A 72,089-nucleotide genomic window follows, 5' to 3' on the forward strand; every position below is an offset into this window, starting at 1 on the left:
CACACATATTCAATAAGTCACTATACATATAATCCAGCCTACTTGTTCAACAGACCACATCGGTCTCACAAGTACTTCATTTAGTCTCGGTCTTATGTCAAGGTCTGGAATTCTAAACTGAAGTGAAAGCCACCCTTTTAAGCCTTATAAAAAGATGCCTTTCAACACTTCTTAGAAAGTGATTGATCGTAATTCAACGAGAATCCATACAAACACTTTAAGGTCTCTCTTGACCTTGAAGAAAGTGATTCGTGCCCGGGATCAACTGTTTTGTGTCTATATTGCCATCACAAATTCCCACATATATCTCGCTTTATTTCCTTATCTTTCACACTCTATGCACGAAAATCTTTGATTTTCCAAAAATCTCGTTCGGTTCCAATATAATCTTATGTTTGGATGATAGCTATTAAACAGATAAGATGCTGACTCAGCTGAAAGAGTAACGGCCTCAATAGTGAGGTGACGGGCATGCGTGCAAAACGGCACAGTTCTTCTCTCTCATGTGTAATCATCGGGGGTGCCAACCATCGCGCTTCTGTCAAATCCGAAACCGTTTTGTGTATCAAGAAGATTAGGGAGATGATCTTTCTCTCTCCTCTACCCACAGTATAAAAGGAACACATCTGCTTCATTCCAAAGTTACCACAATAAAAACTCAAACGAGCAAAATCAGGCGATTTCTACTTTAATGTTCATCATCTTCTACATTCAACAATGGCGGATTCTTCATCTGTTCAGGAAACCTCTTCCCGCACCAACATTCTTCCTATCCGCGCTCAACAAATCCTGGTGATCGATTTAAACCCTAAAGCTTACGAGAATTATATGTATCCCATGGTGGAGTGTCTCAAATACTCTCCATTGGTGCTCGCTCTTTCCAAGGTCGAGGTTGTGCCCATGGAATGCCTTTCCCAGGTCTTCTCCACAGTCCATTATGATAGATCAGTAGATCGCATCTACTTTGATCTTCTTTCTCACAAGACCTCCATCTCCAAGCAACGATTTTGTTGGCTCCTAGGTTTTGAAGCCGATGAATCTAGGGTTAATCCCGATTCCATCACCATAGGACAATTATTTTCGATGTTCTACAACATGGGCTACACGGAGATTCTCACAACGGTCACTAAGTTCAAGAAATCGTGTCTCCCTCCTCCATGGAATGGTTTCATCACCATTCTGTTCAAAGGGCTCTCCGAGCGCAGTTCTGGTTCTGATGGGGCTAGCAAGTTGTTCATGACCATTCTCTATGGTCTATATCACGGCCTCAACCTTGACTATGGCTCGGTTCTCTGGCAGCAACTCATTCAGAGCCTAGCCTCCTCCTCTCGGCACACTGAGGTGTCCTACGCCAGATTTTGGACGCTCATCACCAAGTGGGCCATGGATAAACTTCATGTTCCAACTGTTGTTGGCTCCCTTCTCTCCACCATCAGTGTCTTCCACACCACCAAGATCATTGTTACCGATCCGAACAAGTTTTCTTTCGTCGGATCCATTCCGGATTCTATGTCCGGTAGGGTGTCCAAGGAGAGCGTAATAATGAAGGCCTATAAGGACTTTCGTCCTTCGGGTCCAAGGGAACTTTCTGCAGAAATGGTTCAGTCCTTTAATGATGCAGATAAACCTGCTACTAGAGGGAAGAAACCCGAGAAAGGGAAGATCAAGAAAGTAGCAAAGGGGGCAAAGGGTCCTTCTCCTAAGAAGCGAAAACCCTCAAAAACAGATCTTTCCCCACCACCGAAGAAGAAGAAAGTACAGCCGAAGAGGAAACTTATTCTCTCTCCTTCCTCCATTGATTCAGAAGAGAACCAGTCTGTCTCAGATGAGTCGGCTAGAGGCGAAACTCCTCCTCATTCGCCTGCTCATGAGGTACATGTTTCATCAAAACCTCCTTCCCCTTCTCCTATAACCACCTCTTCTATTCCCACCATAACCTTTTCCATTCCCATCATAACCTCCTCCATTTCCATTCCCTCCATATCTAACCCTATTTCTATTCCCCCCATAACTACCTCTACTTCTCTTCCAACCACAACAACTTCCATTCCCCCACCACTTTTCACAGAAGCCACCAAAACTACCACCAGTGAGGTTCCAACCAACGTATCTGATACGGGGGTTCCAACTTCACAACCTGAACCCACTTCCGTTCCCGAACCCACTACCACTACCGAACCACCCACCGCACCCTTATCTCCCACTCCATCTGCTGAAACCGAAACCTTTTTGGGAGGGGAGGATACCGTTTTTGATTCCATCTACTACAACCCCTACCAACTTCAAAGTGATGATGATGATGATGCTCCAGTTACTAAAAAGCACATCAAGGAACTCCACGAGAAGATTGACAATCTTGTAGCTTCTTCCTCTTCCTCAACATCTCACTTTTCGGAGGCTGCTATTCAGGGGATCGTGGAATCTCTCTCCAAAGCACACGAAGCCTCCATCAGCTCTGCTGCTACTGCTATTGATAAATCCATGAAGGCTAGTGCTGTTGCGACCGAAAAAGTCGAAAAACTATTTCAAGACGCCCAGATCCGGCTGGAGTCTTTGCAGGCGGCATCAGAAACAAACACTAAGAAGATCCGCACCGTTGTGGAGAAGCTGGTCCATTCCTTCGAAACTGAAAAAGACCAATTTGCCAACTTCCGCCAGAAACTCAAAGAAGACAATCAATCTTTTCAGTCTTTGGTTGCGGATCGTCTTCTTTCCTTCCAAGCCACTCTTGCCACCGAATCCACTACAAAGGAAGAGCTTGCTCGAAAGTCTTCCGAGCTTACTCTGGCAACTCATCAGCTCTCCCAAGCCGAGAAGGAGATCGATTCTCTTCGGTCTGAGAAAGCTGTGTTCAGGAGTTGTGTGTCAGATGTCCACGGAGCTTTGTCTAATATTATCGAAGCCCATGATCCGATTCTTAACTATTCGGTGAGGCGTTCTCTTGCAGAGAAGCTCGCTTCTGCTCTTTCCCTGCTAAGCCATATTGAAGGCATTCCTGAGCAGGAGGACCATCCGAAACAAGGGGGAGAAAATAAGTCCACAGCTCAACCGAAACCCCCTCCAAGTTCCAAAGCTCAATCACTTCCATTTTCATCACTTTTCCCTCCGAAAGCACCCAAACCAACACCTGTTCCTTCATCAGGTTTGAGTGCTCAAACCAAAGCCAAACAAATTGTTGACGACAGTGATGAAAGTGATGATCAAGAACTGATTGTCAGCTTAGTCAGGAAACATACCAGAGAGAGAGAGCTGGATGAAAACGCTCGCATCGTCAGGGAAGCCGAGGCCAAGGAGAGGAAGATAAAGGAGGCTCATGATCTCCTTGAAAGCAGGAAAACTTTATTTCCTCCTTGGACTCTCGAAGTTCTTATCAAAGAAGCCATTGAGTCCCCTTGCACTCTTTGGTTAGAACCGATCATCTCCTTAGACCGTGTCAATTCGGTCGATTCCCAGTTCGACATGCCCATGACCTGAAAGGCCTTTATCTTCCACACATTCGCTCATATAGCTGAAGTTCCCCATCCTCACCCGAAGGTGGATAGGGAGCTTATAGACTATTATTTGAGGACCGCTCAACCTTAGTACCAGACATGGAGCGCACAGAAGATTACCAACGTTCAGGTTCTCAAACCTGTTCGTGAAGGCAATTTCGTTAATGTTAGATTCAAGGTCTTGAGGGGATCTGACAAATCCGAGCATTCCATCTCTCTGGCTGATCTTCCTAACCTAAACCCTCATCATTGGATTGTCTTGCACAACATTCTTCTTGTCAATGAAGCAGAATATGGTCCGATCATAGACCATTTCAAGAGAATGTTACTTTGCTATATTTTGGAGGTGGCTAAGCTTGATCAAGAGGTTGCTAATGTTCTGAGGAAGAAGCCCATCATCACTCCAGTAGGTTCTGCAAGCGATATAAACCGAATGAAGATGGGAAAGATTGATCCGAAACAGAACTCAGTCATGTTCACCAGGGCAGAAGGTCAGAAATGCCTATTTGCATTGGCTGACAAACATCTTTACACCACTACCTGTCTGGAGCATGTTCTGGGAATCATCAATCGATGCAAGCAGAACTCGGATAGTGATAAAAAGTACTTCAATGATATGATAAATTGGTACATTCACTTCCGACAAACACTTCTTGCCATCATCCCCTGCCTGTTCAAGACCGTAAAGAAAGCCAGTGTCGCGGGGGTAAGCAAGCTGGAGTGAGGTCTCGCCCCAATTGACGCAAAGGGGGAGATTATTGGGTACTTGATGTTGCGTCTTGGGCTCGCTTCCTAGCCTATCTTGTATACGGCATGGGCCTGTCCATCCGTATCTTATTTTACTAGGGTTTGTGTATTAATAGATGCTTGCATGCATCTTTTTGATCACTGATAGATCGTTGGTTTTTACGTATAATTAAGAAGATCTCTTTTGTAACCCTAGAATCCTCTACAGCGGAAGTTCTTTATCGAGCTCTGCTGAGGATTGAATGTTCTAATCATTCAACACATTCAAATCCATTTTTGAGTATCGTTTCATTGTTATACTTTAATTATCTGCCTATTGCAAAGATCTAATCGATCAAAGAGTGTTTATATCCCAACAGTTGGGTCTAAGGGCAAAACGGGAATACGAACAGAAAGGTTAACTACTGTCAAGCTTTTAATTTTATGTATTTGGATTCTGTTTTTCTGCATTGTCTCGATGAAATAGCAGTTGGTAGGAGATCTTAATATCAAATCGAGGTGGTAGAGCTCAGATTTGAGGTACTTGGGTGGTATTTTGTGTTTTTCACACAACGTGTTCGTTAAATGTCTTGAGAGAGGTAGATTCTGAAACAAGCGGGTATATAGCATCTACGAGCGGAACGATTAATATTGAGAAGTATGAAGTAGAGAAGTTCAATGGGAAGAATAATTTTTCTTATTAAAGGATACAAATGAAAATTTTATTAACCTCACAGAAGTTACACAAGGCTTTGGCTGGTAAGCCAAAGAAGGACAAAGATATGTCCGATGAGGATTGGGAAGAGTTAGATCTTGAAGCACGAGCATCGATCATTTTATGGCTTGAAAGGGATGCTACTTTCTTGATTGGTAATGAGAAATTGGAAGCTGCAGTGTGCGAAAAGTTAGACGCAAATTTCATGCTGAAAACTCTAACAAACAGGATCTACTTGAAGTCCAAATTGTTTACTTGAAAAATTGATGAAGGTTCTTCAATTTGGGAACACATTAGTAAATTTGTTAGGTGTATATTAGATTTAAAAGAAATTTATGTGAACGTAGAAGAGGAGGATCAAGCGCTTTTACTACTTCTTTCGTTGCTAAAGTCTTATGAGAATCTTGTACAAACATTGATGCTTGTGGGTGACAGTCTTACGATAGATGAGACTAGAACGTCAACCCTAGCGGATGATCTTCGAAAGATTGCAACCGGTGACATGTTTGCTGCTAGTGGTAACAAAGACCAGGAACAAGGATTGTTTGCAAGAGGTAGAAGTAATGAGAAAGGAAAAAGTCAAGGGAGGAAAGTCTAGATCTAAATCTAGACCTCTTGCAGAAATGCGGTGTTTTAAGTGTGGCGAGATTGGACATGTCAAAGAAAAATATCCTAACAAGAGATTAGGATGGAGAAAAGAAAAGAACAACTACAAAGGAAATGTACAAGAGAAGCAAGAAGCTAGTTACACTTCAGGAGAAGAAAGCAATGATGATTGTTACTTTGTCACTTCTTATGAAGAAATCTCTGGTTATTGGATTATTGATTCAGGTTGCTCGTACTATATGTGCCCAAATGGAAAATAGTTTACTAACTATAGGAGCATAGATGGTGGAACCATGGTAATGGGAAATAACCATTCCTGCAAAACGGATGGGCTCAGTTCTGTTAGAATGAAAATGCATGACGGAGTAGTTAGAAGTTTGTTGGATGTGAGACATGTTCCTGAGTTGTGAAAGAATCTCATCTATGAAGGTGTATTAGACTCCGGTGGGTGTAAGATAGTTACATTGGAAGGATTAAAGTAGGTTGTTTGTTGTTCTTTGGTTGTAATGAAAGGTATTCATGAAGGAAACCTTTATATGTTCTTTCAGATACAACTGTGACATATGGTTCAGCAGTTGGAACAAATAGTAGTGGTGGTGAACCATGTGAAAGCACTCGGTTATTTCATAGACGGCTTAGGCATATGTCTGATATGGTTTTTGATATGCTTGGTAAAGAAGTTTTGTTGAAGAACTTGAAGAATCCTTGCATGGAGTTTTGTGAGCATTACGTGTACGGTAAAGCACAACGTGTTCATTTCAAATCAAGCATACAAAAAAGTAGAAGAATGTTAGACTATGTGCATACAGATGTTTAGGGTCCTACTTCAGTCACTTCTAAGGGAGGTTCCAGATATTTTGCCACTTTTGTGGATGATCGTTCTATGTATGTTTGGATTTACTTTCTGAAACACAAGAATGAGGTATTTGACACGTTCACGAAGCGGAAAGCAATGGTTGAGAACAGAACATGCAATAAATTGAAGACACTTTGATCTGATAATGGTACAAAGTATACAGAAGGTTCCTTCAAGAAATTTTGTGATCAAGAAGGAATTGCTAGACACTGGATGGTCAGGAAAACACCATAGCAGAATGGGGTGGCAAAGAGGTTGAATCGTACATTGCAAGAGAGATAAATATGTATGCGATCATATGATGGTTTGGGTAGAGAATGGTGGGCAAATTCGGTTGCTACAACTTGCTACATTAGCAATCGGTCTTCTCATGTGTCTCTAGATGGAAATGTACCCTATAGTGTATGGTCAAGGGAACATGCAGATTATGAGAAACTCAAAATCTTCGTGTTCACAACCTATTATCATGTTAGTGAGGGAAAGCTTGAAGCAAGAGCCAAGAAGGCATTTTTCTTAGGATATGCATCAGGTGTGAAAGGATATCCTCTTTGGTGTTTGGAAGATTCCAAGTTTATAATCAACAGAGATGTTACTTTTGATGAGAACTCCAAACTAGCTTCTTCAAAAGCTACGGTCCCAAATGGTGATGACATTGAGATGGTCAAGTCTCAAGTTGTTGATATCGAACCTAAAAGACAACAAGGTTCTAGTCGTGTTCATGAGAAAGATCATAGTGGTACTCAAGATGATACTAAACATGATACGGTTCAGCAAGAAAATGTACACGAACCAAAAGAACAAGAGCTCAGGGATAGTTCAGTCTCTACTAGGTCGAGGCGAGCATATAAGAAAGTTCAAAATTTGGGGTCTGATCAACCCTTGAAGAACTATGGACATGCAAGTTTGGTTGAGTACACACTCTTGATGGAGGAATATGGGTCGGTCTCCATGAAGGAAGCTATTCAAAATTGCAATAATGAGATTTGGTTGGCTACTATGACATAGGTTGTAGTCCCATTACCCGTAGGAATGAAATAGGTTGTAAGTCGGTGTACAATAAAAAGGAGGATTCTTTCGAACTCGGTGGTACAAGGTACAAGGAAAGATTAGTAGTAAAGGGGGGCACAAAGAAAGGGAGTGAACTACAATGAGATATTTTCTCCGGTAGTGAAACACACTTCCATCCTGGTATAGTTGAGTATTGTTGCTCATGGTGATTTAGAGATGGAACAACTCGATGTAATTCTTGCATGGAGAATTGGATGAGGAAATCTATATGCATCAACATGATGGATTCAAGGTTGTTGATAAGGAATTCGGGTATGTCGCTTTAGGAAATCACTATATGGATTAAAGCAATCTCCTTGACAATGGTACAAGCGATTTGAATCTTTCATGCTGAAGCATGGGTTCTCCAGAAGTCTGATGACTATTATCTTTACATGCGGAAGCTTCATGGAGGTGATTATATTGATCTTCTTTTATATGTAGATGATATGCTTATTGCTTGAGAGAGCAAGGTGGAGATAGATAGGATGAAATCTCAACTTGGGAAAGAGTTTGAGATGAAGGACATGGGAATTTCCAATAAAATATTAGGTATGGAGATTAGAAGAGAGATGATGAAACATCGATTATTCTTGAGCCAAAAAGGCTACATTGATTGGATCATTACGAGGTTCGGGATGCAAAATGCCAAGTAAGTGGTGACTCCATTGGCTCCACATTTTAAGCTCTATAGTACACAATCTCCTTCTACAACAGAACATAAGACGTACATGGAGCTTATGCCTTATGCCAATACAGCCATAAGTCTAATGTATGCCATGGTGTATACACGTCTAGATATTTCACAGGCAGTGAGTGTGGTCAGCAGGTTCATGGCAAACCCAGGGAAGGCACATTAGGAATATATGAAATGGGTCTTGAGATATTTGAAAGAAACCACTGATATTGGTTTATGCTTTCGTGGAAATACATGTTGAATTACTGGATTTGTGGATTCTGATCATGCTGGTGATCTGGATAGATGTCGATCTACTACTGGTCATGTGTTCAAATTACATGGTGCTCCAGTTAGTTGGAAATCGATGCTACAAGCAACAATAGCACTTTCTATTACAGAAGTTAAGTATATGGCTATAACAGGTGTAAATGAAGCACTATGGTTGTGGGGTTTTTTAGATGATTTGGGGTTTGAGTAACATTGTCTAGACTTATAGTGTGATAGTCAAAGTGAAATTCATTTAGCTAAGAATCAGGTTTATCAGGCTAGTACCAAACATATAAATGTTAGATATCATTTTGTGCGGGATGTCACGGCAGATGGTGATATTTCTGTTATGAAGGTACACACTGATTAGAACCCAACAGACATGTTAACGAAGGTGGTACCAGGTGGCAAGTTTAAGCATTGCTTTAACTTTCTTAATATTAATCAGTATTGATTACCCTTGAGGGCAATGACATTACAGGGCAGTGTCAGGGTGAGGTGGAGTTTTCACCCGATGAAGTGAACTACAGTGGATTGATCCCAGATGTGGGTACATAGGCAACCATGGTCAAATGGTGCAGTCGGATTGAGTTTTACATATCAAGGTGTGCAATTTCTTCTTTGGTGTATCATCAAAAAATTTAAGTCTATCAAATGTTCTTCAATGTGAAGAATTGTAAGTGGTCAGCCCAAGAACTCAACTTGAGTTGACTTGGGTCAGCCCAAATGTTTTGGGTTAAATGACCAAGGTAATAGCCAAATATTTTGTAGGCTCGTGTATGTTTGCTTATATGCTAATTTCAGCTGTAAAGAAACTAGCACGTAGGTCTTGTATTAGGGGATAAAAAGTGAGGAAAATTACTTCTGAACCTAATACAAAGTTTTCTCTCTTCTTGTGCATGTAAGTAGGTTTTTGTTGAACCACTTTAAATCTGTTGTTCTTCATTTCTCTATTTACTTTTCTTTACCATGGTTATATTCATTTCTTGTTGTTGGGTCTAATGGCAAAAAGGGAATACAAACAAAAAGGTTAACTGATGTTAAGGTTTTATTTTTCTGCATTTGAATTTTGTTTTTCTGCATTGTCTTGATGAAATAACAAAAAACAACACACAGAGGCGATACCCAAGAAGAGTAACTAGCATGCTATAGAGAAACTGCAGTTTATACACACAGACTTATATGGACCGATCACTCCTACCTCATCCAGTTAAAAGATGTACATACATGTGTTCATCGACAATTACACACGAAATTCTTGGGTTTATTTTCTGTCACAGAAAAATGAAAGTTTGGAGTTGTTTAATTAAGAGATTTAAAAGATCTGTAGAAAAGGAAACGGGCATGAATATCAAGTGTTTGAGAACCGACAGGGGTGAGTTCACTTCAAATGTTTTCAATGAGTTCTGTGAAGCTCAAGGCTTTAAAAGGCAGCTTCGAGCCGCCTAAACGCCACAGGTATTACTTAATAAACATGGTTCACTACTTATTATTAGAAAAAACAATTGTAACACCTGTTCCAGGTATTACTTAATTTAATTTAGATTTAGGGTTTTGGTGTGTGGACTCGACGAGTTGGGAGTCCAACTCGTTGAGTAGAGGGCATTTCAAGGACACAAAATCTACACCCTACTCGACGAGTTGGAAGGCCAAATCGACAAGTAGGCGCTATAATGATAAAACCCTAATTTTAGGGTTTTCACCCTATATAATCTCCTTAACGGCCTTGAGGATGACCTCCCATCAGCCTCCAAACGCTAAGAACATCCGTGCTAACCCTAATCCCCATTCTCTTTCATTCTGTGAGATAGACTGACCTTTGAAGCTTAAGATGAAGGAGATAGTGAGAAGATCCAGCAAACCAAGTACCCACACTTATGCTTAATCATCTTGTGGAGTGGTTTAAGTCTTCAAGACTCGATTTTTATCATAGAATATGGCTAGATCTTGAGTTTACTCCTCATTTCCTACCCTTCTTGTTGAATGCATCCATAGGATTCATAAAGTTTGCTACTTTGTGAATCTTCAGAGAAAAATGGTCACAAGGTGGGATACATCTGGCCTTTGGATGAGAAAGGACAACATGCAAGGGTCTTACGGTATATTTCCCTCTTTTTGGCCATTTTTACATAGGCAAATGTATGTCCATATATCCTCCATCTTTGGAACGTTTTGGGGACTAGAAAACTTTTTGGAAAGGAGGGATTTCAGATCCCTAGAGTTTTAGACCATATGGAAAAGCTTTAGAGCTTTCCAACCTTTGATAAGGGCCTTGGAGCATTTGGAACGATTCTAGAATGTAAAGTTGGAAACATTATCCTTCTAGACACCTTAGGGCTTTAGATATAAGCCCTGGAGTCCCTAGATTTGGTGAATCATCAGAACAAGTAAACAAGAAGGGGGACTCGACGAGTTGCTCTAGGTACTCAACGAGTCGGATCAGGTTTCCCCACCTTCTGAATATCAAGTGAACTCGTTGTTGGATTAGTGTCATCACTCGTCAATTCAATGAAACAACTAGGTGAGTTGGCTAGGGTTTGATCAGTTTATCTAGACTCGGAAGGAACTCGATGAGTCTCTAGCTGCACTCGACGAGCTGAGGTCAACATGGACTGTTGACTTTGAATTTGACCAAGGTTGACTAAGGTTGACCTTTAGTGTAATTTTGAGATTTTGACAAGTCCGAGAGAGGTGAGTCTTCTCACCATACCAATGGATCTAAGGAACCAAGGCTGACCCATTTTGTGTTATGTGGTACACTAGCGTTTGTAGAGATGTGTGATATGGTAGTTAGCTTTATGTTGAGTAGTATGCTAGTGATGTATGTTATTTCATGAAAGACCCTAGGGGAGCCCATCGCAGTTAGATATAAGACCATGTAGGGTAGCCTGTGGCATTCCCAGGTAAAGACCATGTGGGGTAGCCTATGATACGATGGTATAAGACCCTGGGGGAGCCCACGACATCCTTACAGGTTTATGTATGTGTATGTAGTACGTTAGACACTTCTCTAATATGATATGATAGGTTGGTTATGTATGTTATTGCATGAAAGACCCCGGGGGAGCCCATGGCAGTTGGATATATAACCATGTGGGGTAGCCCATGGCATTCCCAGGTAAAAACCATGTGGGGTAGCCCATAGCACAAAGGTGTAAGACTCTGGGGGAGCCCACGCGATCTTTATAGGTTTATATATGCATGGCTTATGTGGTATATGTAGCTTTTATAGCTAATATGATATGTGGTACATGGATTGTGTGTAGGGTGTACTCTAGGGAACTCACTAAGCATTAGCTTACAGGTTGTGGATTTGTTTCAGGTACATCAGATACCAAGGGAAGGGTCAAGGTGTGATGGCGCAGCGTGCACTCTCACTCAGGCATTTTATGGTCGGTCTGTTTTTTAAATAAAAGTTGTAATTGATATGAGCTTTAAAACAATTACAGATGGGATTTTGTAATTTATGGAAACGTGTTTGGATAATCAAAAATGAAAATTTTCCTTTGAAAAATCGGGTTGTTACAAGTTGGTATTAGACTCTTGGTTTGACGGATTTGGGCACACTCTTGGGTGTGTCAGGACTCAAACTAAGGAAAGGGTAAAATTGTTTTCAAAAATAAAATGAAAAGGCTTTAAAGGAAAGGAAAAGATGAGAGTGCAATGCGTGCGATTAGTCGAGCCAAGTAAGTAGTTCCCTAATGTGTTAGCCAAGTTATACTGATGATTGAGCTTTGATAATCATATGGAACATGTTATGTGTATGCTTTTATAATTATGTACGGTTAGGAGCTTATAGCCTCAAAATGATTGATTTACCCTTATTTCCTGTTCCTTGTCTGGTTGTGGTCCTAGGGTAGAATCTTTTATTCGAAAGTCTATTTGATCCTTTTCTGTGTATAATTTGCATGTATATAGGCAACCTGTTATGATTGTTATGGGTAGAGCAAAACTTAGGACAACCTAGGATTTGTCAGGTGTGGTAGTCTATGGAATATGATTCATTTTGAGACTAATTGAAGTTGTTATGTAGAGCATTGGGAAAGGTACAGGTAGGTGTGGAAGGTAGTATTAGGCCCATACTACTGAAAGCACAAGACCTGTACCCAAACCAATATTAGATCTGACAACTCTGAGTGCCACTATGGGAGGATCCCCTTCATGGGTATCCTGATCGTTATGATTTATGACATTTTAGTTCAACATGGTGGTGACACGATTTGGAGCAGGGGATCAAGATCGGGATCTGGATCTGGGGCTGGATCAGGCGACACTACCAATGTCATCGATGAGAGGTTACACGAGCTTATTGCAGCCGACGTTACTAAGGGCATCCTTGACACTACCCCAACCATCTGTGGGGCTGTCAAGGAGGGTATGATGGAGATTATGGAGGAGAGGCTCAGAGCATTCAGAGCTGAGATTGATGCAGGCCAGGTTGGGGCCTGAACTCCCTCATTTCAGGAGTTCATGGTATGTGGGGCGGCAGAGTTTCTTGGGGTTAGGAACTCCATTGTAAGTCGATGCTGGCTGACGGATATCGAGAACGCCCAGCGTACGAATTCTTGCCTGGATGTGGTAAATGTGGGTTATTCTTCTTGCATGCTGAGAGACATGTCCAGAGATTGTTGGGGAGAGGTTACTAGCCAGGTGGGAGCAGTCGGTGTGGCTGAGATGACATGGGCCGAGGCTGTTCGGCGATTTGATTTGGAGTTTGCACCATCCATTGAGGTGCAGAGGATGGTGAGGGAGTTCCAGGAACTTTAGCAGACCACCGAGAATGTGACACAGATCGCCGCTAAGTTTCATGAGCGAGCAATGTTGATTCCACAATATGCTACCGTTAAGGATATATGGAGGACGAGATAACATTCCATTTTGAGGGATGATATCCGGGAGTTGTTGAGCTTTATAGGGTACAAAACCCTGAACGAGATGGTGAAGAAGGCCTAGGAACGGGAGATGGAGTTAGACTTTCGCACCAAGCGGAAGTCAGAGCAGGCACAGGCAGCGGTGGGTCAGGATGAGAAGCCTAAGACCTCAGACACTTCCAGTAGGGGCCAGCAGGGCCGGGGCCAGTGTGCCAGGTGTCCTAAGTCGCACAGTGGGGCTTGTCAGATAGCAGGGATATCGGGATGTTACTCTTGTGGTTAGCATGGCTATTTGAGCAACGATTGCCCCAAGAAGGTCTGGATATGTTTCCACTGCAACTAGACTGGACATGAAAAGGCCGACTGTCTGAGGTTGCAAGGAGGGGGAGGAGTAGTGGCGGTGCCTGCACCCGCCACACTGAGGATCATCAATGGCCGCCGTGCTAAGGCAGATGCCCCGACGGTGAGGAGTCGCACATTCCAGCTGACTACCGAGGAGGCTCGGGAAGTACCAGATGTTGTGGCTAGTACGTGTCTATTATTCTCTGTTCTTAATATTTGTATGACTTATGTGTACTTGATGCTTGTATACGGACCTTTTTGGTTAATGGTATGTCTGCTCATGTCTTGTTTGATTCTGGTGCTACCCGACGCTTAGCAAGAAGTTCCGGGACACACTGGGTACTTTGGATTCCTCACTCGAGGTAGAGATTGGAGATTAATACACTTTGAGTTCTATGAGTGTGTATTAGGATTGCATCATGAATGTATTGGGCGAGAGGTTTCGTGTGGATCTAGTCCTGATACCATTACAAGGGTTGAAGGTGTTTGTCGGGATGGATTAGTTGGGGGCCAATGGGGCCATGATTGATTGCGAGCTCCAGCTGGTTAGTGTTCGAACCCTAAGTGGGGGAGAAATGGTTATGCATGGTGAGAGAACCTCACAGGTGCCAACTCTCTGTTTGACTGCGATAGAAAAGGCACCATACCGGTAGAGACCATGAAGGATGTATGTAGTATGTCGGTTGTTCAGGTATCAGGATGTTTTCCCCGAAGAGTTACCAGGAGTGCCTCCGGACAGGTAGGTGGATTTTCTAATTGATTTGGTGCTGGGTGCTGCTCCGATAGCAAAGGCACAATATCGGTTGGCACTGTCCGAGATGCTGGATTTATCGACACAGCTTCAAGAGCTACTAGACCGAGGGTGTATACGTCTGAGTAGTTCCCCATGGGGAGCACTGATCTTGTTCATGGAAAAGAAGGATGGATCACACAGAATGTGCATTGACTACCGAGATCTGAACAAAATAACTGTGAAGAACCGTTATCCGTTGCCAAGAATCGATGACTTGTTCGATCAGCTACAGGGTGCGTCTTGGTTTTCCAAGATTGATCTTCGGTCGGGGTACCATCAAATGAGGATTCAGGATGAGGATATACCGAAGATAGCTTCCGGGACTCGATATGGGCATTATGAGTTTGTGGTGATGCCGTTTAGGCTTCCCAATACCCCCGCATCGTTCATGGATCTCATGAAGATGGTGTGTAAACTGATGCTGGATCGGCCGGTGATCCTTTTAATTGATGATATCTTGGTCTATTCTAAGACCAATGAGCAACATGAGCAGCATTTGAGGGATGTACTGGAGACCCTAAGGGCGGAGAAGCTTTATGTAAAGTTCTCCAAGTTTGATTTCTGGCCGCGAGAGGCACAATTTTTGGCGCACATCATCAATCAAGAAGGCATTTCTGTTGATCCAGCCAAGGTTAAGGCTATAATGCAGTGGGGTGTACCGAAGAACGCATTAGAGATTCATAGCTTCTTGGGTCTAGCGGGCTATTATCAGAGATTTATTTGGAATTTCTCCAAGGATAATGTGCCATTGGCCCGCTTGACCAAGAAAAATGTGACGTTTCGGTGGTGAACTGATCGGTAGTTGGCTATTGAGACCCTAAGACGGAGGTTATGCAAGGCTCCAATCCTAGTACTACCCAAGGGGTTAAATGGTTTGGTAGTGTACTGTGACGCATCGATTTCAGGGTTAGGCGTGGTACTAATGCAGAGGTGGCACGTGATCTCTTACGCCTCGAGGCAATTGAAGCCTTAAGAGGCAAATTACCCCACTCACGACTTGGAATTAGGGGCAGTGGTGTTCACCCTTAAGGTCTGGAGACACTACTTGTATGGGGTGCGGTGCACCATCTATACTGATCACAATATTTTGAAGTATTTTCTGGATTAGCAGAACCTCAACATGCAATAGAGGAGTTGAATGGATATGTTGAAGGATTATGATTGCAAGATCCTATACCATCCAGGGAAGGCTAATGTGGTGGCTGATGCTTTGAGCCGCAAGACGGCGGGGTCCCCGATTAGGAACATTTGTATGAGGATGAGAGTAATCTCTCCATTGTTAGACATAATCAAGGAGGCCCAGGCTGAGGAAGTACAGAGAGACAAATGGAAATAGAGCGAATTCGGGGACAATATCCTTTGTTTGTTAAGGATAGTCATGGTCTTTTAAGACAAAGTGACCGAGTGTGGGTACCAATGCCTGGAGGGGTGAAAAAGAGGATATTAGAGGAGGCACACAAGTCTATGTTCTCTATACATCTACGGGCTACAAAAATGTATATGTAACGACCCACATTTTTACAAAGAAAATTTTCATTTTAATTAATCAAACACATTTGCATAAATCATGAAATCCCAACAAAAGTGTTTTCAAATCCATATTCAAAAAATCTTATTTTTAAAACATCAGAGTGTTCCCAAACCATATCAGTGAAAGAGAGATAGAGTGCACGTCGTGCGATCACGCCATGCCTTTTCCCTTGGCCTCACATGTACCTAAAACAGATCAACAACTTGTAAGCGAAATGTTTAGTGAGTTTCCCAGAGCATATCCCACACATAACACATACCAATTTAGACATAAGCGACATATATCACATAAGCCATGCATTTAACAAATGAGGAGCCCTAGAAACCCTCCCGGGTCTTACACTGAATGCCACAGGAACCCCCACGTAGTCTTTATCTGCCATAGGAACCCCCACATGGTCTTCCTGCCTTGGTAACCCCCAGAAGGTCTTTCTACCTTTGGAACCCCGACAAGGTCTTCCTATCAAACAAGACATAATGCAAACTATACGAACAAATATATTAGGATGCCATGGAAACCCTCCAAGGTCTTATACCAAATGCCAGGAGAACCCCTACGTGGTCTTCAATATAAATGACATACTATCATATCACATATTCAATCAACAAACTGCATCTCATAAAATGGGTCGGCCTTGGTTCCTAGACCCATTGATATGGTGAGAAGACTCAGCTTTAGAATGATGGACCACTACGCTGAATTCATATATATCTCACGCTACCTCTTCTCAATTACCTATAACCAGCAAGTGATTTACTTAACAACATCCCATAAATTCCCTCAGAGTCAACCCTGGAAAAAGTTAAAGTCAAGGTTAACAGTCAATGTTGACCTCAACTCGTCGAGTGGAACCTGCCGCTCATTGAGTTCTTTGCATCACTCATCAACTCGTCGAGTTCCTTGATGTTCACAGCCGTAAACTTCCAACTGAACACCCTTAACCATCAACCCTTGGCTGTGAACCTTCGATCGTAAACCCTTGGCCGTGAATGAGAAAACCCTCTCAACTCGATGAGTTCTCACGTATTCGGTCCTTTCCAGTGGGATTTAAGGCCTCAAACTTCAGATCCCTAATCTCCTAGTGAACATGTCACGTAGAGTTGAAAACTTTACGTGCATGCAATGCCTCATATGGCCAAAACACCAAAACTAACCTTCAAACAAGGTTTTCATGCATGGAGAGGGGATAAGCTTAATAAAAGGTGCAACTTTATGACATTTGGGACCTAAGGAGGTCCATACCTGGAATCATATCCTTCTGATAGGTCCAGATCTAAGTTTGCTTCCATCTCCTCAAGGTTAACCACAACTTCCAAAAAAGAAATCAAGGCTTAAGGTAGCAGATTAATACCTCAGACAGATGCCTAACATGAAATAGATGCTTGATCTAACACTTCTCCCTTGATACTTCCTCTTCAAACTTGGAATCCTCTCCCAAAATCTCAAATATAAGCTCCAATTGTTCTTACTTCACACACTAGAGGATTTGCGACCGTGAACGTTCTTCTATGGTGTTAAGGGAGGCTACTAGGGCGGATAATGACATTTATATAGGGGGCAAACCTTGAGACTTGGATTTTCTCAAAACAGCTCTGACTCATCGAGTCGGGCCTTTCGACTCACTCAGTCAGTTCTGACTCGCGTCTAAGATGACACGACCCTACTCGATGAGTTGATCTCTTAACTTGCCGAGTCCATGGATAAAACCTTCCCAAATTGGAAACTTTCCAACCAATACCCGAACCAAGTGTTACAAATCGCCCCCACTTGAACTAGACTTCGGCCTCGAAGTATGCTGACCCAAATAAATCGGGGTAATGCTCTCGCATCTCCTCTTCCAGTTCCCAAGTCCATTCAGAACCCTTTTGATGCTACCATTGCACTTTCACTAGACTTACTTTCTTATTCTGAAGAACCTTCATCTTCCTATCTAAAATGGCAAAGAGCTTCTCAATGTAGTTCAAGCTCTCATCGACCTGGATATCACACAACGAGACAACCGCAACCTCATCTGTGACACACCTCCAAAGCTGCGACACATGGAATGTGTTGTGAATCTGGCTAAGCTCCTCTAGCAGATCCAAGCAATATGCCACCTTGCCCACACGGGTTGTGATCCTGAACGAGCCTATATACCGAGGCCCCAACTTTCCCCTCTTCCGAAACCTGATGATCCCTTTCCAGGGTGACACCTTTAGTAACACGAAATCCCCCACCTGAAACTCAAAATCTGATCCCTGTCAGTCAGCATAGCTTTTCTGATGGCTATGCACGATCCGCAACTGGTCGCGCGCCTACTGAAGCAGCCCAGTAATCTTGAGCTCTACTTCACTACTTCCCATGACCTAGTGTCCAACCTCATCCCAACAAACTGTGGTTCGGCGCCTCCGACCATATAACATCTCAAATGGAGCTCGGTCGATACTGGCATGGTAACTTTTATTGTATGAAAAATCTGCCAGTGGGAGGTACGTATCCTAACTTCATCCAAAATCTAATACGCATGCTCGAAGCATGTCCTCCATAGTATGGATAGTCCTCTCACTCTTGCCATCTGTCTGGGGGTGATATGTCATGCTAAAATGTAACTGGTTGCCCAGTTCCTCGTGTAACTTCTTCCAGAAACTAGATGTGAATCGAACATCCCTGTCCGAGACTACCGACACTAGTACCCCGTGCCTCGCCACCACCTCCCATACATAAATATCCACAAACTTCCCTACGGATATACTTTCAGAAATCAGAATGAAATGGGCACTCTTCGTCAATATATCCACAATCACCCATATGGAATCCACACCCTTCACCGTCCTTGGCAGCTTCATTATAAAGTCCATCGTTATCTCCTCCCACTTCCCCATAGGAATGGGTAGCGGCTGGACCTTACCATGAGGCCACTAATGCTCGGCCTTGACCTTCCTACAGGTCAAGCACCGCTCTACAAACCAAGCAATTTCCCGCTTCTTGCAGGGTCACCAATAACTCAGCCTCAAGTCCTTATACATTTTCGTAGCTCCAGGATGTATAGAGAACATGGGCTTATGCGCTTCTTCCAATATCTTTTGTCTCACTCCCCCAGTCTCCAGTACCCACACCCGACCACACTGCGTAAAGAGACATCCGCTATCCTTAACAAACAAAGGATACTGTCCTCGGACCTTACCTAGACCTCCTTGATCATCTCCAACAATTGGGGAAGCCACCATCTTACGACTCAAAGTAACGGCCACTACGTTGGCCTTCCCTGGATGATGTAGAATCTCCCAGTCATAGTCCTTTAGCACGTCCAACCACCTCCTCTATTGCATGTTGAGGTTCTGCTGATCCATCAAATACTTCAGAGTCTTGTGGTTAGTGTAAATGGTACAACGCACTCCATACAAGAAATGCCTCCAAATCTTGAGGGCAAACACCACTGCCCTCAATTCTAGATCGTGAATTGGGTAATTCGCCTCATGTGGATTTAAGTATCCCTAGGCGTATGCTATCAGGTGCTACCTCTGCATCAGTACCGCACCCAACCCTGAAATCGAAGTGTCGCAATATACTACCAAATCATCTAACCCCTCGGGTAGTACAAGGATTGAGGTCTCGCACAACCTCTACCTCAAGGTCTCGAAGGCCAACTATTGATCTGAGCCCCACCGAAACACCACATTCTTCTTGGTTAACCGGGTCAACGGCACAACAATCTTGGAGAAGTCATGAATAAATCTACGGTAGTACTCCGCTAAGCCCAAGAAGCTATGAATCTCTGATGCATTCTTTGGTACTTCCCATTGCATCAAAACCTCAACCTTTGCTAGATCAACCTAAATACCCTCCTGATTGATGATATGCCCCAAAAATTGTACCTCTCGCAGCCAAAACTTGCACTTTGAGAACTTAACATACAACTTTTCTGCCGTTAGAGTCTCCAGCACCTCCCTCAAATGCTGCTCATGCTGCTCCCTGGTCTTAGAATAGAAATATATGTCATCAATAAAAATGATCACTGAACGATCCAGCATCAATCTGCACACACTGTTCATGAGATCCATGAATGCTGTTGGGGCATTCGTGAGCCCAAACGACATCACCATAAACTCATAGTGCCCATATCGAGTCCTGAAATCCATCTTCGGTATCCCTCGTCTCTAATCCTCATTTGATGATACCTTAACTGAATATCAATCTTGGAAAACCAAGATGCACCCTGCAGGTGATCGAACAAATCATCAATTCTCGATAACGGATAACGGTTCTTAACAGATAGCTTGTTTAGTTCCCTATAATCGATACACATCTTGTAGGATCCATCCTTATTTTTCACGAAAAGGATCGGTGCTCCCTACGGGGAACTTCTCGGACGAATGAACCCTCGGTCTAACAGCTCTTAAAGCTATGTAGATAACTCCTGCATCTCGGGTGGTGCCAACCGATATGGTGCCTTTGCTATCAGAGCAGCACCCATCACCAAATCGATGTGAAACTCCACCTGGATCTCTGGAGGCACTCCTGGTAACTCTTTGGGGAAAACATCCCGAAAGTCCTGAACAACCAACATACTACCTACATCCTTCATGGTCTCTACCCTTGTATTCGAGATACAAGCCAGAAATCCTGAACAACCCTACTGCAGGAACCTTCTAGCCCTCGCAGTCGAATAGAGGGTTGGCCCCTACGATACCCTATCACCATGTATCACCAGTTCTCCTCCACTTGGGGTTCGAACCCTCACCAACTGATGCTCACAATCAAACATGGCCCCGTTGGCCCCCAACCATTCCATTCCGATAATCACTTTCAGGCCTTGCAATGGTATCGGGACTAGGTCGACACGAAATCTCTCACCAAGCACATTCAGGACAAATTCCCAATACACCCTTGCAGCACTAACAGTGCGGTCATCTGCAATATCTACCTCGAGTGGGGAATTCAAAGTTCCCGACGCGTACCGGAACTTCTTGCTAAGCGCAAGAGATATGAACGATCGGGTAGCACGCGAATCAAACAAGACATAGGCAGACATACCATTGACTAAAAAGGTCCCTATACAAGCATATAGTACACATAAGCGAAACAGATACTAGAGCAGAGAAGAATAAATACATACCAGGCATAGCGTCTGGTGCTACCCGAGGCTCCTCGGTGGTCAACTGAGATACGCGACTTCACCATCGGGGCATCCACCCTAACAGGGCGGCCATCAATAATCCTCAGTGTGGCAGGCGCAGGCGCCGCGACTGCTCCTCCCTCTCCCTACAACCTCGGATAGTCAGCCTTTTTATGGCTAGCCTGGTTACAATGGAAACATATCAAGCCCTTTCTAGGGCAGTCCCTGCTTACGTGGCCTAGCTGACCACACCTATAACACACCGAATTCAGCCCCTGGCAACCTCCCCCATGAGATCTCCCACACTTTGCACACAGGCCACGACCCTGCTGGCCTTTAATAGATGCATCCGAGGCCTTACGCTTCTTAGCCTGACCTACTGTTGCATGTGCCTGCTCAAGCTTCCTCTTGGTACGAAAGTCTAACACCGTCTCCTACTCACGCTCCTTCTCGATAATCTTATTTAGGGTTTTGCACCCCGTAAAACTCACAAACTCTCGAATATCATCCTTCAACATGGAATGATATCGGATCCGACTCATCTCCTCATCGGTAGCATACTGCGGGATCAACAAAGCTCGCACCTGAAACTTGGCGGTGATCTATGCCAGAGTCTCGGTGGTTTGCTGCAAGTCATGAAACTCCCTCACTAGTCGTTGCACTTCAATGGGTGATGGAAACTCTGAATCAAATCGCCAAACAAACTCATCCCATGTCATCTCAGCAACCCCGGCGGGCCCCACCTGGCTAGTAACTTCGCCCATCATTCCCGAGCCCTATCCCTCAACATACAAGAAGAAAACCCAACCTTTTTCGCATCCGGGAAGGAACTCTTGCACTGAGCGTTCTTGATATCTGCCACCTAGCATCGGCTAACAATGGGTTCCCTGACCCTGAAAAACTTTGGCACTCCGCACGCCTTAAACTCCCAAAACGAGGGATTTCGGGCCCCAACCTGGCCCGCATCAATCTCAACAACAGTTACCATGCCAGTATCGACCAACCTCCATTCGAGATGTTTTATGGTCGAAGGTGCAGGACCCCGGTTAGTTGCAACGAGGTTGGGCATCGGGTCATGGGGAGCACTAAGGTAGTGCTCAAGAGTATCGGGTTAATTCAGCAGGTGCACGACCGGATGTGGGTTGCACAGAGCCGTCATAAAAGTTATGCTGACCGGCATAGATTGGATCTTGAGTTCCAAGTGGGGGACTTTGTGTTACTAAAAGTATCACCCTGGAAAGGGGTTATCGGGTTTCGAAAGAGGGGCAAGCTAGGACCCCGATATATCAGCCCATTTAGGATTTCAGCTTAGGTGGGCAAGGTAGCATATTGACTAGACCTACCAGATGAGCTTAGCCAGATTCACAACACCTTCCATGTGTCACAGCTTCAGAAGTGTGTCACCGATGAGTCCGCAGTTGTTTCGTTGGACGACATCTAGGTGGATGAGAGTTTGAACTACATCGAGAGGCCAGTTGTTATCTTAGATAGTAAGTCTAAGGTTCTTCGGAACAAGGAAGTGAAGTTGGTAAAGGTGCAATGGCAGCACTTTAGGGCTCCAAGTGAACCTAGGAGCCGGAGGATGACATGTAGGATCACTACCTGAAATTGTTTGGATCATCAGACTTCGAGGACAAAGTCTAGTTCAAGTGGGGGAGACTTATAACACCTGTTCCAGGTATTACTTAATTTAATTAATATTTAGGGTTTTGGTGTGTTGACTCGGCGAGTTGGGAGTCCAACTCGTCGAGTAGAGGGCATTTCAAGAACACGGAATCTACACCCTACTCGACGAGTTGGAAGGCCAACTCGACGAGTAGGCGCTATAATGTTAAAACCCTAATTTTAGGGTTTGCACCCTATATAATCTCCTTAAGGGCCTTAAGGCTGACCTCTAATTAGCCTCCAAACCCTAAGAATGTATGTGCTAACCCTAATCCCCATTCTCTTCCATTTTGTGAGTTAGAGTGACATTTAAAGCTAAAGAATAAGGAAATAGTGAGAAGATCCATCAAACTAAGCACCCATCCCTGAGCTTAATCATCTTGTGGACTGTTGTAAGTCTTCAAGATCGATTTTTATCATAGAATATGGCTAGATCTTGAGTTTACTCTTCATTTCCTACCCTTCTTGTTGAATGCATGCATGAGATTCATAAAATTTGCAAATTTGTGAATCTTCAGAGCAAAATGGTCCCAAGGTGGGCTAGATCTAGCCTTTAGTTGAGCAAGGACACCATGTAAGGGTCTTAGGGTATATTTCCCTCTTTTTGGCCATTTTGACCTAGGAACATGCATTTGACATGCATGTCCATAAAGCCTCCATCTTTGGAACGTTTTGAGGACTAGATACCTTTTTGGAAAGGGGGGATTTCAGATCCCTAGAGTTTTGGACCATGTGGAAAAGCTTTGGAGCTTTCCAACCTTTATTAAGGGACTTGGAGCATTTGGAATAGTTCTAGAAGGTAAAGTTGGAAACTTTATCCTTCTAGACACCTTGGGGCTTTAGATCTAAGCCCTGGAGTCCCTGGAATTGGTGAATCATCACAACAAGCAAACAAGAAAAGGGACTCGACGAGGTGCTCTAGGAACTCGATGAGTCATCTGGGGTTTTATCAGGTTATCTAGACTCGATAGGAACTCGACGAGTTGCTAGCTGCACTTAACGAGTTGAGGTCAACATGGACTGTTGACTTTAACTTTGACCAAGATTGACCAGGGTTGACCTTGAGGGTAATTTTGGGATTTTGACAAATCTATCTTATGATGCTTACAGGCAGTTGAGTCGGAGCAACACGTAGGATATATCTGGTTCTAGCATTGTCAGTTTCAACATTCAAGAGAGGAGAGTCTTCTCACCATACCAACGGGTTTAAGGCACCAATGTTATCCCATTTTATGTTATGTGGTACACTAGCATTTGTAGAGATATGTGGTATGATAGTTAGCTTTGTGCTAAGTAGTATGCTAGTGATGTATATTATTTCATGGAAGACCCCGGGGGGATCCCGCAACAATTGGATATAAGACCATCTGAGTAGCCCATGGCATTCCCAGGTAAAGACCATGTACGATAGCCCATGACACAATGGTATAAGATTCTGGGGGAGCCCATGAGATCCTTACATGTTTATGTATGTGAATGTTGTATGTTAGACACTTCTGTGATATGATATGCTAGGTTGATTATGTATGTTATTGCATAAAACACGTTGGGTGGGGGGAGCCTGCGATATTTGGATATAAGAGCATGTGGGGTAGCCCATGGCATTCCCAGGTAAAGACCATGTGGGGTAGCCCATGGCACAAAGGTGCAAGACCTTGGGGGGAGCCTACGGCATCCTTACAAGTTTATGTATGCATGGCTTATGTGGTATATATAGTTTTTATAACTAATATGATATGTGTTACGTGGATTGTGGTGGGGTATGCTCTAGGGAACTCACTAAGAATTATCTTACAAGTTGTGGATTCGTTTCAGGTTCGCCGGATCCCACAGGCAAGAGCAAGGCATCATGACGCGGCTTGCACTCTCACACAGGCGTTTTATGGACACTTTGATATTTTAAATAAAAGTTGTAATTGGTATGAGTTTGAAAACAATTATATATGGGATTTGTAATTTATGGAAACGTGTTTGGATAATCAAAATGAACATTTTCCTTTGAAAAATTAGGTTGTTACAACTATGCTTACTTATTTTTGGCTAGAAGCAGCAAAATGGGCATGTCATGTGTTAAACAGGTGAACAAGTAGGAGCCTTGATGAAAAAGGTACCGGATGAGTTATGGAGAGGGTCAAAACCAAGTGTTCAAAATTTTAAGGTATTTGGATGTATAGGGTATGTGCATATACCTGCTCAATTACGAACAAAACTGGATGTAAGAAGTCATAAGTGTGTATTTCTGGGTATCAGTCAAGAATCAAAAGCCTATCGATTGTATGACCTAGTAAGCAAGAAAATAGTGATCAGCAGAGACGCCATTTTTTATGAAGATTCGGCATGGGATTGGTCTAAAGAGAACCAAAAAGTACAAGAGCTAATTGTAGAAGATGATGAACAATTACAAGAGAATCAACAGGAAGATGATAATTTTGAAGAACCACAAAGTCCTCCAAACTCAACACCAGACTCTGAAATTGAAGCAATCACACCTGTTCAAGGAATGTCCCAAATTGAAAACACACATGAAGATCCTAACAACTTTGTCTCAACTACCTCAAGAGATTTGCATGATCAAAGCACATTAACATCACAACCTAAGGCATCCACTCGTACTCGAAGACCACCTATGTGGATGAATGACTATTACACAGATCAAGTCATGTTCAATGAAGACGAAGTGGGTCTCGCTATGTATAGTACCATAGATGATCCCGTAACGTATGAAGAAACCTGTAAAGATGAAAAATGGGTACAAGCAATGAATGCTGAGATAATTGCTATAGAAAGAAACCATACGTGGGAATTAGTTGACCCTCCAATTGGAACCAAGCCTATAAGAGTAAAATGGGTATATAAGACAAAGCTCAATGAACTTGGAAAGGTTGAAAAATACAAATCCAGATTAGTAGTCAAGGAATATGCCCAACGAGAAGGTGTAGATTATACTGAAGTGTTCACCCTTGTAGCCCGATGGGACACGATCAGGACTCTAATATTAGTGGCAACACAAAGAAAGTGGATAGTGTATCAATTAGATGTTAAAAGTGCCTTCTTAAATGGTAAGCTCAAGGAGGTAGTTCATGTCACTCAACCAAAATGGTTCATAAAGAAAGGAAAGGAAGCTAAGGTGTACAGGTTAAAGTGTGCCCTGTACGAATTAAAGCAAGCTCCACGATCTTGATTTAATCGGATAGAAGGTTATTTCATATGTGAAGGGTTCAAGAAAAGTAGCCATGATCACAGGATATTTGTAAACAAGGTACATGAAAAGGTCATCATTGTTAGCTTATATGCTGATGATTTAATCTATGCTGGGAACGATCTAGTGATGTGTGAGTCATTTAAAAAATCTATGCAACGTAAATTTGAAATGACTGATCTAGGGAAGATGAAATTCTTTATTGGAGTGGAAGTTAACCAAAATTCAGAAGGTATCACATTGTGTCAATCACAATATGCAATAGAAGTCCTAAAGCGCTTCAGAATGTGGGAAGAAAACAAGGTAAGGAATTCAATTGTTCCGGGTACAAAACTTATGAAGCTCACAGCAAGAAAGGACGTGAACAACACCAAGTATATGAGTCTCATAGGAAGTCTCGTGTACTTAACAGTGACACGTCCATATTTGATGTATGTGGTCGGCTTGTTAGCTAGATTTATGTCAAAACCCAAATAGGAACACATGGCTATGGCAAAGAGAGTATTAAGGTATATAAAGGGAACTATAAATTATGGGATGCACTACAGGAAGGATCGAAGTCAGAAGTTGACGGTGTTCATGATAGTAATTATACGTGAGATCTAGAGGACTAAAAAAGCACTTCTGGTTATGTGTGTTTGTTTAGTGGAGCTACAATATGTTGGAGCTGATGTATGTAAGAAGTGGTCACCTTGTCAACAACTGAAGTTGAATATGTTGCGGCTACAACATGTGCATGTCATTGTGTATGGCTAAAAGAATTACTCAAAGAACTTGAAGAAAAAACTGGAACAGTGGAGGTTATGAGTGATAATTGTTTAGCCATAAAGCTTTCAAAGAACCCGGTAATTCATCCAAGAACAAAGCATATAGATGTCCATTTTCATTTCATCAGAGAATTGGTGAATAAAGATATCATACAGCTAAAATTATGTAGAACAAAAGAGCAGCTAGCAGACATCATGACTTAGCCACTATCACTGAATGCATTTGAGATGATCAGGAAGGAAATTAGGATGCAAGATGTTAAACAAGAAGCTTAATGCTTACTTGTTTAAGGGAAGGAATTTATTGGGCTGATCTTATGATTGGGTTAGCCCACGTTTATTTGAGTCTGTTTAATAAGGCCTATACCATCTGTCTATATGACTTGGTAATCCATTTTACTAGGCCATGTCTTCTTATCTTTCTTAGCTTTTTCCGTCTTTGTTTATGTGTAATGGTTATTTAAAGCCCCTTAGCCCTTTAATAAATTATCTGAAGTTTGTGTGTCAAATCAACTTGTTATCACTTGTATTCAACAAGATATGAAACAACAAGAAAATCTAAATGTTTGACAACTTTAGTGATAGAAGAAGTTCCAATATGAGAGATGTGTAAGTGATTACCATTACAAAATACCATTTGTTCCTTGCCTGAATAGGAAGATGAAGAATTAAGATTTGTAGTAGAGTTGGTCATATGTAAAGAAACACCAAAATCAACAAACTAGTCTGGAGTGTTAACACTGCACTGAGCTTAAAAAGCTTGAGCAAGGTTAGCATCAAAAGGAGAACTGTGAGTAACATAAGTAGCGAGATCAGGACCTGAATTGGCATAGTGGTCATTCTTGCGACAAAGATTGACAATGTGGGGGGCGTCTTCCTCGACCATGACCGACGGAGGAATCACCCCTACCTTGAGTTATCGGTCGTCCTTTAGAAGAAGGATTGTGAGTGCAAGTAAATTGAGTATTAAAGGTAACCGGAGGGGTAAAGTTGTTCATGGAGGCAAGAAAGAGTTCATGACTCTCCGCTTGACATAACAGATCATGGAAGTAGGTGTGGGGACATAAAACTCTTTGATTTGTTAAAAACGTCTCTAATGAAGACCCAAGGCCAAGTAAGAACCAACGGGTCTTATCCATCTCACTAATGGGATGGCCAATTGCACTTAGTTAATCACATGTAGCCTTAAACTTGCGACCAAACTCGCCAAAGCAGGTAATTAGTGGAATTAAGCTTCACCGTGAGAAGATGAAGAATTGTAGCGATAGAAAAGGGTGTTTCTATGAGCTGCCGACTATGGAAAAGAAGAGGGGATTTTAGAGTTGGGATCATTTTTAAGGCTGATACCATATAAGAGTTATTGATTTTCCATTAAAATTATGGGTTGTACATTGATGATATATATATAGTGCACAAATACAACAGATAGTAACTAACTAGCCATACAAATAGAGATTTAAAACTTAAATCAAATCAAATCTAATTGCATTGAATTATCTCTAATAAAGTGCCTTAATATGCTTGAGAACAAAATATAAGTGTATTGAACGATTGAACATGTTAAATTATGTTTAATAATGTTAGTTGAGTGTTTGAAATGTCACTTATAAAGAGAATGATTGTGTTAAATTATGTTTAATAATATTAGTTGAGTGCCTTGAAGTATGACGAAAAAGTAAAAGTTAGCGCAAATTGTGCTAAAGTGTGTTAATATAAAGGTATATGCATGAAAACATGTTACAATAGATATGAGAAGTGAATAAGAATTAGTATAAATCATGCTAAAGTGTGTTAATATAATGGTAACTTCATGAGAACATGTTACAGTAAGTATGAGAAGTGAATTTGAGTGAAAAGTTACAAGTATAAAAGTGAAAGTAGTGAAATTGCAAACTATGTTTGTATTATATGCAAAACAGGGACAAAAGTGTAAAACAGGTAAAAGACACATAAAGACAAGGTCTAAAACTTTGACTTGAGTTGACTTTTTGTTGACCACAAATTTAAGCAAGGAAGCACCTTATTTTCTTGTCATTTCAGCAAACAAACCTTTCGAGAGTTAATGTGTGTAACCCATGGGAGATCATGTTTTAGTTTAGTAACACGCACTTGTAGTTATATTATAACGGTTTAATAAGTTCACATTTTTGTTTTGGGTTATTTAATGTTATTAAAACCCTTTTGTATGGATACAAAATTACAAATCAAACAAAGGAAACAATTCTTCCAATTTTTCTAATGACTTCGCAGATTATAAAAGTTATAGTGTGTAAATACATATTCCTTGGTAACAAATTTGAATCAGAACAAACATCGGTTATTCACAAATCATAATTACCAAAACTTTAATACAAACAAACAACAGGCTAATCAGCTTCCTGTACTCCCTCTAACACAATCGAACCAACAAACAATCCGGTAGCTGTGGCAGCAAGCGTACCTGCAATGACGGTCTGCACCACCACGAGAGCGGTAGAATCATCTGGGATGTATACAATTGCTAGTATCGCCGCCACCAGAACTGGCAGCGCCGCCGATGCTAAAGCTGCCGGAGAGAATCCGGCCGCGGTTTCAAGCAAGCTGAGAAGCCCTAGCTCCTCCGCTTTTGACAGAATCCCCAATTTCTCGATGGATGAAAGAGTGAATCCTAGCTTCTCCGCCTTGGATAACAGCCCTGCTTTCTCGACGTTGCTCAACACTTTACGTTTTTCGAGCTTTTTGAATACGTCGACGTTTACTTCTTCGCTTCCTTCGAAGAACAGCCCAGCCCCAAACCACTCCTTTTTCCAACTTTTGTCGTACTTGTTCACCTGCAATTCGTGTAATCGTACTTGACTTGTAAATCAAAAGAAGAAAACAATTTGAATCTAGTACAAGTATGCGATTGGATTGGAGCGGATTGGATTGTAATACACAAATGTGAAGATCCACGGTTATTCATGATGATTGAGATTGAATTCACGTCTAATTTCAGTAACAACAAATTAAAAATAATCGAAATATAGTTTCGTTTATTGTGTACCTTCTTTTTCGGTGCCATGGCTAAAATCTTGGAGGATTTATTGGCGGGAAAGATACGACGGAGCGGCGAAGTGTTAGCAGAACTGAGACGACGGTCAACGGTCTTGAGAAAAGCTGTAGCGGTAGTGGTCGGAGGTGCTGTTGACACCGCCATTTTTCAATTTTTTTGGAGATTTTTCTCGAAGGGAGACCTCAGCTCAGATCCTCTTCTGTCTGTGTATCTTTGTTTGGGGCCAAATTGCTCGCTCTTCCATCAGCCAATCATATGCTGATAGGCCTATCTATCTCCACCAAATTGTATAAACAATGTTTAATTACTACTTTACCCCTGTTATATAAATTGGGTGATACATTATAAAATTATTTATAATATAGAATAATAACTTGAAAGGGTAACAAACTTTCGATTTTTGTCACATTTAGTCACTAAACTTTTTTTCATTATCTATTTGCCATTGAACTATTGAAACTGTTCACATTTTACCCTTATGATCGGCTGTTACCAGTCATAAGGGTAAAATGTGAACAGTTTCAATAGTTTAGTGACAAATAGATAATGAAAAAAAGTTTAGTGACTAAATGTGAACAAAATCGAAAGTTCGTTTCCCTCTAAAAAGTTCAATGACTAAATGTGAACAAACTTTCTATTATATTATGTTTTAGTAAAATTATTTATTTTTGTTTAATTGTAGCAATATTTGTTGATGAAGAAATCTATGAAATAAAAAAACAAAATGTAACATCCGGATTTCCAGGTATCATCATTTAAGTATTTTTCTTTTGAGTTAAGAAGAGAGACTCGACGAGTTGACGCCTCAACTCGTTGAATAAGGTCGTGACTGATGACTCGGATTAGTGAATGGACTCGACGAGTCGGTAAGGTGACTCGACGAGGCTGCGCTGTTGGCAGAAACCCTAAATCTTTGGGCTTGAGCCATATTTAAAGGCACTTATGGCGTTCAATTGCGACTACCCTTCCCATAAGTGAGAACCCTAACGAGCTTGAGTGTGTAGAGTGAGAGGAAGAGTTATCTTGAGCTTTTTGGTGTGATAGATCTGAACCCTTCTAGGTTTAGAGAGCCGAAAATATGAAGCTTTAGTAGACTAAACATTGGGGTTCAAAGTTAGGAAGCATTTATGGTATATATATAGTTACTTTCATCTTACACATAGATATGAAGTATTTTATATAAATTACGTGTTATGTGTGCATATTATTTGAATACTTGTTGTCTATGTTGGATGAACGATTTTATACATGTTTTAAAAGATTTAAATGGTATATTTATTTTATATCTACAAATATGTTGCGGATGAAACATGGGTAGATGAAATAGTTAGTGTGTGATGAAATAAAATGATGAGAGATAGGTGATGATAGAAAGGTGGTGATAAATTAGATAAATAGATGATGATGAATATGTGATGTAGGATAAAAGGAGATACCATAACCTTAACCAGCAATGTGGCGATGTAGTCATCGACCAGAGTATAGATGCCGACCATGGACTATTCTAGACAACCCAGTGGAAACACCAGCAGGCCCATAACCTGTAGGTGATGAATTACGAGTTCAGGCGATGTTATAACTACGTATTCATGTGATGATACTCTAACCCCTTACTATGAAATACGAGTTCAGACGATGTTGTAACTACATAATTCACATCAGTGAGAATGATTCATTTTTTTGTAAAACCAAAATCAGATTGGAAATTTTGATTTTTTATTTTGGAAAATGTCAAACCATTGGTTTTTTATTTCGGTTTTGGTTTTTTGTTTTTTTTTTTAAATATATTTTCAGGGTTTTGTTTTTGTTTTTTTGTTTTTTGTTTTTTGTTTTTTTTTATTTTATTTTATTTCGTAGATTTCTTCATTAACAAATGTTGCTACAATTTAACAAAAATAAATAATTTGCTAAAACATAATACAATAGGAGGTTTGTTCACATTTATTAATTGAACTTTTTAGAAGAAAACGAACTTTCTATTTTGTTCATATTTAGTCACTAAGCTTTTTTTTGTTATCTATTTGTCATTGAACTATTGAAACTGTTCACATTTTATCCTTATGACCGGCAACAATCGGTCATAAGGGTAAAATGCGAACAATTTCAATAGTTTAATGGCAAATAGATAACGAAAAAAAATTTAGTGACTAAATGTGACAAAAGTCGAAAGTTCGTTACCCTTTCAAGTCATTATCCCTTATAATATTCCATCAATCCAAATATTATTGTCCACAGATAAAAAAACACAAAGATCTTAAAAAAAATATTGATTACCACTAACTTTATTTAATAAAATGATAGTTTTGTGCTTACTTTACATTTAATATTCCATTAATACTTAGTTGGTTAAGTAATAATTAGAAAGTATTTTGGTAAAAATATTATTTATTTTTAGAAGTAAACTATTATTTTAAAACAAACAAAAAAAGAAATATGGACTATAATTTCGAAATAAAGGAAGTATCTCTGAACTTTTTTTAATAACCACAAAATTCAACATTTTCAAACATATTATTGAATCTACATAATACTTTATTTGGAATCAAGATCCTCTCTTGTTTACATTTTGTTTTTATTTAGTCAATCGGAAAAAATAACTTAATATGAGAATATATTTAACACTTTATATACATTTAATCATTCATATTTTTTTTTATACATTTAGTTCTTAATATTTTTTTTTTGTTGAAAAATAAGTTTTTGTTTGTATGCATTTAGTATTTATAACCTGGCTTTTTAGGTTTTTTCTTACAAATCCTACGTGGAACAATCATTAATGATGTGTTCGCCACTGTTGATGCTTATAGCCAACACGACCTCAGTTGTTTGGTTTCTTAGGTCTTGTATTTCTTAGGTTTTGTATTTTGAACATCTAACTTCTTAATACGATCTTAAATTTTAACAATCTTTATATCAACACGTTCATATTTAAGTTTACTAAAACTTATGTTTAGATTACTAATGTTAAAAAGTAATATATTTTTACTTAAAAGCTTTATATACATGCATTTTTTATGAATGTATATATAAATGTTTTTTTTTTTTATAAAATTGTAAGTTTGAAGATGGTTTTCTTTAATGAACTTGACCCATCCATCCATTAAGTAGTATTTGTCTTTGACTTTAACGTATTTGATACTCCATTCAACAACATATTTGTTCTTGAGAACAACTGTTGCTCTCTTGTTGTTGTCTTTTTCTAAATACTTCTCAGCAAAAGCAGGTAGCAATGGCTGCAAAATATGATGAAGAACTAAAAATCTACGTAATGAGAAGCAAAAAAAAATGGTTCATATGAGAGAGAGAGAGAGAGAAAGAGAGAGAGAAATTGTTGCAGATGACTATATAAATGGACGTAATAACTCTTGGCATACGTGACAACGGTGAGTCGACTCACTACTGAATCATTATTAACTCACCTGCTTAGTTGCCAATTAACAAGGTAGTGTAATCTTAAAAAATAGGTAAAGTTACCAAGTTAATCGTTAAAACACAAGTTCCTACTGTTTAAAGGCAAAAAAAAAAAAAAGTCACGAACGATCATTTATTTATTTAAATCAATATACAAAACATTGTTGGGCTACAGTAATAACCTGTACAAGAAAGCAGAAATAGGAAGGTAATTATCTAATAATAAAGACTACAAAAAGTTATGCTAGGGGTTTGTTCGACTAACTCTTTGGTAAGAGAGGCGAAGTTTTCTTGACGATAGAAACATCTAAAATATATTTCCTTTAACATTCAAAACTACTTTTATATTTCCTTTAGCATTTAAGGCCAAATATACTGCTAGATTTCATTTTTAGTGACCAAATTACTCAAACCAAGGAGTTAACAACCAACATACACTCTTAACTTGCTTGACGATAGACAATATATAAGAAGTACACTTCAGTAGGATTCATAGTTTTTCAATGGTAATTTCAAGACCATCTTCTAGTTTAGAGTGTGGAAGATATTTCACTTTCGCATCTGGATTCACCAATTGCCATCTGAAATCCATTTCAAATTCAACGGTAAATTAATGTTAATAGAATGTTCTACCTTTTTAATCAAAATCTATGTTCTACTTATGTAATGACACATATTTAATGCCTTCATACTTGTATCCCGTGGATAAATGATGGAGAAACATTGCGATTTGTAAACGAGCGAGCATATTTCCGACACAGATTCTCGGACCCGCACCAAATGCTTGAAAGTTTTCTGGTAGCATTGATCCCTTAAAAACATATACATTACTATTAGTTTTAAATAAAGGAAAAAAGATACTACATCAAGAACTCTGAGAAGCTTAGAATATCAAACTTACATTCCATCTTTCAGGGTCAAAACACAATGGATGATCGAAGTTTTTAGGATCTGTGTGGACATTCCTAAGCCATACAATCACATTCCATCCTTTTGGTATAGTATACCCTACATTATAAATAAAATATTTGGCTGTAAAAACATAAAACAAGTAAATAAATAGCTCCCTAATTACCACTAGCAACTTCCTAGCATTGCGTTAATAAATTCTTGTTGCCGTCCAAAAAAAAACATACCTTGATACTCAAAATCTTTTGTTGCTACACGCACTACAAAACCAGCGATATTCGCCAATCGAATTGTTTCATCCACAACCTGAATGCACGAGTTTCAAAAAAGAAGATTCATACATCAAGACAATTAATAACTCGAAGATGATTTAATTATCATATAACCAAAATAATCATACCTTCATGGTATATTCCAACTTTAAAATCTCATCGCTTGTTACAAGGAGTTCGCTCTTACTGCTTTTGAGAGACAAGTTCTCCTCCTATACATAATTGCGTGTGTTAAGATAAAGAAGTTCGAGCCAAAGAAAGTAAACCATGGGGAGGTGAAGGTATACCCGTAGCTTTTGTAAAACGTTGGGGTATTTCGCAAGATAATAAAGAGCCCACGTGGTGACGACGACAGTTGATTCAAAGCCAGCAAGAAGAATGCCAGTAATGTTATCAAGAACCTCAGTGTCACTCAAATGGTTTCCTTCTTCATCCTTGATATTCATCAAACCACCCATTAGATCTTGAATAGGTTGATCATTTTCACCGTTGTTTTTTCTCCTTTTATCCAACTCTTCCCTGAAAAACTCTTGGGTTTTTCTTCGACACTGTCAGAAAAAAAATTCAACGGAGCAGATATCATCTAGTTAACTTGAAAAACATATAAATTAAACAATGAAAAAACATGATAATTAACTACCTGAAGCGCATGATAAAATGTAAATCCTGGAATATTCAATGGGTAGGCTCTGAATCCACTAACTACTCCGGCTAAGTATTCTTTAAGTCTGTCGAGGGTAGCGCCAGGCTCAATACTAGCAAAATACATGCCGATGTTCTCAAATGAAACCTTCTTCATTTCATCATAGAAAGTAATTTTGCGGCATTTGGTCCACGATTGGAGAGCCGATATCATGGGTGGTTGCATGGCGATAGCGATTTGACGAAGAGCATCTGGTTGGTTAATGCTTCGAGATACAAAACTTCGAAGCCTAAGATGTGCTTTTCCATGAACTCCAGCCAATGATGTCTTGCCTGAAAGCTCGATCATTGCCCATCCATACTTGAAACTTTCAGTATCTCGAAGTACAAGTTTATTTGTCACAGGTAAGAATGTAATCACTGACGGTTTACCGAATAGGTGTGTCTTATACATTCCTATCCCATCGCCATACCTATTTAATGTCGTAACATATAATCAAACTTATGAAAAAAGCTAACTAAAGGCAGTATATTTAAACGAATAAATAGAAATATCAAATAATTACTTGTGACGCTTTGAATTGATGTAGTCATCGGGGCGACGAAGGAATTTGAAGTACCATAAGAAACTGATCGTATCACCCAAGATCGGAAGTCCCATGTTGCCCGGAGGCAGCTTGGTGTCGCCTTTTGATGACCGGAGAGTTGCCATAACTAATCCGTACCATACATCGTTCCACCGCCACAATAACCACCCTACCGGTGGCAACAGTCCTATCACCACAGTCGACCATAGTCCCATCGCCATCGCGTCTCTCTAGGGTACGTTCTTTCACGTTCTTAATGAAGTTACATGTGACTGCATGTGTTTATGTTTTTGGCGTGCTGGAAAGATACCATTAGAGGAGTAAGATATTCGAACAACACTAGTCGATAAGTTTGTAAATTATTTTATTGTTTCAAGTCTTGGATTTTGTGACAAGTTGGTAAATTATGTTAGTATTTCAAGTCTTAGATGTTGATTGTTGATTCGACAATAATATCGTTAGGGAAATGTAACCTTGCCCCAAGAGGCCAAGACCAAGTGGAGACTATTCTATATATAAATCATAGGTATTGATGTTAAACTCACATATCTTCGCATTCTTACATTAATAAACTAATTATCCCACATGGAGAGTGGTACTGCATTTATAAATGTTCATTATTGAAATTAAGAAAGAATTCTTAATGCTAGAGAGAGTAGTGATATACTTACCATATTAATCTTTATTATTGAAATTAAGAAATACATTCTTAGGGCATCCCCAATACATTGAACTCTATAAAATTCAATGGAATGTTACATCATCTTTTATTATTTCATACAATTCTATTCATTTTTATCTCACAATCCATTAAACTTTACAAGTTCAATGGAACATATTAAAAAATAATATTTATTTAAAGATTTAAAGACTTTCATTTTTCCTATTGAAAAGTTCAATGGTCATTGAACTCCAAATCTATTGAATGCCAAGGTGGCATTTCACAATGGTGGAGTTGTATACATCGAATGACAAATAAGCATGACACCTCATTCAACTTTTTTATTAAACTCTGCATTGTGGATGCTCTTAGTGCTAGAGAGAGTAGTGATATACTTACCATATTAAAAGTGCTCACATATAAGTGATACTTAAAATTTGTCACACTATTTTCAAATATTTGTAATTTAGAAGAAGACTGAGTTGCCACTTTTATCATGTTAATTTTTTTTTCTAAATTTATATAAAAAAATATTCAAGTTAAAGAAATTATTTAGATAAAATCTAAAGTCTCATTTAACTTTAAACGAAATGACAACACACCTAAAAAAAATAGAACTTAAAAATAAAAAACAGAAAAATTAAAATTACGAAATGTATAAATTAAAATATGAAATATATATATATATATATATATATATATATATATATATATATATATATATATATATATATATATATATATATATATATATTTATATATGCAATCTCGTCTTTGACCTTTAATGTCAATTCCCTTTCGCATCTGATAAAGTTACTAGTATTTCTTGTTGAGGTTGTCATGTTACGAGATTTTTCCTTCTTTTTTGCAACACTCAAGTATTGCTCAAAAGTAGCCTTCATGTTGCCCATTTTGCTTTTTATTTGCTCGATATCAATTGAACCACTTGAGGTCCCTTTGCCCTTTCATTTAGTTTGGTCTATTCCCATATGTACGACTAGCTTTGAAACATCCCAGAAATACGACCCAAAAATTTTGTTTTTAAATAATAATAAAAGTCATAACACTGAATGTCATATAATAAAACCATACGTCGGGTATCTCAAAGCCATAATAAAAATGTCATATCAAGAACTGTATCAAACCATATCTAAGTATCTGAACAAAACTCCCAGGAATAAAGCTGAAGCTGTGGTGTGTGCGATGCCATCAACCCGAGCCCTTCCCTTTACTTACGGAAGTACCTGAAACCAAAACTAAAACTGTAAGCACAAAGCTTAGTGAGCTTCCCCAAACTACCACATACCATACAACAACATATAAACACATATTGGGCCTTGCCCACTGCATCGGACCGAAGTCCGGAACTAACCAGGGCCTTGACCTCTGCATCGGACAGAAGTCCGGAAACTGCATCGGACCGAAGTTTGGAACTAACTGGAACCTTGTCCCTTGCATCAGACCGAAGTCCGGAACTAACTGCATCGGACCGAAGTCCGGAACTGACTGATTATAACATAACATGGCATAAACATATCAACTAGCATGAACACATAAACTGCACACTGCATCAGGCCGTAGCCTGGAACACATAACACATAAATCCTGTCTTACCCACGAAGGCATCAAACATACTAAAACTGCATCGGACCAAAGTCCGGAAACTACTACTAGGTAAACGGGGCGACATTGTGGCCTTAGACCCATTCCTACTGGAAGAAAACTCACCTTGTAAACTGGCTGGTAAATGAACGGCTCTGGAAAATGTATGTTGTTGCTCCAGTATCTCCCCGGCTACAATTTCCATAACACACTGAATCAAATAATGATAACTATACTGAGGGTAAAATGACTATTCGTCGAGAACTCACCCTCACTTCTTTGCTTCTGATCGCTACTACTCGTCGAGTTTGGCATAGACTCAACGAGTTCCCCTTCTATGCTATTACCTAGTTGATCTGCATCCGACTCGCCGAGTTGTATGAACAGCTCGTCGAGTCCTCCTTCAACGTATGAACACTCTGGCTGTGACTTGCTGAGTTGTATGAACAACTCGTCGAAATCTTGTTCCCCTTCTTCTCCTTTGGATCTAGCCTTCCTCCTCTCTTCCAATCTTCACTTCTTACACAAAAATGCCCAAAAACACTCAAGATAGGTTAGGGTATGGCTATGAAACGTTCTGAGGGTGAGGGAGGCCAGATTGGGTGCATAAGGGGGATTATATAAGGTGCAAAACCCGTGATCTAGAGTTTCTTCTGGGCTGGCGGACTCGCCGAGTCCAGGATATGGACTCGTCGAGTCGCCCACTTACACATGCTGGAAATCCCATCTCTACTCGACAAGTCGGGCAACAGACTCGTCGAGTCCCTCTTGAATACTTAGAAAAATAACCTTTAAATAACATACTAGAACTGGGGTCGTTACAAGCTTTTGGAACCTCAATAGAATTATCGTTGTTGAGGTCAATCCCGACATGCGCATCCGACAATTAGCTATGAGTGGTTTTAGATGTTTTGGTTCTTTTATAAGAACCACCCGTGAATGATTCCGATGTTTGGATATCTTGCCACTTTTTTACATCTTAACAACGTTCCAAACATGTTGAAGCCTTTTAAATGATTGTTTCATCGTTTGCACAAATTTCTCATTGTTGCTTCACGCTAAACAATATAGTATTAACTTCACGACAACTTTGTTGACGATCCTCTACTTCAAGTAAACTTGATCTTTGTTTATGCAGTCTCCAAGCTTCATTTCCAAGAGAAAATACCTAGTAACGTTTTGGAAAAAGGTAGGTGTATCTTGGTTTTCCCCGACCTTTGGGTCTTCTGAAACGTATACCCATGCACTGCCAAAAGTTGTTTCTTCCTCTAATGTCCACTTCTTGGAAGGTGCCTTTCCTTTTTTTTTTCAGGGGTTCCGGTTGACATCAAATTCTTTCTGGCTCGAAATCTGTATTGGGTACGAATTTAGGTTGTGAGTGAGTTTCAAATTCAGTTTGGGTTTGGGATTGAAATTAGAATTAGGAGTCGGGAAGGTGGTAAAATGAGTTGAACCCATTTTCCATTTGGGATTTCACTTGAGATTGAAATTGAAATTGGAGATGGGATTGAGATTAAGATTGGATTGTGTTTGAGATTGGAATTATCATTAGGTTTAGATAGGATATGGGTAATATGCACTGAGATAATGGTAACTAGGAAGTGAATAAACAAGGTGATCACATTAATTTTGATGAAGGTATGTGATGAAGGTGAGATTGAGTTTGTGTTTTGGAAATTATTCATGCTATTTTTTGGAATTTTTTGATGGGAAGGAGAAGTCATTTGTCACACCCCCGAACCAGACGGCGGAATCGCCCGGGGGCTCGTGTGACTAACAATTGAATTATCATCACAATGAATATATATGAAACATAACACATTTATTACCAACATTACATATCACAACCAGCGTTGTTTACATCAAGTACATTGTTATAAATTACATAGATTCAAAGTATTGATAGTATGATAAATGTTGTTACACAAAATAAATCCATAGACACTTCAAAATCTTCCAGCTTAACTACTACTTGAGAATACAAGTTATTTTGAAAACGATCAACATATATGATGTTGGTGAGTTCATAAGTATATTTGAATAAAAGTCTATGTATCTTTTGAAAAACCCAGAAAATCCGATATTTTCTGTGAAGTGTCTGAAAATGATGTGAAAATCAAGTATAAATGCATGTGTGAATTTCATAGCAGTAACATATATGATTGCAGTTTAATTTCTTTGTATTGTAAGTAAGTGATAATTAAATAATACTATTTCCCCAGAAAATCCGATATTTTCTTATTTATAACAATGTCGAGGTTTTTGTATCATTAATTAAGTTGTTTCGTATTGACACAATCGAAGACCTAATCTTCGATATGTTAAAGTGGTGGTGGATCTCTATGTGAGCCGTTATAACCATGCATGATAATGACCAGGTCGTCTATCTTGGCATTTTCTAAACGCCGGTATTGGCTAAGGGTTTTGTCGCCCTAGACTGACCTAGTCTAGCTGTAACGAACAACTAAGGCGGGGGGGGGGGGGGGGGGGGGGGTCACCCCGTATAGATTTATACGCAAACTCCCGCTTTCCCTCCAGGAAACTCTGGTTATAACTACAGGTTACGATTTTGACATTTATAGCCCAGATTTGCAGAAAATTACATTTCAGCCCCTTGTTTGTAAAATTTGACACTTTCAGCCCAATTTTGATAAAAGTTTCATTTTTGATCCAATTTAGAAATAAATGTTATTTTCACCCCTAAATTTGGTTTATTTACTTTTATGACTCAAACTTTGGTCAAATAACATTTTTATATACCTAAACATTCATTTTTCATAAATTTGGATCCAAAACCATGAGGCCCAAAAATTTGGCCCATTAAGCTAAAATTTACATTGTTGACCCTTTGGAAAGCATGTTTATCCTAAAAAACCCTTTTTATACAAGTAGGACCTGTTTGATCCCTATAAAAACATAAATGTCACTTTTGCCATTATCTTTTCTTTTCTTGACAATTTTGACCCTTAACAAGATTTTTGTCTTATAATTTTATATCTTAAACAAATAATCACTCTTTATTTGATAATATGATGTATAAAGTGTCTTAGTTCATGGATCTTTACTCAATGTTACTTAAAATGTCGATATTTGTTAAGATCTATCACATTTTTACAAAATAAACTAAGAAATCACACAAGACATGCATATAACACATAGATCTACACATTTTAATTGCATTTTCCTCCAAAAATCATATGAAAACCTAAAACAAGGGGGTATGAACTCACCTTTGCTTTGATGTTTCGGTTTTGAAGAAGAGATGAAGAGATTTTTGGTCCTAGCAAGCTTTCTTAAGTGGATCTCGAATTTAGGAGGTTTCTAGGAGTATGATCACTAAAACCTTGCTTAGAAGGAGTGATCTAACATGAGAATGAAGTTATATTACTTGGATATGTATGGACTTACCAAGAGAATAATGACTTTTGGTGGTGGAAACCTTCTTGAAGATGCTCAAAATCTCGAAAATTAGTGAGGAAAGGAAGGAGTGTTCTTGGGTGGTTGAGGGATTATCTGAGAGAAATTTGTAAGTGATGTGTGTGTGTATCCTTGGCCGAGATTGAAAGAAGAGGTAAAAGAGACTGGTATTGAAGCATGTCGGATCATACAAGCTTGCATGGAAGTATGAGATGCAATTGCCTTGTTACATGGTGAATAATATGGAGGTGGCACCACCAAAGTCAACCCCCATTTCATTTCTTTTTTTTAAATGGGCCGATAATTGGATTAGTAAGGAGGATGTGATTTAATTTGGGCCCACTCTTAGTCTTCACTCAAAATTACAAAGCCCATAGGAAGGTTTTCGCCCCATTGGGCTCATTAAATGGTTTACGGCCTAAATAGAATAAAAGAATGGATTTTATGGCTTACTAGGGTTAATTGGATTAGTTATGGCCTAATAAGGCCCATTAGGGTTAGAATGAATCATTCTAGGCCCAAATGGTCTAAAATGTTATAGATTTGCGAATTGGGTCCATTTAGAATCCAAAAAGGGTTTCCAAGCCCAAAATAGTTGAATTGGATGCTTATTGGTCCATTAGGCTCAATAAAGAAATCCTAGTCCAATATGGACTCAAACCGGGATTCTTAGGGTTTTCAGACTCTTTGTTGAACATGAAAAATGAATTTAAATGAGCACTGAGTGATATTTACTTAGAGTATATGTTTTACATTAGTTGAATGGTTACACGAGAATGGAATATCCTAGCTAAAATGCTAGTTGTGACACCATTTTTTTTTAAATATGATGACTTTTTTAATGAAAACCGGAAGATTGTAGTGTAGTATAAAATAAGGTAGTGAATGGTATTTATATCGGTTGAAAAGTAGGTAAAAATTTGAATTAGAAAAACAATATTAAATTAAAAAACGGTAATAATTTTGAAATTTGAATTAATCTCCCTTTCTCTTTCATCAATATCCCTTTCTCTTTCATCGACATTAACTTACCGAAATTGGCAACTGAAACTCGACATCCGAGTTAGAAGGTGCCTTTCCTTTATTCTTGGGTTCCGGATGACGTCGAATCTCTTCTGACTCGTAATCCAGTTCGGGTGTGTCTTCTGGTTGTGATTGAGTTTCGAAATGGGTTTAGGTTTAAGTTTGGGATTGGAGTTGGAATGGCAAGTCAGGAAGGTGGTAGAATGGGTTAAACTCATTTTCCATAGTTGAGATTGAAATTGAAATTGGTGTTTGAATTGAGATTAATTGTGGTTGGGTTTGAATAGGATATGGATATTATACACTGGGATAATGGTAAGTAGGAGGTGAATAAATAGGGCTATCACTTTGATTTTGGGTGAAGTTATGTGATAAAGGTGAGATGAGGTTTCTATTATCGGTATTTTTCATGGTAGTTTTTAGAGTTTGTGGGTTGAAAGGGGAATCTATTTTTCACAAATATGATGAATTTTTGAGAGAGAAATGGAAGATTTTAGTGTGGCATAAAATAAGATAGTGCATGGTATTTATATATATTGGTTGAAAAGTAAATAAAAAATTAAATTTAAAAAATGCTATAAATTAAACAAACATTAACAATTTTGAAATTAGAATTTACCTCTCTAAGCTTGGCCATAAAACAGGTCATGCAGATTTGGTATCATGGTGTTTACCAAGGATATTTATTGTAATTATCACATTAAAATAGTATGTGGAATTTAATAAAATAGAAAATCAAATAAAATGGCACATGGAAAAAAATTAATTCAAAATAACCTTAAAAATGACATTTGACAAATTAAATGAAAGTGTGACAAGTGGTAAAAAAAACTTTCATTTATTAGAAAGGATATGTATGATGTATTTGGTCTTATGAGGTCCATTATATTTTGTATGTATTAGGCTCGATCCTCTTTTATGTATTTTGTATTTATATTAACTAGATTATATCCCGTGTAAAACGCAGGGAAATGTATAAAAAAAACATATAAAGTCATAAAATACAGTAGTTAATAATAGTAATAATAACAATAATAATAATAATAATAATAATAAACTAACATAAACAGACTACACATACAGAGGCACACAGTTGAGTTGATAGAGACACACACACATATATATATATATATATATATATATATATATATATATATATATATATATATATATATATAAATAAGAAAAAAAAATATAAAACAGTAAAACAGTAAACTATCTGTAATTTATTCTCCGAAAACTTGAATTGGTAAGGGATAACAATTCAATTATTCTTCAACGTAATCTATAATTTTATAATTTTTATGTTTACATGGCGTATAAAAATGATTACACCCGATTACCATTTGCCCTCATTCAAGCATGGGCTAGGGTTAAAATAACTAACCTGGAGGCAAAACTTCAACCTTCTTACACTGCAATCAACAACACAATCTGCAATTAACCAAATTAAGACATTCTTGAATAACTAAAACATTGTACACTGGAAGTATAATCTTGTAATTGAATAGCTTTTTCAAATTACAACAATGAATACCGAAAATGCAAATTAAGTTGTAGAATATTGAAATTATTCAACACACAGTTTCTGCAATCAAATTATATAAAAAAATATGAAATAAATATTGACCAATTAGGAAAATTTTGATCAAAACAATTTAGTTATATACCCCTTCAATTTGGATTAGACACTTGAATCATATTATATAAATTCAATAAATATTCAAGTTTATATAAAATTCTTAGACACGGTATTCTAAAATTATAAACCTACTTGACTTTGGGCATCGATAATAAATTTCATTTTGTTTCCTTTCAAGATATTGTTTTTTTTTAAAACATAACAATTTATATCATTATACTCTAAAGAGCATTCGTACAAACTCAAGAATCACCTTTCGGATTTATGTCTCATAAAATTTTTAAATGTTATTTTCCATTATATTCAATTTGTTTTCTTTGCCACTTGCTAATAATGTTTTTTTTTATATTAATTTAAGGAGTCTAGTTTACATCAAAGAGTGGTGATAATGATAAGAACTTAACTGGAACTTGTAAGTATTGTGGATGTGACAATAGTGTCCAAAAGAATAAAATTATATGAATGCTCCATGTTAAACCGCAAGGGCCAAAAATGTAATATTTTTTTTAGTTTTTAATAGAGTAAATTACACGAATGGTCCCTATGGTTTGGGGTAATTTACACGTTTGGTCCCTAACTTATTTTTTTAACTCGGAAGGTCCCTATTGTTTGTTTTTATTACATGTTTGGTCTCTACTTTGTGTTTTTGTTACGTGCTTGATCCCTATCTTACCTAAAAATACTATTATTTAAATAGGAAAAAATAGTGGGGTAGGTAAGGTAAGGTGAGAGAGGTGGGATTGTGGGTGTGTTTATCTAAATAAATTAAAAAACCAAGGGAAAAATAGTCTTTTTAACTAAGACAGGGACCAAACGCGTAACAAAAACAAACAGTAGGGACCTTCCAAGTTAAAAAAATAAGTTAGGAACCAAACGCGCAAATTACCCTAAACCATAGGGACCATTCGTGTAATTTACTCTTTTTAATATAAAGAAACCATTATTACCGGTTAAATCCTCAATGTTTACAGCCTTTATGTCAAAAATAAGTAAACTTTGGTTATTGATTTCCAAGTTCCAAATGTTTATCTATAAATCATCAACTGAGATAACAATTACTACAAAATGAAAATAATTAATAAATAATCAAATAACATTAAAATGTATCTTAAATAAAGTATTGAAGCATTGCTCTTATTAGAATTTGAATTAATACGATAGTCACGAGCATGGGCATATGCTTTTACACATCTAGCTAAAAGGTTGGTATCATAACCGCACTACAAGAAAAAAGGCTTTTTACGACGCGCAAAATACGACGCTCATTGATCTATGTTACGCAAAGGAGAGTGACATTAGAAAAATGTCATTTCTTCAAAAAATTTAAGGATAGTAGACGCGCATTATTGCGCGCCCTTAAATTAGTGTCTAAAAAAAACACGGAGCACACCTATAATAAAATGCGCGTCGTCTAAGGATGTCGCTTTATATTTTTTAATGGAACGCGCGTTCCATCCTTTAATAGTGGGGGAAAGGGGGAAATGAAATTCTGAAAAAATTAAAAACCCCGCCTTCCTTTTTTTCTCCTTTCCCTCTTGCCCAAATTATGAACGCTCCTTCCTTACTGCCGCCTACTTCTTCCCCCACTTACTTCTACCCACTAGAACCACCATATCTCCCACTCGATGTTGAAATTGTTAGAAAAAACCCTAATTATACTCTCAAGTCTCAATATTAGGAATGTGAATCTTGATTCTTGTTTGTTTCAGATTCCCCACAGATAAATCGAAAAACACACAGATGAAGAACCGGAACTTTGCTCCATTAGCTTCCCGATTGCATCTCGTCATCACCTTTGAAACTTCTGCGTTAGAGACCCAGGTCATCACCAACACTTCATCCACCATCACCGTTTGCAGCTCTCCAACCCCATCCTTGGGCGACCAATGGATGATGTTCCCGCAAGTCAATTTGGTGTGACGCATCTTGTCACTCATAAAACCACGCACCAACAGTTCGCTTGCAAGTCAATCGCGATGCAGAAGCTGATTAACAAGGATGACATCAACGTTGTCTTTCGAGAGCTCCATGGCGCCTACGAGGATCGCTTGATAGTCAATCGATGATTGTCGTCCGCTCATAGGGCCAATAAATTGAAATCAAAGGGTTAGGGTTTTGTCAATTTCTGGTTCTATAATTTTCTCGTTCAGTAACTTTTTTATGTTTCCTAATTATTGGTTTTGTAGTTTGTCAATTCTACAAGCCACCATGGCTTGCCAAGGAAGATGAAACGCTACTCACTAATTGCAGGGTGCATCACTTAAAACATTATTTCCAGATTAGTTCCCAAAAACGCAATTCAAGATCGCTAGCGATTGAAACAATTTTGCAATTGGAGATTGCTCCACCAGTTGCGTTCATAAAAAAACGCTACTTATATCAAAACCACCTACCATAGTAACAAGTGGGACATAGCTACCATTGGCATGTGATTTTGTGCGCATTATGTTATAAAAATGGAAAATTACAGAAAAGCCCTTGCAATCTCATTTCTACTTGTATATGTTTGATTTGAATAGATGATGGGAGATTAATGGATGATGTTGAAGCTGGAGAATTATGGGGTTTCTTTGGTGGATTTTCTCCACTTCCAAAGAAAACAACTACAAATGATGCTCAAAGTACTCATGCTTATCCTACTCAGCTACTTTGGTAATATTTTCTTATATTATTCTATTACTATTCTATCTCTTTATTCAACAATTAACAAAATTCTATTTTTTTTTCTTGTTTTATGTATCATAAAGGGAAAGCAATACCTGTAGCTGATGATTCATTGACAAAGAAGTTACTAGACACACACCATTGTTATCTTCTAGATTGTGGAACAGAAATTTATGTGTGGGTTGGAAGAAGTACTAATCTTGAAGAAAGAAAAGCTGCAAATGGAGCTGCAGAAGTAAACATTATATCAAACTATATAAATATAAATATAAATTTCCAAGGTTCTTATTATAATAAATAACGTATTGATTTACAGGAACATTTACGTGTTCATGAAAGACCAAAATCCAATATCATTCGAATGATTGAGAATTTTGAGACAGTTTCTTTCAGATCAAAGTTTGATTCATGGCCTCCACTGAGTGATGTGGTTGCATCTGAAGATGGTAGAGGGAAGGTGGCTGCTTAAATCTAACAGCAAGAAGTAAGAACAGGGAACAAAGAACAAGAAGAAGCAATTGAGGGGTATTTTTGTCCAACTTTCTGCTGAGATTTTTATTGAACTGAAAAAACTCTTGTAACATCATAAATAACGTTCCTACTTATACTTGAAAGAAACAAAGCAAACTAACTAGATGGGTTTATCTCTAAAATGCAGGAAGAAAGGATAATGACTAAAAGTTCAAAAAATAAACTAGATAAATTCTTCTAAACTTCTGGATTATTCCAACATAGGTCACCCAAGTAGAGCTATATAATCCAGCATTGGTTAAAACCTTGCTTTTTTAATAAGGTCTTGAATATAGAGAGAGGGTCTTTTGAAAATGAATGACTTTATCTGTGAAAGAAATCAATTTTATACAAGTGTGTTGAAAGTTCAGCGTCTGAGGATGATGTCTATCACTCATCCGTTTGTCAACATCTGGGTTCTATGAGCGAACATGTTTTTGGAGTCGTTGATTAAGGCTTTGTTTCATGGTATGAAAATAGTTAGTGATCACCATGTATGTCCACTTCAGGATACATTAATTCTACTGGTATGTGTTCTGGTTTTAATAATATTCCACCCCTGTAACTTTTTGATGCCATTATATCAAACTATATAAATATAAATATTAATTATCCTGATCTGGATGACTAATTGGTTTTGTTTTTTTGTTTGGGTTTCATATTTTGATTGGTGTGAAGGGTGAGATGATTTTTGATAATATTTAATGTGACATTTGTTTCAGGTTAACACAATGTTCCATTTGGATCAACCTATGTATCTTCTTGGGTTTCTTGCTAACCAGAGCAGGGTTTATCTCATTAACAAAGAATTCAAGTGAGTGGGTATAATAATCTTTAAATAAACAATTATCATCAACATTTATGCTAATTTCTTTTCTTTAATTTTTATGTTTTAGTCTCATTGGTTACACTTTGCTCCTTATGTTAATCGAGTACAAGACACTTGTGATGCGTGGAGACATAGAATGAGCTAATGGAGTTTTACCCTCAATCCCAAAGGAGCATTATAATAGGTAGAGTTTCAAATATTATATTGTTATTACCAAAATTTGTATCTTAAATATATATTATATTTTTTTACGAACTTATGGCTGCATCAGATATTGGAAAGTCTGTTACAACATCTCTTCCAGAGAATGTGGTAAGTAGCCTACCTTTTGCTTTTAAAATGATTTATATGATTTTAATAAATAATAATTAATATCCTTGATATTTACCAGATTATGCACACAACATTTCACATATTATTTTTTTGTTTTTTGTATGCCAAGATTCAATTTTTAATATTTTTTTATACCTTGGCAAGATTTATTGACTTTCCAACTCTCTTACAACATAAGGAGTGTTGCCTTTCTAGACTGAATAAACCATCTAAACGAGACTAAATGACCATTAAAAATGCTAAAAATGAAAAAAAAAATACGAGTTATAAACTAACCTTTGGAACATGGATGAAAACCATCCTTTCTTCTTTGAATCTACTTTCTTATTTGTCTCTGCTTCATCATCATCTGTGCATCATTCCTCTAATTTTTGTTTATTCAAATACATTTATAAAGATCTTGTCATATTTTTTTATGTTTTTTTTTTTTACTTTTCAGCTCTAGTGGAAGCTCTGTCTGCATTAGTTCTTGTTGTTCTGTTTTTTGGTTCAAAAATTTGGAACTGCAAAAGCGAGCTTTTTGTTCTCACCTATTATGGGTGCATGGAAATTGACTACTCCTTTTATTGGAATTTACAACATCATATATCATTACCCTTCTATTTTCAAGGCAATATCTCCACATTATATCTATCAATTCTTCTCAAGGAATGGCCATGAGGGATGGTTGTTGCTTAATGGTATGGTCCTTTGCATAACAGGTAAGAGCTTTCTTCCTTTTTTTTTTCTTTTTTTAATTTTTTTCTGTTAAATTTCTGGATGGATAAATGATATCTGTCTCTTGAAAGTAATGAATGAACATATAGACTGGTTATTTATTGAGTAAATGACCATTTTACCCTTCTACCTAGAAGTGATGCTGAATAGAGGTTAAGTGTTTTTGAATTGAAGTTTTAAATGATAAAAATTACTATTTTTTTGTTGACAAAACTACAAAATTGGTTTTGGTCCCTGAAAGATTTGAAATGACTTTTTTGCCCTTTTAATTTATTTTTTTTATGTTTTTTCATATATGTTTTAATATTTTATTAATTAAAAGTAAAAGGGAAAAATAGTCATTTCAACTTTCTTAGGACCAAAACCATAGGAATTTCTTGATTTTAGAACAAATCAATAAAAGTATGTTACTATTTTTTGCATTCAACTCTCTAAATAAATGATTATTTATTTTTTAGATAGTGTTTTACCTCCTCAAGTTTTGATCATTAATTTGATTGCTAAGTGTGCTCATAAGGGCACAGAAGTTAGCTTATAGTTCTCTTTCTGCTTTTCTAGCTACTCTTTTAATCCCAATCTGTCCTAACTATTTCTCTACGCCTGTTCATACAACTTCTTAAGGTATGGGCAATTGCAGATTCTAGACGACAAGGTTTTCTTGGCTTCAAAGAGTTTATTACTACAATGCAGGTAGTTTTTTAGCTTTATCTTCTTTCTCTTCTATCCACCATTTCTGTATACATGACCCTTTTCGGTGTGTGTGGTGATTGTAGTTGATTTCTATGGCACAAGTAGGACACACATTAAGTAGCGACCTCTTAAATTCTGATAGTAAGCTGTGTAACCACATCATCTTTTCTTTACACTTTTAATATGTAAATATGTAATATTTTAACCTTTGATTACCTTTCTTGTGTTCATGTTATCTTACAATGCAGTTGATTATGAAAATTTGAAACCACCTGTTATGGATAGTCTGGATGTCTTACTAGCTGTATGTATACCTTTCTCTCACCTCAGCTATATGCATGCCACTATGAGCCTAAAAACTAAATATATTTCTTGAAAGTTAACATGTTTGTTAATGTATGCAGAAGAAAAAGCGTCCAAAACGTGATCCTTAAACTAACGGTAGTCCTGCAGTTGAAATAGAAAACTCAGATCCTGATGTTATGGGGCCTCAAAAGGTTTATAACATTTATTGTGTTCATTATTTAAAGACATCATTTAAGCTTCATTTATATAAAGAATTAAAGATACATTTGATTATAATCAAGATTAAGGGAGACTTGTAATCATGTTTGGCATTCCTTTCCAGTAAGAAACAGAGTTGTATGATTATTTGTTAGTTTTATAGGAATGTATAACACATGTTAGCAATGTACTATTTTTGTTTAACATTTGAATGATTCTTTGTATAACATTATAATTTGTGCAATTTATTTTATATTATGCAATGGATTGTATTTTTTGTATATGTTATTTTATTTCTATTATAAGAAATTAAATGAAAATTTAATTTAAAAATTAATAAATATATAAATTTATTTTTTTTAAAACATTTATATTTACGATACGCAAAAATGTATGTCATCTTCATTTATGACATGGCCTTTCTTGACAGGGGCTTTCTTGATACGCATTGTGTGTCATTAACACGCGCGTCGTAAGGTTACGACACGCGAATGCGTGTCGTCTTCCTTTATGACAGGGCCTTCCTTGATACGCATTGCGTGTCGTAACCGCGCGTCGTAAATGCGCGTCGTCTATAGACGACGTGCAAAAGCGCGTCGTCTCTCTTTATGACAGGGCCTTCCTTGACACGCATTTGCGCGTCGTCTGAGCGTTTTACGACGCGCAATGAGCGTCGTAAAAGGCCTTTTTTCTAGTAGTGCCGGTTACCCAAGGTAACTTTAAATATCAGTGCGCATCAAAATTTTATATGGTTCTGGCGGGAAGGTATTGCACAATCTACAAAGTCGAAACATCACTAAAAAAATTAGAAAAATGTATATGTATGGTAATTAGTCTCTAAAATAACTAAAGGAAAAAGACTATAGAAAACCTTATTTATTTGATAAATAGAGGCTTGGCCCTAATGGCCCCAACGTCATCCCAACATTCCATCTGCTCTCCAAGCGTCACTCTAGTTTCTAGCACCACAATATAGCGACCCTAAACCATCTATGTCACAAACACACTTGCATATGATTATCCATGTACGAATGTGGTTGGTGATATTAGATGAGTACAATATATTTCAACCAATCTAAAGAAAAATTTTACAAGTTGGTTCATTAGCTAAGTTTGTTACAGTCAAATCCTCATGACATTCAGTATTATTCTTAAATGGCTACATATTATTCAAAACATATCAAATAATAGCAATAATCTTGAAAAAAAAATCAAAATATAGAGCCAATGTTACATGTAGTCCGAAAATGATACCTGATGTTAAAATACATTAAAAATAGTATATTACCCTTTCACTATTTTTGTTGAAACAAAATACCAAGCAATAGCAAACAATAGTCGTCGATTTGAAGCAGAATAAAAGATAAGAGTTCGGTGGTACCTTGAAAATGAGAAGAGCAAGCGGAGTTATCATCCAGAGTGAGCTCTTTGCATTCTTCGATGTCCGAATGTTGCTTGCTTCGTGCTTTGTGGAAATCTCGATGACGAGAGTCAGCTACCAAGTGAATATGACAATATTCAGGAGGTAGATGATTGGCATCATTAGGAGCTCTTTAGCAGCTGATAGCGGAGAAGTGGGAGTAACCTTAGCCAGATGAGTACGCTGGTGGAGTAGAGCATTTCGCTGAGGAGCGAGCACACGTGGCGTAATTAAATGAACGAGAAGGTTGAGCAGCTACTTAGGAGCTCTGGGATGGTCCGTGTGGAAAGTATGGGTAGATGTGGTAGGTAGTATGGGCCCGTACTAACGAAAGTAGAGGACCCATACTCGATACAGTGAGTATTCCTAAGGTTCTAAGTAGCATATTGAGGAGTGATGTCATGGTTCGAATACCATACATCGTAGCATATTGAGGAGTGATGTCATGGTTCGAGTACCATACATCGTAGCATATTGGGGAGTGATGTCATGGTTCGAGTACCATACATTGTAGCAGATTGAGAAGAGATGTCAGGGGCTGAGTACCATGGTTCTTAGTAATTGATGCTTGTGATTCTCCGGTTGTCCGATCAGGATTGATTGGTGGAGTTTGGACGCGATGGGGTTTTAGGCCTAAGGGCCATGATTGAGTCCGTAGAGGCATCCCTTGAGAGGGAGGTCGGGAGCATTTCAGAGTATTATTGGTAAGATGTCAGATGTAGTCGCAAGACTCAGGGATTTGTAGAGAAGGCATTTATGGGGGATTACGGCCTGAGTGAGCGATCAATCAATAGAGGAGATGTCACATTCTGTCACCTGATGGGTGTTATTTATGTTTCTGTGGGAAACAGGAGAAACGTGACATTTTGGTTTTGGGGTATAGGAGTAAAACCCTGCGGGTTGACATTCATGTTGTTTTTCCACCAGAGTATCAGGCAGCATGTCCGCCGCGTGGAAATGATCTACCATGAGCAGGTAGTCAGTGGGGACTAAGATGGTCAAGGACCACATTACACCCTAATTGAGTATAGTAGGGCGTGTGGTGTCGGTATCAGTGGGTAATCCAGTCGAGTATATCAGGGCGGCTGCTCTTCTGGATATTGAGTATGGGAGTGGAGTTCCTGTTCTTGTGATGATTCAGGTGTTGGAACTTGGGTTGAGAAGTCGACGATGAGGAGTACGATGATTTATTGTTTCAGTCTAAGAGTCAGTGATATTACTGGACAATTGAGATGTTCGGTATTGGGATGGTATGAGACTTTGAACGACTAGAGTCAATCGTGATGAGAAGTTCCTGAGGATTTCTTCTGAGATTCAGGGTATTTGAGGTTGCTTGATCTCTTTAAAGGAGATTGTCGGGCGTTGCGTAGCACCTTCCAAAGGCAGGTGCGATATGGCTAGTGGAAACAGTCTGTGGGATGGTGTATGCGTCAATTAGTGATGGTTCAAACCCTAAGTGGGGGAGAACGAGGTATTTTATTGAGGGAACCAGAGATTTGTGTAAGAGAGGTTAGGGGTGGAATACAGAAATTTGCGGCTCGAATTCGTGAGGCCAGGGTCATTGGTGATCAAAGAAAGGTGCCGAGCGAGATAATGCATGTAGTATGTGTCTGAGAAAGGATGGGTGTCTCCTCGGCAGTTGGCCAATGGTCAAGAATCCGGTGGTGGCCAGGGTCGTTTCAAAGGGAAGACTCGTAATGATGGTATGGATAGTTGAGAACTTCTGGGTCGAAGTATGGATTATTTATGCCCTTTTTAGGGTGGATAGAATATTATCAATCAGCCAATTGCCGGGCCAGTATGTGTATTCTTGCTTGGATTTTGAGCAGTATGGGAAAGGGTTATGGAGGATCATCAACGTGTTCTGAAGCGTTAGCACCTTCTTTGTATTCCAATTGAGTGTTTGAATACACTGAATTTGCGCATTGGGTAAAATGAGGAATTATTTATGGAGTTCAGAGGAAATGTATTGTTGTATCTGTATGTTGCTGGGAGTAGGAGATCAGTGGTTAAGGTAGGACATCGCGATGTTCTGTAATGGTGTTCCGTGGTGACCGGGTATAATGTCCCGATTTCGGAGTTATTTAGAATCTTGAGTTGGGACGACTAGTGGTGTATCATGTATTTTCAGTTCTAGTGGGAGCCCTTCGGATATTGGCATCAAGAGGGATTATTTAAGAAAGTGGATCTCCGCAGAGGTAGGTATTTTGTTATAGCGGTTGCCGCCGGAGTCTGTGATGCATATGTAACGACCCAATTTTTCGCGTCCGAAAATTTCGTTTAAAAACATTACTTTAGAAAAACATTAATAATTAGAACATTGTTTGATCAAACCACAACACAACGCAAATCATGTTCAAAAGCCAAACCATACAACCCATCAAAATATCAGAGTACAAATCCCAGTGAATCTCGTAAATGCGGAAACCAGAGTGTGTGCATGATGTGCCGCTACCGCGCCAGCTCCTTCCCTTTTGGTGAAGAGGTACCTGAACACAAAACTGTAAAACGTAAGCACAAAGCTTAGTGAGTTCCCCCACTATACCACATACCACATAATCACATAACATACATAAATTTGTCAGGCATATCTGGGTGCCCGACCTACCCCTTCGGTCCTCTCGAACGGATACTGCCTAGCATATCTGGGTGTTGGCCTCCCCTTCGGTCCTTTCGACCGGATACTGCCTAGCATATCTGGGTACTGGCCCCCCCTTCGGTCCTTTCGACCGGATACTGGGGACTATTTCACCCCCTACTACTACCACATAACACATATATCACATAGTCTAGCAACCCTAGATGAATATCACAAAGACAATCATCTAATCACACATCTCCTACTGGTGGGCCGGCATTGTGGCCTTAGACCCACCACTACTGGAAGGTAACTCACCTCAAGGTAGCTACTGAACTGATCGGAAACTAACTGATTGCTGCTGCTCCGGAAATCCTCCGGCTGCAATTCCCACAACATACTCAATCAAACACTGCTAACTGTCCTTTGGGTAAAATGACCATTTTACCCCTGGTCTAGCTCTAAGTCAAAGTCAGAGTCAACTTTCAGTTGACCCGACTCGCCGAGTTGGCTGTCCAACTCGTTGAGTCCCTGTTTCTACTCGTCGAGTTAGGCTATGACTCGACGAGTTCATCTTCTAAACTGACATTCAAACCCTTCATCCTACTCGCTGAGTTGTATGAACAACTCGTCGAGTTCATCTTCATCCGAAGAACACTTATGCTAAGACTCGCCGAGTTGTATGAACAACTCGCCGAGTCTGTTCTTGATCTATGAAGATTGCCTTGGACTCGCCGAGTCAGGGCATTGACTCGCCGAGTCCTAACATGGGTGAGGTCAGCTTCCAACTCACCGAGTCACCCCCTGTGACTCACGGCTCAAACTCGATACATCATAAAGGGGCCAATTCGGTGACTCGCTACCAGACTTGCCGAGTCACATATACGAATCGCCGAGTCGCCGCCATGCATCCATCAAATACACCGATTTGCTCGATTCCAGTCCATGCCATTCACAGATCTGGGCTTCTAGGACACAAATCACACGTAAAGTTTCCAACTTTACGTGTAGATATTCACCAATATGGATTTTAGGGCTCAAAGTGCACCAAAAGAGGTAGATCTAGGGCTTTCATTCAAAATGACCCCATAAAGGCATTAGATCCAAGCTCCAGGGACTAAATCATGCCTAGATCTAAAGTCTAGCAACTTATTACAACCCAAAAAGCACAAACAAGCTTGGGGGAAAGCTCAAGAAGGACTTCTATGAAGCTAAAAGAGATTACAAGCTTGAAAACAGAGGGGAAACGAGCTATATCTCAAGGAAAATGTTGAGATGGCACAAAGATGCCTGGCCTCCTTCTCCTCTTCTTGATCTACTCTTCTTTCTCCTCAAAATCTTCAAGAACACACCAAAACACTTCAATCTCTCAAGGAAATAAGGGTATAAACGATGTTGGGAGCTCTGGGGGTGAATGGGGGCGAGTTTGGGGCAGAAATGAGGGTTTAAATAGGGTGCAAACCCTTGAAATTTAGGGTTTCATCCAGCAGCGGTGACTCGCCGAGTCCAGAATATGGACTCACCGAGTCGCCAACTTAAACGTGTCCTGAGTCTCGTCCCTACTTGGCGAGTTGGACCTATGACTCGCCGAGTCCAAGGCTAAAATGGGGAAATACCCAAATAAGATTTACATACCGGGAACCAGGTGCTACAGCATATGTGGGATAAGTGTGTGTAGCTGTCTATGATAGTGTACGGAGCATAAGTTAGTGGGCGTAGTGTGTCGTTGGGATGAGAATGAAAGTATGGGGTGAAGCTACGGGGAGCCGTAGTATTCACTAGTCAGAGGCTGTTGTGATGCTACGGGGAGCCGTAGTACTCACAAGTTAGAGAGAGGGATTCGTGGTACTATGGGGAGCCGTAGTACTCACTAATCACTTGGTGTTGTGGTGCTACGGGAAGCCGTAGTACTCACTAGTCAGAGGTTGTGGTGTTATTGCGGGGAGCCGTAATACTCACTAGACGAAAAGAGAGTGTGATGTTGGAATGTTCCCCGATCAGGGTATGATGCAGAAGAGTTTTAGGCTTGAGTAGTCTTAGCATAGAGTTTTTGGAGCCTAGTGGTTGAACCAAGGGCAGAACTGGAGGTCAGAGTTGAGTCGATCCTCGGTTGGATTGTATTTTTCGTATGAGGAAAAGAGAATTTCGTGACTTGTGAGTCACTGGGCCGGGATAGTGGTCATGGGGAGGAAGCTAGTGAGATATTTTGGATCATGTTATAGGTGATCTTTGGAGGTTTAGCTGTGGAGTTAAAAGCTGACTTGGTGCTCAGTTCCGAAGTGGGATATGAGAAATGAGCTAGAGTTTATCATGGTGATGTCTGAGGACACTTCAGGGTGAGCGGATGATTCAGACGCTCGAAGACATGCTTCGGGCATGTGTATTAGATTTCAGAGGGAGTTGGGACACGCATCTACTCTTGGATGAGTTTTCCTATACAACAACCATCATTCGAGCATTAGTATGCCACCCTTTGAGCTATTGTATAGGAGGAGGTATCGGGCCCCCTTTTGTTGGGAAGAGGTGGTGCATGGACCCGAGAGTCCTTGCGAGAAGATTCAGAGCATGTGCGATACATGGAGTAGCGGTTACTCTACTAAGGATAGTGTAGAGTGGGGTGTAAGCACCGTGGCAATTGTCTGAAGTGGCAAGGTTGACAAGTAGATTTCCTTGGGTAAGGAAAAAGAAAGGTAGGTAACTCCGGGAGAAGTGTTGGTTCACGGAAGTGAAAGCAGTAGTGAGAATGGATGATTAAGAGTATGGTGGTTGAACACTATGTCTGTGCCAGTGGTATGGAAGCGCATCCGGATTGGGTGTCTGTTGAGGTTGCGGAAGAATCTCCGGTGGTTTAGAACCAGAGGAGTTTGGAAGAAATTCAAGGATAGAGCCTTGGATTTAAGTATGGTTGTGATTAGGAGGTTATGTATATAGTGGTAATTCATCCCGGGGATGTCTGATGGTGTCGTCAATATGTCGGGTTTTTCCAACCCGAGGATGTAGAACAGGCTCAGCATGTGTATGCGTATGCAGAGGAGAGCTCAGGAGAGTTGTTCAGGAGCTGAAGGATGTATCATCCTGTCAGCATGAAAGGAGTAGAGTCGAATTTGGAAAGGAAGAGGGATAAGTTCCAGCAGTGAACCCGATAAGGTTGTGTTAATCGAGGCAAGGGATATCAATTGGTAGCAGTGACTACCCGGTCAGAACTCGATGGTTCAGGGTATTATCTAGTCTTGCGAGAGCAAGTGTATATGGAGATCAAGAGTGATATGTGTCTCTATCTGAGGAAAGAGTCGGTGGTCGGCTTGAGACAGTTGATATGAATCGGTAAACAAGGAGTTCGACCATTTTTGGGATGATATCAGTGTTTGGAAGGATCTGGGTCAGTCGAGATCCGAGGTTGCAGTGTGGGGTTATCGTTATTGGAATTGTGTGCTGCAGCAGGCTTCAAGGACGAAGCCTAATTTAAGTGGGGGAGAATTGTAACATCCCGGAAATTCAGAAGTAAAGTTGAAGGGCTAAAAGTGTAAATAAGAAGGTCAACTCGGCGAGTCTATGGATAGACTTGGCGAGTCGAGTCGCATTTCAGGTCGCATGTTAAGTGACCAACTCGAAGAGTCGCATGGGTGGACTCAACGAGTTGGTGCTGTATAGAGAAAACCCTAATCCCGGGGGTTGAGCCTTATATAAAGAACATAATACCCACTCCCCAGCCTCTTTACCTTCCCTTTGAGTTCCAGAGGCCCTAGATTCGTGTGAGCTTTCCTTTGTGAGTGATTAGAGCCTTGGAGGAGGACATCTTGGAGGGGAATTGAAGAGCAAGAAGATTTGGAGCAAGGGGCTTTGCAGAGATTTGGTTCATTCTCCAGTAGGAGCTTGCATTGGAGGTAAGAGATCTGTTCTTGAGCTTTTGTGCATCTAGATTTATCAATTTGTGGGGTTTTTGGAGCATAAATGAGGTCCATCTCGAGTTTGGTGTAATATCTGAGGTTGCTACCTCAGATCTAGGATTGTAGTGATCCAGGAAGCCATAAAGTTCATGCCCAATAGTTGTTAGTGAAGCCTTCTTGTCCCAAACCTAGCCCAAGAATTTTTTATGCTTAGATCTTTTTGGATTCACGTAAAGTTTGCAACTTTACGTGAGGAATAGCTTATGGAAGGGTAGATCTATGGATTGGTGCCCCTGCATGGCTTGGAAAGCCACTGAATGGATTAAGAGCTAGTGGTACTCGGCGAGTCACATGGGTGTACTCGGCGAGTTGCATGAAGATAGGCAGAAACTCTGTAACGCCTCGATTCTCAGGTATTATCCAATTGTAGTTTCTTGGTTTGACCCTACTCGACGAGTTGGTTGCCCTACTCGTCGACTAGCAGCGAGATTGAATTGCAACTTAAGTGACTGACTCAGCGAGTCGGCGAGTAGGAGCTGGAAAAAGAAACCCTAATTCCCGGGTTCTACACTCTATTTAAGGAAGCTTAAGACCTATTTGGCCTCCTTACAGTCAGATAGAACTCAAAGGAAAACCCTAACCGAGTGTTGTGTCATTAGTGCCTTGAAAGCTTCAAAGGAGAACTTGTAGAAAGAAGAACTTGGAGAAGCAAAGGACTAGAAGCAAGGGAGGAGTGGAACCCGAAATCTACCTCAGCTAGCACTCATAGAAGGTACCAAGTCGACACCTTTATCCGTTTTCCCTTCTAGATCTCATATAGTGGAAATCTAGGGTTTTTGAGGTGTAAGTAAGGTGATATTGCAAAACATAAGCTAAATCTGAAGTTGTAACTTCAGATCTGGACCATTCCCGAGTTCTAGATCCATAAAGTTCCTGTCTTGGACGTGAGTGAGGCCTTCCTTGTGCATGAAACCCATTAAGAGCTTAGTTTTGGACATTAAGGACCTTTTTAGCCATGCATACACATAAAGTTTGCAACTTTACATGAAAGGCATGCCCTAGAAGCTTGGATCTAAGGTTTGGAGTCGTTGCATGGCTTAAAACGGATCTGTATGGCTTAAGGACTAAAGGAACTCGGCGAGTCGCAAGAACGACTCGGCGAGTCGGATGAATATAGTTGTGAACTCGACGAGTTCGTAGAACAACTCGGCGAGTCCGATGAAGGTTGCCTTAGACTCGACGAGTTGCATGAGAAACTCGGAGAGTCAGATGAGTTTCCTCCAAGTTAGGAATGCATGCGTATCAACGTATTACTAGAAGAGAAACACGACGAGTGGCTCTACGTCCTTAATCGAGAATCGTAGGAACTCGGCGAGTCACGCCGGTGACTCGACAAGTAGGTAAAAGTTTCGAGGAACTCAGGGAGCAGTCGGGGGTACTCGAAGAGTTAAGGTCAACATGGACTGCTGACCTTGACTAAGGACTTTGACCTTGATCAGGGTTAACTAGTTGGGTTATGGAGTACTCTATGAGGACATAGACTTATTGGCATAACCGTATTATGGTAATAGGTGGTGGATTCTTCGACAAGTGATTGGAGTGCTGTGATTTCTTACTGAACCGACATCTACAAGGTGAGTTATCCTCACTATACTAAGGGGTCTAAGGCACCAAGGTCGGCCCATTGAATTTGATATCCTAGAAGTCATTGATATGTTGAGTTGAGTTAGTAATGTATGTCAGTTGATATGCTAGTCGGGTAGATCTGTAGGACTGCCTGTGATACTGATTGATTACTTGTATGTGTATGATTATCTGTTACATGTCGACATGTTATGTAGGGTGGGTTGAGGTTGTACTGCTCCGTACGGTAGCCAACAAACCCGAGAGTATTCCAGATATGAGCTGAGGGCCCGATAGGCATTCCAGACTCATACTGAGCACTCGAGAGCATCCCAGATACGAGCTGAGGGCCCGGTAAGCATTCCAAACTCGCACTGAGGGATCGATGGCATTCTAGATATGAGCTGAGGGCTCAGTAGGCATTCCAGACTCGTACTGAGGGCCTAGGAGTAGTCCAGCTTGTGAAGTTGTGGACCCAGTGCATGCTGTTATGTTTTGATTGGTATGATATGCTAATGTTGATATTGCTACGTGAACTGTATGTGTATCGGTATTTTGGGGTAACTCACTAAGCTTTCGGGCTTACAGTTTCACTTTATTGTTTCAGGTACATCTGGGGATCGCGGAAAGGCCAAGGCGTGATCGTACAGCTCCTCTTATTCTGTTATTTTTAGGACAAGACTCTGATAAACAATGTTTTGAAAACAAAGTTGTAATATTTTGATGAACTTGATATGTTTTTAAAAGCTTAAAATTTGTTTGAAATTTTGGATGTTACAAACTCGGTGAGTTGGAAGAACAACTCGGTGAGTTGGAAGAACAACTCGGCGAGTTGGTTGAAGATAGCCTTGGAATCTGAGAGTATGTTCTTGGACTCGGCGCGTCCGGTCTTGAGGTCCTAAAATTTTATGGTTAAGCTGAGAATCGGTGAGTCAAGGGATGACTCAGTGAGTTGAGTACGGTTTTACTCAAAGTTGTGGGACTCGGCGAGTCTTGGGGAAACTCGGCGTGTTGAGTCGTGTTATGGGAGTTTCAGAGCATGGGGACTCGACGAGTCAGCGGGTTGACTCGGCAAGTAGAGTCAGTTAGGAGGGTTGGCTTTGACTGAGGACTTTGACTTTGACCAAGAGTTGACCAGTTGACTTCCAGGGGTATTTTGGATGTTATTGGTATTTATTGGTTTTGGTGATTCGGTGGTGGAGTTTGTGATGGTGGTCGGAGCAGCGTGATCTTGTTCTTCAGTCGGCAGTAGAAGGTGAGTCTTCTCACTATACTTTACCTAGAGTGGTAATAGAGTTATGTGACAGAGTTATTGTATGCTATCTATGCGATGTGTGGCACTGCATTATTTTTATGTGATTTATGCTGTGTGTATATCAGAGTTAGGACCGGAAGGTCCACAGAGCTAGGACCAGAGGGTCCACAGAGTTAGGTTTAGAGTTATGTGCCAGTGTAATTGTATGCTATTTATTTTCTAAGATTTATTGTGATATGTGATATGCATGATTTTGAGCTATCAGAGTTAGGACCTTTGGGTCCACAGAGAGTTGGGACTGGAGGGTCCCACTGAGACACACAGACCAGAGGGTCAACATAGTTATAGCCTTGAGTGGCTAATATGTGTTAGAGTAGTATTTTGGGGAACTCACTAAGCTTCTTGCTTACAGTGTTTTGTGTTATGTGTTTCAGGTTTCTCAGGTTCACGGGACGACATCGGCTCGATTGTACACACCGGGGGAAGCGTTTGTTTGAGGATCCTGGTTTATTAATTGATTGAACAAAAGAGTTATGTATTGTAAATTAAACAAATGGGATTTTTATGAAGAACTTTAAACAGATAAACTATTTTAATTTTCAAAAATTCGTTTGAAAAATTACAGTGTTACAACCACCCCTCTCCATCACCCATCATCACCGCCTGCCACCACCAGCCACCACCATCACCACCCAACCACCACTACCCACCACCACCACTCATCAGTACCCACCACCTATCACCACCCACCACCACCCCCACCACAACCAATACCAACCAACCAACCACCACCCATCACTATCTACCACCACCCACCACCTACCACCCTATCACTACCCACCACCCAATACCACCTGCCACCACCACCATCACCACCACCCACCACCCACCTACTACAACTACCACCCGCCACCACCATCACCACCCACCATCATCACCATCCAACCAACACCACTCGCCACCACCACCTACCTCCACCAACCACCAAAACCATCACCCATCACTATCACCACCACTTGCAACCACAAAACCACCCACCACATATAATCACATGTGATAAAATACATAAGAAAAACTATTGAATCGACAAAGCAAAAATGAATTATGTCCACATAAATCATATATTATTAGATTTATATAATCACATGTGATTATATGTATTTATTCATATGTCCACCAAAACCACCAACTGTCACTATCACCACCACTTGCAACCACCCACCCACCACCACACACCACCGCCACCAATCACCACCACCCTGCCCTTGCCACCTGCCGCCACCACCCCCACTCCCACCTACAAAGATTTTTTTATTGTGTTTTTGATTCTTTAGGTTTCTCTTGTATATAATCACATGTGATTATATGTATCGAGTCATATGTGATTATATGAATCGAATCATATATGATTTATATGTTATTAGATACATATAATCACATGTGATTAAATACACATGAAAAACTAGTGAATCGAGAATGCAAAAATGAATATTGTCCACGTAAATCATATGTGATTAGATACATATAACTACACATGATTATATGTATTTAATAATATATTATTAACGTGGGCCGAATTTTTTTTTTCATGTTTTCGATTTAATAATTGGCATCGTGTATTAAATCATATGTGATTATATGTATTTAATCACATATGATTTACATAGACAATATTTGTTTTCATGTGTTGATTCAATAGTTGTTCTTGTGTATTTAATCACATGTGATTATATATATTTAATCACATGTGATTATATGTATTTAATCACATGTGATTATATGTATTTAATCACATATGATTTGTGTGCACAAGATTCATTATTTCTTTCTCAATTCAATAGTTCTACTCATGTACTTAATCACATGTGATTATATGTATCAAATCACATATGATTTATAGCGATTATATTCATGAGTCAATATTTTTTCTTATGTATTTATTCATATGTGATTGTATGTATTAATCACATATGATTAATGTGGAAAAAGAAAAACTATTTAATCAACAACGCGAAAATTAATCTTGTATATAGAAATCATATGTGAGATAATGTACAAGAACAACTATTAAACAAGAATGTGAAAATGAATATTGTCCAAATAAATCATATCTAATTAGATACATATAATATCATGTAATTAAGCACACAATAAAATCAACTGAATCGAGAATGCAAAAATGAATATTTTCCAAATAAATTCTATGTGATTAGATACATATAATCACATGTGATTATATGTATTTAATCACATATGATACATTTGGACAATATTTTTCTTTGTGTTCTCGATTCAATAGTTGTTCTTATGTATATAATCATACGTGATTATATGTATCTAATCACATATGATTTATATAGACATCATTATTTTTTATCTATATAAATCATATGTGATTACATACATAGAATAAAATATGATTATATGTATTTAATCGCATATGATGACAGTAGACAAAGAACAATTATTTAATCGAGAATGTGATAATGAATCTCATCCAAATAAATCATATATGATTGGATACATACAATCACATGTGATTATATGTATATAATCAGATATGATTTATGTATACAATATTTATTTTTGCGGTTTCGATAGAATAATTGTTTTTGTGTAATTAATCCCATGTGATTATATATATAATCATATATGATTTGAGGTGGACAAGATGCATTTTTTTCCTTCTCGATTCAATAGTTGTGTTCATGTACTTAATCACATACTATTATACATATAATCACATGTGATAAAATACATGAGAACAATTGTTGAATCGACAAATCAAAAATGAATTATGTCCACATAAATCATATGTGATTAGATTCGTATAATCACATGTGATTATATGTATTTAAGCACATATGATTAATTTGGTTAGATTTTTTTTCACGTTCTTGGTTCAATATTTGTTATTGTGTATATAATTACATGTTATAGTATGTATCTAATCATATATGGTTTAAATAGACAAGATTTCTCTTTCCCAAATAAAATCATATGTGATTAGAAACATATAATCACATATTATAAAATGTATTTAATCACATATGATTAAAGTGGAAAAACAATTATTGAATCGTGAACGCGAAAAAGAATATTAGCCACATAAATCATATGTGATTAGATACACATAATCACATGTTATTAGAGTATCTGTTAACAATAACATAAAACAAGTAATTCCTACATAATAGGAGACTTAGTACTCACCTCCTTAATCTTTAAAATTAGCTAGCATGAGCAAGATGGATCCTTTCTTTTCCGAGAACCTACACAAAAATTATAACATTATTTAGCTTGTGTTTGTTGTATTAATCTTATAAAACTGATGTACATATTTCCTTATTTTCTCTTTGATTGTAGTCCTCTGTTTGGGATATACTTTCTTAAATTTCAACACATTATATATATATTTAATAAAATATTATTTATGTGGGCCATATTTATTTTTGTGTTTTCGATTTAATAATTGGTATCGTGTATAAAATCACATGTAATTATATGTATTTAATCCTATATGATTTACATGGACTATATTTGTTTTCACGTGTTCATTCAATAGTTGTTCTTGTGTATTTAATCATATATGATTACATTTATTTAATCACATATGATTCGAATGGAAAATATTAATTCTTGCGTCGATTCAATAATTGTTCTAATATATTTAATCACGTGTGATTATATTTATTTAATCACATTTAATTTATGTGGACAATATTTATTATTTTTTTCTCAATTCAATAGTTATACTCATGTACTTAATCATATTTGATTATATGTATCAAATCGTATATGATTTTATAGATAATATTCATAATTCAATATTTTTTCTTATGTATTTAATCATATCTGATTTATATATTAATCACGTGTGATTAGATGTATTTAATCACATATCATTAAAGTTGACAAAGAATAATTCCTGAATTGAGAACGAGATAACGAATATTGTCCACATAAATTGTATATGATTCAATAGTTCTCATGTATTTAAATACATATAATCACATATATCATATGTGATTATATGTATATAATCACATAAATCATATATGATTAAATATATATAATGACATGTGATTATATATATCTAATCACATATTATTTATATAGACAATATTCATTTTGAATTTTCGATTCAATAATTTTCCCATGTATTTAATCATATGTGATTATATGTATTCAATCATATATGATTAATATGGACAAAGAACAAATTTCGAATCAAGAACGCAAAACAAATTTTGTGCACATAAATCATATATGATTTGATACATACAATCACATGTGATTAAATACATGAGAACAAATATTGAATCGAAAACGCAAAACAAAATGTTGTCCATATAAATCATATGTGATTAGATATATATATATATAATCTAATCATATGTGATTATATAATGAAAACAACTACTGAATCGAGAAAGCAAAAATGAATATTGTATTCATAAATCATATTTGGTTAGATACATAAAATCGCATGTGATTATGTGTATTTTATCACATATGATTTATATGGACATTATTCATTTTGTGTTGTTGACTCAATATTTGGTTTCATGTATTCAATCACATGTGATTATACATATTTAATCACATATGATTTATGTAGAAATTTTTTGTATTTAATCACATATGATTTATATGCACAAAATTCATAAAAATGTATATGATCACATATGATTTATATGGACAAAATTCATTTTTGAGTTTTTGATTCAAATTTTTTCTCATTTATTTAATCACATGTTGATCATATATATATATATATATATATATATATATATATATATATACACACACACACACACACACAAAAATCATATGTGATTAGATACATGTATTCACATATGATTAAATAAAACCACTATTTAATTGAGAACGCGAAAATTAAACTAATCCACATAAATTATATGTGATTAGATACATATAATCATATGTGATTATATGTATCTAATTACATATGATTTATGTGGACAAAAACATTTTTGCGTATTCAATTCAATAGTTGTGCTCGTATACTTAACCATATGTATCCAATTACAAATTATTTATATAGACAAGATTCGTTTTCACATTTTCCATTCAATAATTTTTCTCATGTATTTAATCATATCTTATTACATGTTTTTAATCACATATGATTAATTTGGACAAAGATTTGTTTTCGTGTTTTTTATTCAATAGTTGTTCTCATGTATATAATCACATGTGATTATGTTTATATAATCACATATGATTTATATAGATGCAATTCATTTTTCCAAATAAATTCATATGTTATTACATACACATAATCACATATGATTATATGTATTTAATCACATATGATTAAAGTTGTTAAAAGATTTGTTGAATCGAGAATGCAAAAGTGAATCTTATGCATATAAATCATGTGTGATTAAACACACGAAAACAACTATAAATCGAGAACGTGAAAAAGAATCTTGTGCACATAAATCATATGTGATTAAATACATATAATCACATATGATTTATGCAGGTAGTATTCGTTTTTATGTTCACGATACAATATGTGTGTATCTAATCACATATGATTAAAATGGAACCGGTTCCAAACCTAAAACAGAGTATCCAATTTCATATTTATTTTCAAAACATTTCATCATTACAAAAAATATTGTAGAGATTTACTATGTTAATGGATTTCAATAAAATTTTGGTATAAAATTCCATATACTTTTCTAACCAAATTAGCTAACAAGATCAGCAGTTCTAAGTATCTAGTTTTATGAAATATTATAAAGCAGAAGTCTAACTCCAAGCTTGTTGTTATTCCTAATCATTATAATTTCAAACTAATATTTAAATAGTGTGTTGATTTCTATATAAGAATCTTTATTGATAACTCTTTAGATATTATGTTTTTTTGGCTTTTGCGATATAAAATTTAATATATCGTCATATCGGTTGAAAGTGTAGCCTTTCGTTTTAAAAGTGTTTCATATTAATTGGATATTTGATATCAATAATTTCACTAAAAAGTAAAATGTGTCAATTCTTAGAAAATCAGTAAATTGGTTATTACCTATTTGTGGATAAAATCATTAAACACAGACAATAACAATTTTGATTTTTGATTAAATAATAGAAAACAAAGCACCTGCATTTGTCGATTTCTAGTTGAGTAAAGTCAAGCCATGTCTTGGACTCTGTACCCCCACCACCACTATAAAACGATATAAAGAAATTGTTAATTCCATTTTAAAATGGGAAAATACCGGCAATAACCAAAAAATAGGCGGTAATTTCAAAATTTAGATATTAAAATTAACATTTTCGGGTATAAACATGCATTTCGCGGAGCTCTGCGGAATCTACTGTAGCTCCGCGGAATGGCAAAATTGTAATTAAAAAAAAAAACTCAAGATCCGTTCCGCGGAGCTACAGTAGATTCCGCGGAGCTCCTCGGAGGTATCTCCGACTAATGGATCTTGAGTTTTTTTTTTTTTTTTTTTTTTGGGTTCAGTTCTTCGGGATTTATATTTATTCACCAACTAATTATTTTCAAGAAAAAATTATTGATAGTATGATAATCTTTTTTTGAAAATAATTAATTGGGTAATGAATATAAACTCTGAAGAATCGATGCGGAAAAAAAATACTCAAGATCCATTCCTTGGAGCTACCTCTGCGGAGCTCCGCGGAATCTACTGTAGCTCAACGGAATGGATCTTGAGATTTTTTTTACATTGATTTAATTACGATTTTTCCATTTCGCGGAGCTACAGTAGATTCCGCAGAGCTCCGCGGAGGTAGCTCCACGGAATGCATGTCTATACCCGGAAATATCCATTTTCATGTCTAAATTTTGAAATTACCCCCTACTTTTTTTGGCTATTATCGGTATTTTCCCTTTTAAAACGCCACCGATTGATTCCAACAAATAAGGTCAAACATTTCATGTATTTGTTTTCCGGTGCCTTTTTTCAATTTCTTTAAGATTTTTCCAAGTTAATAGAAAGGTTAAATTAGGAAGGTTTCCTATTTATGGAAAGTTTGATTAAGGGTGTAAACGAGTTGAGTCGAGCTGAGTATTGTTAAGCTCGAAGCTCGACTCGCCAAAAATATTCGAGCTTGAAGCTCGACTTGAACTCGCCTCGAGCCTAGATTTGAAGCTCAGACTCGGCTCATGAAATACTCGATACTATCGAGCTCGGCTCGCGAGTTCGGTTCGGCTCAGAAAAAAAAAAAAAAAGTTAAAATTATCTCAAATTAAAAACATTTCACATGAGTTTACTTTCTTCAAAATAACAAAAAATTCACAATAAAACATTTAATGTCAATATATCATCAACCATCTATGTGATTGGAGTTTTCATACATCCAAAATACGAAAAAGAATCATTCTCAAAAGTTTTGAAGTGCAACTTAATTCCTTACTTTGTAATCGGCGCATGAAAGCTAAAAGTGTTGAAATATTTTAATAATTTAAAAGTATATAAAGGTAAAAATTTAATTTTATAAATACTCAATTAAGCTCGCGAGCTTACTGAGTCGGGTATTTTACTACTCGAGCTTTACTCGATAAGGTACTCGAGTAGCTCGAGCTCGAGCTCGACTCGATTAAAATCGAGTCGAATTCGAATATTTTCCAAGTCGGGCTTGAGTTTCTCGTGAGCTGTCTCGTCTCATTTACACCCTTAAATTTGATTTCAGAAACAAGCCTCTCTCTTCTGACCTCTCTTTTTCTTGTTCAATTTCTTGCTAAAGTTTCATGGTGTGTTCTTTCTTAGTTTATAGGATAATAAAATGGCACATAATGAAAAGAAACAAACATCAAGAGTTGCATTCACACAAATGACATATTTCTAAGAAGATTTTTCATTAAAATTCATAATATGTAAATTCAAACCTCTTATTTCGTAAGAGAAGAAGGAAAAAAATGTTATTTAAACACTCTTTGATGCATCTGATTAAACAGATAGAATGAAACAATATTTATGAGAAAGAATTCAAGGGAAAAAAGTGAGGATTCTAAGGCTACTACTGCTGCTTTGATAAGGAATTCTTCTTCATCTATAGATGAAACAAAAATTCAATATGTGGATTCAGATAGACATAATAAAAGTTCTAAAACTGATTCCATATCCTCAAATTTGAGTGATGATGATTCAAAATTTGATCCTATGAATTCGAGGGAACAAGATGAGGATTCTAAAGCTATGACTACTGATTTGAGAAGGATTCTTCATCTGGAGATGACCAAAAAAACCAATCGATGAATTCCAGGAGACAAAATGAGGACTCTAAAACTGTTACCATATCCTCTAATTTGAGCCGCCATAGTTCATTTGGAAATGATGCAGAAACTCATCCTGTGAATTTGGGTCCACCGAATGATGATTTTGGTAAAGCTAGTGCATGTAATAAGCAAGAAAAAAAATTCTTGAATTCAAGTAATACATTTGTCAATGAAATTTCGAGGTCCAAATGATCCTCAAGTACCTAGCATTACGAAGAACTAATTTATAAGAGAGACGGGGTAACGTGGTCCATTGCAACGATTGATGATAATTATCTAACTCATGAACTCAAATATTACAAGACAAGAGACAATCAAGTAAAAGTAGAACCCAATCGATTCAATCGAAGCCAAATTCAATATGAAGAGCATGGAATTCAACTGAAATTAAGCTAAATCGAGTTCAAAATTTCGTTCTGCAAAACCCTAACTTAGATATCAATCAAAATAAATCATCCTCAATTCCTTATTCTTCCAATTTTGAGAATCAAATTAGGTGAATTGGTGATTAAAATAATAAAAATGAGAGATAGCAACTAGAAGTACGAGAACCGATTTTTGAAGACGCTTAGGGTAAAATTTAGCTAAGGTGCTATTTGTTTTTCTATAAAAACCTCTTCAAACCACTTATTGATGCGCGGCGCAGCACACGCGCAACACTTTCCCTCTCATAGCAGTTTGTTTTTTGGAAGACTTCATACTACAAAACCTCTACGCGTGTGCTGCGTGGCGCAACACTTGACTTGCCTCTTCTAACCTCTTCAACTTTCATTTTTTCTAAGTGTTTTTTTAAGAATTTTTGTATAACTTTTTTTTTTTAACTTTGATTTTCTTAAGTTTTTATTTACGGATGTGATACAATTTATTTTTATAATTTCCAAGATTTTTTTAATTTGTTTTTTTTTTAATTTTTTTACCATTTTATTAATAATATTTTCAATTTCAGTTACATTTTTTTTAACGTGTGTAATTTTTTACGAACTTTGTAGACAATGTTTGCAATACTTTCTTAATTTTTTTTATTATTTTCTTTTTTAATGTTTTTTTTTAAATTAGTTTTTTTTTTCTAGAATAAAACTATTAGCTTCTTTTACATTTTTTTTATGTTTTTTTTAAAAAGTTTTATATTTTTGTTTTTTACATGTTCTTGTTATTATTATTTCAATGTTTTAAGACTAGAATTATTAAATTTCAATGTTGAGAATTATTTTCAGTTTGTAAACTTAGTTTATTTAAAATTTAGTTTACTGCAACAGTCTGCAAATGTTAAAAAACAAACATGTTTCTTATTATAGGCTGCAGCCGTTTGTTCCACCTCTTCCGCTACAGAGGATTGCAGAGGTGGTCTGCATACCTCATGAATTTTCGCTTCGAAAAAACAAACAACACCTAAATGACACAAAAAAACACTCATAGAAATTCGATTTTGACACCGTGTTTTTTTTGTCAATTTTGACACTTTGTTTTCCAATTTATTACAATTCTGACCACTTGACTGGTGAACCAGGTTACATGCTGACGTGGCATGATGACGTGTCAGTTTTGATGACATGACATCCTGACATGATATGCTGACGTGTCAAAATTGAATTTTTTTTCTCACAAAAAACACTAGGTTTTCATTTTTTTCGATTTTGACACTAAGTTTAATTTTTTCTTTCAACTTTGACACTATGTTATTTTGTTCCAAATAGAACATCATTTTTTCCAATTTTATTCAATATTGACAATTTTTTATTTGAAATCGTATAAACATTTTTTTAATACATTTAAACCGTATAAATATTTTTTTTTTTCATTTAAAAACCATAGTTTTGTATAAATACATATTTTTTTACACTCAAACCTTATTTTTTTGTATAAATATGTATTAGTTATATAAAAATTGTATTTTATATTAAATATGCAACTTTAAAATGTTTTTGGAGGTTTGGAGGCATGTAGTCGATTAAAACTCGGATATCAAGTTTGCAACCCATCAAACTTTTACATCTTATTAGAAGCTTATGGTTAGTTTAATTCTTATGATATAACTAATGTTTTGAATGTAAGAAAAAAAAACACCTTGTATTTAAATAAAAATATGGTTTTTAAACGAAAAAAATATGTTTATATGGCTTAAAATGTAATAAAAAAAATATTTATAAGGTTTCAAATGAAAAATAGACAAAATTGAACAAAATTTGATAAATGATGTTCGATTGGAACAAAAAAAACATAGTGTCAAAATTAAAATAAAAAATTAAACTTAGTGTCAAAATAGAAAAAAAAGGGAAAACTTAGTGTTTTTTGTGGAAAAGAAATCAATTTTGACACGTCAGCATGCCACGTCATCAAAACTGACACGTCAGCATGCCACGTCATCATGTAACCTAGTTAACTGGTCAAGTGGTCAGAATTGTAACAAATTGGAAAACACAGTGTCAAAATTGACACAAAAAAACACGGTGTCAAAATCGAATTTCTGTGTAAAAAAAATGTTTTTTGTGCCATTTACCCTAAAATTTATCAGAAATCAAGCTTGAATGAGTTGTAGATTGATGAAAAAAAATACACGTACCAGGAAGCTCCCATGGATAGTGTTTGTTGAGACTAATATTGATGAAGATTGATGGAGGAGAAGCAACACCAACAAACTCTAACGGTGGGAGGAGTAGAGGCAGAAGGAGATGGTGAACAACAAAGGGAATTAAAATGAGTTTAATTATTTTGCCGTGGTGGTGGGTGGTGTTGTTTGGATGGCAGAGGGAGATGGTTCAGGATGAGGATAGATGAAGATAGGTGGTTTAGGAAGATGAGAGACGAAGGGAGGTGGTTTCATACGGTGGGAGGTGGCGTCCGATTATAGGAGTTGGCTTTCGACCGGAGAAGTTGTAACACCCCGAGATTCAGGTACACTTATTCCACCCTTATTCTTTGTCAATTGGTCATGATTGGTCCTTCAGTGGAGGGAACCT

At 38.0% G+C, this 72,089-nt stretch overlaps 2 protein-coding genes across 2 annotated transcripts; both read right to left on the bottom strand.

The window, feature by feature from the left end:
- Window positions 1-28,871: 28,871 nt before the first annotated feature.
- LOC145043034 (transmembrane protein, putative (DUF1118)) lies at window positions 28,872-29,925 on the bottom strand. The gene is made up of 2 exons (XM_078991571.1): window positions 29,673-29,925; window positions 28,872-29,460 (listed from the first exon to the last, which is right to left on the bottom strand). Exons 1-2 carry the CDS (start codon window positions 29,823-29,825, stop codon window positions 29,017-29,019), a joined length of 597 nt encoding a protein of 198 aa, XP_078847697.1. The 5' UTR covers window positions 29,826-29,925; the 3' UTR covers window positions 28,872-29,016.
- Window positions 29,926-33,451: 3,526 nt separating this feature from the next.
- Window positions 33,452-35,847, bottom strand: LOC145043036 (ent-kaurenoic acid oxidase 1-like). The gene is made up of 8 exons (XM_078991572.1): window positions 35,482-35,847; window positions 34,914-35,388; window positions 34,561-34,821; window positions 34,402-34,485; window positions 34,229-34,307; window positions 33,994-34,100; window positions 33,785-33,903; window positions 33,452-33,673 (listed from the first exon to the last, which is right to left on the bottom strand). Exons 1-8 carry the CDS (start codon window positions 35,721-35,723, stop codon window positions 33,583-33,585), a joined length of 1,458 nt encoding a protein of 485 aa, XP_078847698.1. The 5' UTR covers window positions 35,724-35,847; the 3' UTR covers window positions 33,452-33,582.
- Window positions 35,848-72,089: the final 36,242 nt, after the last annotated feature.

Source organism: Lactuca saligna, chromosome 4, assembly GCF_052625555.1.
Source record: "Lactuca saligna cultivar CGN05327 chromosome 4, ASM5262555v1, whole genome shotgun sequence".
NCBI classification, from domain to species: Eukaryota; Viridiplantae; Streptophyta; class Magnoliopsida; order Asterales; family Asteraceae; genus Lactuca; species Lactuca saligna.

Coding starts and splice junctions, on each gene's coding strand:
- LOC145043036 (XM_078991572.1), bottom strand. CDS start 35,723: ATGGCGATGGGACTATGGTCGACTGTGGTGATAGGACTGTTGCCACCG. Junction 34,486..34,560: donor ACGTTTTACAAAAGCTACGG/GTATACCTTCAC, acceptor AATTATGTATAG/GAGGAGAACTTGTCTCTCAA. Junction 33,904..33,993: donor TTGACCCTGAAAGATGGAAT/GTAAGTTTGATA, acceptor TATGTTTTTAAG/GGATCAATGCTACCAGAAAA.
- LOC145043034 (XM_078991571.1), bottom strand. CDS start 29,825: ATGGCGGTGTCAACAGCACCTCCGACCACTACCGCTACAGCTTTTCTC. Junction 29,461..29,672: donor CCATGGCACCGAAAAAGAAG/GTACACAATAAA, acceptor CACGAATTGCAG/GTGAACAAGTACGACAAAAG.